Below are 72,089 nucleotides of genomic sequence, written 5' to 3' on the forward strand. Positions count from 1 at the left end.
GCTGTGCTTAGTCGCTCAGTCATGTCCAACTCTTTGCGACCCCATGGACTGTAGCCCACCAAGCTCCTCTGTCCATAGGATTCTCCAGGCACGAATACTGGAGTGGGTTGCCATGCCCTCCTCCAGGGGAACTTCCTGACCCAGGGATCGAACCCAGGTCTCCTGCATTGCAGGTGGATTCTTTACTGACTGAGCCTCCAGGGAAGCCCTTCCACTGGCACTGCCTAAATGACCAATGGCCTCCCCAGCCCAAATGTGCACAGGACATCACTGTTTGGAACTATGAAGAGGGGCTGAGCCACGTTTGTCAAACGGGAAGACAGGGGCTGACTTACCTATTCCCTATTACCCACTAGACATCTTTCCTATGAACTAATTTTGAGTGCTGGTGGCTGAAGAACTTAACCAGATGCTTTATACTGATGTTGACATGGGAGCCAGTTGGGGTTGAATGGCCACAGTAGGTTCAGCTGCCATCTTTTCACACTCGCCCACAAACCATCTCTTTATGCTCCTGCCAGAGAGAGGCCATGGGGTGGGCATGAATCATGGGACTTGAGCTAATGTAGTATTTTTGCATTATTATCAGATACCAGAGAAGCATAACAGGACCGAGGTGATGCTGGATGGGCAAGTCTCTTAAGGTGATGTCCTCCAGACAACATTATAAGGTATTAAATACTTTGTGTGAAAGTGAGGATTTAAGACACACGGGGAAGGAGGTCACAATGTCCATAACTAGCTCCCCACTGAGCAGGGGCACAGTTCTCAGCCTATACCTGCTCCCCCAGGGGCTACTTTCCCTTAGGGTCTGAGTGCAAAGCTCTTACTCTTTATTTTCTTCCTCCTTTCAATCCCATCATTCTTAACACCATATCAAACTCCAAGGAATCTGATTTTTGAATCACAACTCAAAAACCTCTTGTTTGAAGGATAATTCCAATTTATTAACAAACCAGAATAAACAGCACAAAATGACTGTGAAAGACCAAGAAAGACAGACAGGGGTTCGTTCAGCCCAACTCTCCTGTGCATGCTGGGATAAACCTTCCCTGTGCCTCTTTGATGTGCCCCTTAGATGGGGAAGGCCCGTCCTGCAGGAGCAGGGTGAGCACAGTTCTTCTCTGCTTCTGCCTCGTGGGTGGGAAATTCTCTCTCTCCTCCCCCACCCCCCCAGAAAGTTCCCCTCTGCAGGACCATAAACCTGCAAATCTAAGACTTGAAAAACATTTTTCCACTTTGCTGCTATACTTTTTCACACCTTTGGATTCATTTTTATAAATGAAATTGTGTATTTGAAACAGCACATCTTGACACAGATTGCAAACCCAGCCCATTAGAAACTATTGTTCTTTTCTCCACTGCCTGATAGTCTAGATCCAGGTTGATCCCCACAACATGCCAAAGAGAAACTAGTAAGACCTCATATTAGAGTTATTAAAAGCATGAACATAGTTTCACTTGATCCTCACAGCAACCCCGGGAGGTATGCAGGTAGGCACAATGGTTCCAGGATCCAGAGAACAAAGTCATAACTGATGGATTTGGGAACCAAATCTATGTACTCTGACCCCTGGTCCAGGGCTCCTTCCACTCCACAAGGTGAACTGGGCCCAACCTGGTGAGCAGGGCAGCTTTTCTGCTCAGGAGAGATAACATGTCCTTTGGGCTTGCAAACAAAGGAGATTTTAAGTACATACCTCAGCAGATAGCTCAGAGGATAAACACACCTGAGCTCAATCTAGCATCAACATCAGAGGGATGAACAAAACAGACATAGACATCTTTGACAAGGGTTTTTTCTTGTTTCCTGATTCTCATGTGGAACACGGTGGGTGCTGTAACATGAATGCAGAGAAGTCCAGGAGGAGGGAAGGCATTCAAAGGACTTTTTCATCTATCAGTTTGTTGATTCCCTCACAGATCTTCTTGAGGTTGGGCCTACAGTCTCCATCAAGGCTATAAAGGGTGGAGAGGAACTCCACATCGGCAAAGTGGTTGAAGACATGATTGATGCGCCCGTGGGTCCTGGGTGTCAGGTGTCGCTGCACCAGTTCATGCACCAGGTCCTTGCACTCGTGTAGGAGCTTGGAGAGCACGTTCCGATCGAAGGTGTACTCCACCTCATAGAAGCTGACGATGGTCATGGCGGTCTGGTTCAGCTTCTTCCTAAACTTCTCCACTATAATAACTTCCTCTGGGCTGAACTGGTTGTTCCGGTAGAGGATCCCGATTTTGATTGCCACCTTGATTAAGTCTTTCATGATCTTGTGGGCTTCCTTCTTGTTATGTATATGCTCTTTGGTGACTTTGTAGAGCTCATCAAAGATCTCGCTGCTGGTATCATCAATCAGCATGTTGGCCACAGTTTTGCTGGCTATTTTGCTCAGAATCTTCTTCTGGGCTTGAAGGGCAAGGTTCTTTGAACTAAAAACATCAGGACCTATGGTAAGAAAAGAAATAAAAGTTATATAAATAGGAGAACCTTTGATTAGGTTTCTACAAGTGAAATATACTAACTTGAACTTACGTTCTGAGGGCAAAAATTCATGCCTTCATAACCCATGACTATTTTATGAAACCCCACCCTAGCCTGGTTACTCCACTGTCCTTGCCACATGATATGCCTGTTTACCTTCTTGAACCTTTTAAATTGTCCTTTTTCCTTTCTGGACATGGTCTTCGCGTGTCCAGGCCAGATCTCATCCTTTTGACCTACTTCATGCAGAAAGCCTCCTTGAATCTATTTGCTCATGGAGAACTCTCTACAATAATTATTGTAATGGAAACCATTCAGTTTTGCAAATTTACAGGAGGAAATTACTGCTTAATGATAAGAATGTAGCACCAGTGCCAACCCCATTCCTAGGACAGACCTGGGTGGTTAATCATGGGAGTGTTTTTTGACTTAGTCTTAGAATCCATATTCATTGAGTCTAAGATGTATTTTTTTCACATTTGATATCTTGGAAATAGTGATCTGTCTTATAGTCACTGTTGCCAGATGGTAGTTATGCTGTGGTTGCATTACCTGTGTGTGCATCAATTTACACAATAGGAGACAGAGATTTGAAATAAAAGTCATGAGTACTCTTGAAAGAAATGTTGCCTCACCAATGCTCTTGATGACAAAGAACTACACTGTGTGGGAAACACAGACATCAATGCTCCGAGCAAAGATGCTTCAGCCAAGTAGTACCCTGAATGTGAGGAAACGTAGAAAAACCAAACCCAGTTTATTTCCCATACTTTCCACTCTATGAATGAATGAGAACAATATATGTGAAAGGAAATAACACTATGTATAAGTAAGTCTAAAAAGAATCTTCTAATAAATTGGACACAAAACTCTAAGCAGTAAGAAAGCAATAATTTGTAATTTAATTGGAAACATTTTCTTCTTTCTTAAAAGCATATAAAATGGCCTCTTATAATTGATGGGTTCTTAGATTGGATGGAATACTCCATGAAGTTACCAGTTAGCTGAAACTGGTATATGAAATGAAACCCACTGGCCATCTTCATTCAACAGTATGTATGTGTATCAGTCTTATCTTCCCAAGGAGAGTCAAGTTGCCTGAGGACAGAGACAGCATCTCCCACAGCGCCTAGCTCAGTTCTGGGCACAGGGAGGGAATGGCATTTGTTAAGTTAACTGCTAGAGAAGTTCTGCAGAATAAATTTCCCTTTGAGAACTGAGGGCCCTCAAGGATCCCAAGAGTTCTTTTCCAGCACTCTGTGGCTACATGGAAGTGACAGGCAGCATGGACAGACAGATGGCCACACACACCAGCTTTTGCAGTCCTCTCTGGCCCCTCCCCATCTCAATCCCACCCCCTCTGCTGACCCTGGATTCATCCCCCCAATGGAATGCCATTAATCCCTGGGTGCATAAGTCTCATAAACATGGACTCAGTAAATACCTCAAACACAATTCAGACACAGGCCCCAGCTCTTCCTCCACCTGTATGCCCCCTCATGGATTGGCTCCTTCCCTCCCAGCTCAGCCCTGGGTTTTCCCAGGACAGCTACTCCTGCTCACGGACCTCTTCCAGCTGTCAGCCCCAGGGGCATGGCCTGGAGTGGGGTCACTAAAGTGGGATCAGTAGAACTAAAGAAGCAGGCATCATGGTCTCCCATGGCCCCAGGAGGCTCTCCTGAATGTCTGAAAACATAGATTCTTCAAGTAACTTTAGAGCAAGTGAACTTGACACAGCCAGGATTTTCCCTTCAGCCTCAGTGTGAAGGGAAGAAACATCAATTTTTGACTTTTCCTTACTGTGAGAGTAATGCCCTTCCAGAGCTGGAGACAAATAATATTCCTGCCCAGTCCGATCATCTACCATGGTCATCAGACCTTTGTGTAGATAACCTTTGTTCCCAAAACATCACATTCCTCCTCCTCATACAAATATTTACCAGCATTAAGGATATTTAAAAGATTATGCTGCATGCTTTTAAGTCAATTCCACAGGAGAAACTTAAAGACTTTTAAGCTTTGGCTCTGTCACCAAAATAAGTGTATGCCTCCTTAGGTGGTTATTCTGTTGGGAAACAATGGAATCCAGATGGATCTGTTCTGGAATATCAAAAAGTGAGTCATTTCTTTGTAGACACAGTTCCCCCAAATTGAGAAGATATTTGAAGAAGCACTCTAGAAATGCAGCACAGAAGCAACTGACCAACTAACTATATGTCTGCTGGAATACAAGCTCTATGGGAGCAGGGTTTTGTGTCTAAGCCCCACTGGACTCAGTGGGCCCACTGGACCCAGGTGGCCCTTGGCAGCTATTGTTGAATGAGGGAACACTGGCTCTGAGCCAGGCACTTCATGGCTTTATCCCCGAGAGCTGCGGGAAGCTGATGTTTTTACCAAGGCTTTCTTGCTAGCCAGATTCCAAACCCTGTTTTTTTACCACTAGCGTTCCTAATAGTTTTTCCCAGAGCAAGGGTCATCACACCTTTTGCTCTTATATCCCCATAAGAATTTTGAAAAGCGAGTACCTCCTTGCATATTTTTTAACTTGATAGCAAGTATTTTTGACCTTATGGTTAAACAGTTATAATTTCAAAATCGATTACATGTCTAGATATTTTAAATATTGATACTTTAAAATCAATGTGTTATGCTTTTAAAAGTATCCAGTGTACACAACACATACCACACACCACAGTGATATAACATCCATTATTTTCCATTTGAAAATGATAGGAGCAAACTCTCCCTTAAAAATGAGAGCTGCTACATTGTTCTTTTTTCTACTTAAAATTGTATGACATCTAGAGAACTTTAACTTAATATCTGTTTTTATGCTTGAAAATGTTTTATTCAATCAAGCCATGGTAATTCTCTATAACCAAAGGATACATAAAAACTGAAATTTAAATTAAAAGATAATTCTAGTGATCAAAATCTCCAATCCTTAAAAAAATTCCTTAAGAAATTATCATTCTAATTATTTTGGGTAGAAGTATTAAACTGTTATAAATATTAAACATAAAAAGTAGTTTTATTGGACATGTACCTCCAAGTGAAATTAGTAGGGGCAAGTCATCACTTTGTTTGACCAGGTTTTGCACCTGAGTGAAATGTATTGATATTTGTTCCAATAAGATTCTTTATGGGTGGGAACTCCATGACTGAACCAGTGGAAAGAAAGAACGTTCACTGTGCTTTGACCTCAGACTGTTGTTCTGATAGTTGAATTTAGAAGAGTATTGAAGTGAGAAAGAGGAGTTGGACTTAGATATCAATTCCCTCAAAACTCTTCTCATCTGCTCATCGCATGGAAAGTTTCTGGACTCTGCATGGTGCACACACCAATTTGAATCCTGCTCTTTTGTAAGAGCAGTGTTGTTCTATGAGATGTTAACTGCTGTTCTTTTCAGAGGAATAAAGAGTTTCTTTTTTTTTTTTTAAGGTTTTACTCCTTAATTATAAAATATTGGTTAAGTTTCCTGTGTTGTACAATATATCCTTGTAGCTTATTTTATACATAATAGTCTATACCTGTTAATCCCCCACCCCTATTTTGTCCCTCCTCCTTCCCTCTCCCGAGGAAGCAGGTTACTATGGTAACCGATTGTTCTCTGTATCTGGGAGTCTGCTTCTTTTTTGTTATATTCACTAGTTTGTTGTATTTTTTAGATTCCATGTATAATGGGTATCATACAGTATTTGTCTTTCTCTGACTTATTTTACTTAGAATAATACTTCCTGAATAAAGAATTTCTTGATCAAAAAGGTTTGGAAAACACTAGGTTAAGCAATATTAAACAGATTTCTTTCCTATGAGACTTTAAAAATATTTAATACATTAAGGTGTTTTATCAGCTGTCAGAGAGGGGTGGGTATAATTGGTAGAATAGTAACCCCCCAAAGTGTCCGCATCCTAGTCTTGGAATCTGTGCATGTACTACCTTACCTGGTAAAATAGACTTCATAGATATGACTAAGTTAAGAATTTGGAGATGGAGAAATGACCTTGGATTAGCCAGTAAGCCTGATGCAATTACAAGACTCTATAAATGAAAGCGGGAGAGAGTCAGAAAAAAGACTTGATGATGGGCGCAGAGGATCAAAGGGATGTAAAGTCTGACTTCAAAGATGGGAGAGAGAACTGCCTCAGTCAAGGAACACAGGCAGCCTCTAGAAGTTGAAATGGGCAAGGGAACAGATTACCCCCTAGAGAAAAAATGAAGCCCTGCTGACACATTGGTTTTCAGATCTGTAAAACTCATTCAGGATGTCTGATCTCCAAAGCTGTGTGACGATAAATTTATATAATCTTAAATCACTGAGTTTGTGGTAATTTGTTATAGCAGCTGTAGGAAACTAATTCAGGTAAGAAGAGTGTGGAAATGTTCTTATTGTTTAGTCACTAAGTTCTATCATTCTTTTGACCCCATGGACTCATTAGGCTCCTCTGTCCATTGGACTTTCCAGGCAAGAATACTGGAGTGGGTTGCCATTTCCTTCTCTAGGTCATCTTCCCAACCCAGTGATTGAACCCATGTCTCCTGCTTGGCAGGTGGATTCTTTATCACTTTAGCCACTAAGGAAGCCCAGAGTGTGGTAAAGCATTTCCCAGTTTTATCTAGTTACCAAACTCTGTTTTTTGAGTACAGTGACCAACTGCCCTGAGTTGCCAGGACTGAGGGGTTTCCTGTATGGTGGACTTTTGGTGCTAAAATTTGAAAAGTCCAGGCAAATTGGGACAAGTTGGTTACCCTCTTCCTAAGCCACTAATGATACATAGATCATTGACCTAAAAAAATGAAGAACAATGTTGAAGTTGCTATCATCTCAGCAGGGTAAGATGCTTACTCTTGTTACCACACATACCACACTTCTCTACTTGCTTTTTAATTCTAGAGTCAACCTTAACCTTTTTTGGTCTCTTTTGGGTCAAGGTTTCTTTTGTCCCTTGGTTTCTCTGCAATTACTGAGCATTTACTCTTTGTTCAACTCTGTAGAAGTGCCGTGGGGGATGTCCTCCCCTCTTTCCCCAATATTTAATTGGGTCCAACTCTGAATATGGTCCTGCAGGGAGGCAAGGTAGAGACAAATGAAACAAAATACTTTAACACGTGAAACAGCCCAAATTGGCATGAGTGAGAACAGCTGGTGGAAGCTCTGGGCTCTGAAGGTGGACTTGAATGTGAATAGGTGGGGATGGCTACAATATCAGGAGGTGGTTTCTAAAGTCACTGAAGCAGGCCAGCAATTTCCCCCAAATCACAAAGGCCTTGGGTGGTTTCCCACATATGTTCTCAGCCGTTTCTCTTGTAAAAGAACGTGTTATTTACCTACAGAGGGACTTGTGGTACAAGCTTCTATGCTGAGCCCTCAGGAGGTTCACAGGTATTGAATCTCTGAAGCCTAACAATCAAGAGGTTAGAGCAGAGGGATTACGGATCATTGAATAATAAGAGAAGCTTTAAGAAAAAACCAGCAACCAAGCAGATTCCCACACCCCACTCCAAACTGTCAGTAGTAAAATCTTTAGAAGGAGGGCCAGCAATCACAAGCTCCCTAACATTTAGCATGATTCGACCTACTGAAGGTAGGACCCACCAATCACGGCATGCCCCAACATGTATCTTACAGAACACTGGTCCTGTCAGAAGTTGAGGGGAGAAGGTTCTGTGGTCAGCTAAATGAGTTTGTAGATGACTATATATTGTGGCTGGCTTTTGATGTTGTGCCACCCCAGACAGCTTATTAAAGGCTCTGAAAAGTCCTATAGTAAAGATACCTCTGTAGTTTGATTATTTGATGAAATAGCATCAAGACACCAATCTGGTCAACTCTATCAACTCCCAGGAGGAGGGCTGGAGAGCCAATACTCTTTCCAACAGGCACATGATTCAAGGGAGAGTGTGTGCACCAAGGGAGGGCTCGGGGGTCGGGGGCAGACTTTTTTTTTCCGATTTATTTTTAATTGGAGGATAATTGCTTTGGGACAGACTTTTTGCCTGTGGAAATCCTGGATTTGTTTCCTTCCATCCATCCTTCTCTCTCCGTCTTTTGCAGAGGGACCATGTTGGCGACTCACCAGGGAGAAGCATTGCAGACTGAGAGGAAGAGTGTGAACTCTGGAAGCCAAGGTCAGGAGTGCCCTGGGAATACCTGGGAAAACAGGTCAAACTAGTGTGCATGTGTTTGTTTGGGGGAAACACCAAGAAGATCTAGGCTATGTCATGGCAAAAATTATTCTCTTTTTCCTGCATACAAGCCTTATAAAGGCTCTTTTAGCCAGTGATAATTCTCTTAATCACGTTTAAACAACAGTACCCATTCCCCAGCCATGAAAAGTAATGGATTGTTCACAGTACCTGAAAATCTCTGAGAATGGAAATAGAAAGGTGATTATGCAGCTTCTGTGACTAGCACAAGGAGATGAGGCTGATAAAGCTGCAAAGTCCATCCTTGTAGAAAAAACAGGAGCTTCCTTAAACCAAGATTGATAAAGGAGCTCAAATAAAAAGATTATGAAGTCAGTGCTCTGAGAATAAGCACCCTTGGAATATTACAAGGAAAGGAGAAATACCAGAACTCTGTTGGGAGAATGGCGTGGCAATGGGAGTGAACTAGTTTGAAGAGAGAATGCAAAAGGTAATTTGAGTGGACCCTTTACTGCATGGAAAAGTGTTGGGGCCAGTCTGAGCTGATGCTTCTATAAATGATGTTTAGCTGTAGCACAAGTGATGTTTCCACATTTCTAGAAACACTAAGCTCTCCTGGATGGTGAAATGCCAAGCTGGTGGTGATAAACAGTAGGAAGGGTAAGTGGGCAGAAAAGAGGCAGATGAGCTTCAGCATGGTAAGAGCAAGGTGATACATTCTGGGAAAAATAAATGATGGTTATGAAAGATGACAGGCTCTCAGCTGTCAGCTACAGCCCAGAGAAGAGCTCTTGAGCATCAACCCAGGATGTGCTGTGGCAGAGAGGGGCTGGGGGACAGACTCGGCTCTTTTCTTCTTACTCTCAGGACTTGGTAACTTCTCTACTTCTGATTAAAGAGTGTGTGTAAAACATGTATGGCTGTATGGTTAGCTGTGTCAAAATTATAAAATAATCTGTAATACCCAGCGCTCACACGATCTCACTTCACTTCCGTAAATAGCTTAGGAAAATGGCAAGGAAGACAGTAGGCTAAAAATTGTTAAGTAGAAGTTAGGGGTACCATGAGAAAAACAATCTGTGGTGCTTAATAAGCACCATCTGTCAAAGTAGGAGGCCCAGAGTCCAAGGAAGGGGGGAGGGGAGTCCCCAGGGCATGAGGAGGGGGTAAGGCCTGGGCAGAGGGTGATTTGTGGTTGTCCAGGTTTCTGGCGCTCAGTCACTTACACTTCATTGGGTTTTTGTTTTGTTTTGTTTGCTTTATTTGAGTGTAGTTGATTTATAATGTTGTTAGTTTCAGGTGTACAGCAAAGTGAATCAGTTATCCACATACATATGGCCAATCTTTTTTTAGATTCTTTTCTCATATAGGTCATTACAGAGTACTGAGTAGAATTCCTTGTGCTTTACAGTAGGTCCTTATTAGTTATCTATTTTATATATAATAGTGTGTATATGTCAATCCCCATCTCCCAGTTTAGCTGTTGGAAATATGAGCAAGTCTCCTCGAGACGGAGCAGCCCCACAAACTGCTCTGAATGTGACCTTTCACGATGAGCACCCATCTTCTGCTCACCCGCACAGGCACCCAGAAAAGTTGATTACACTAGTCATGTTCTCCTGCCTTGAGGACAGAGCCCCTGGGCTCACCTCTGCGTGCATGCATGCTCAGTAGCTCAGTCATGTCCAACTCTTTGCTACCCCATGGACTATGGCCCACCAGGCACCTCTGTCCATGGGATTTTCCAGGCAAGAATACGGAACAGGTTGCCATTTCCCCCTCCAGGGGATCTTCCTGACCCAGGGATCAAACCCGCATCTCCTGCATCTCCTTTACTGGCAGGCAGATTCTTTACCACTTGAGCCACCTGGGAGGCCCATGAGAAGACCCAAGGTCTCCAAATTTCCACCACCTGCAGTAAGAAGCAAGCAGCTTGTGGGTCCCATGGGTGGGTCACCATGGCTTGGAAGGGCAGCAGCCTCCACCAGGCACCATGAAGGGGTGTGAAAAATGAGAACATTAGAATTTTATTTCTGTTTCCTTGTTTTCTAATGAGATAGATTAAGCCTTACTAATATTTAACATTCAGGCTGACCCTGGGACCCACAGGTGTGTGGCAGTCTAAGAAAAGAGGAGAAGATCCCCCTAATCCCCAGGGGGTGGGGAAGTATTTAGTGTGTATCTCTCATTTCTTTGTTCCATTTCAGCAGTTTTGGCTTACTTTGGCATATGTTTATGTGTGTTTGGTTAAATAGACTTACTGCTTATATTATTTAGTTCTGACTAAACTAACCATTCAGAGAAGGCAATGACACCCCACTCCAGTACTCTTGCCTGGAAAATTCCATGGACGGAGGAGCCTGGTAGGCTGCAGTCCATGAGGTCGCTAAGAGTCGGACACGACTGAGCGACTTCACTTTCACTTTTCACTTTCATGCATTGGAGAAGGAAATGGCAACCCACTCCAGTGTTCTTGCCTGGAGAATCCCAGGGACGGGGGAGCCTGGTGGGCTTTCGTCTATGGGGTCGCACAGAGTCGGACACGACTGAAGTGAATTAGCAGAAGCAGCAGCAAGCTAACCATTATGAAATGGACCAATGATTTCAAAAGATTCTTGCAAGAAACAAAACTGAGGCCTGAAGACAATACACCAGTCATACCATCACAAGTGAGTAGCAACAACATGACAGAGCTGATGATCATCTTCCTCATCACAAGAGGTTTTCCGCAGCCAAATTATAAGGTAAAAGTAATGAGCAAATCAGATCAGACAAGAAATGAGTTATAAAAATTTCAACAATTCTAGTAAGAGTATTTGAAGTATGGATTTCATATACTTGTACTTGCCTCAAGATATCCCCCAAGGCAGTAGGAAGCCATGGCAATTTGCAAGACACTGAGTGCTGAGTGCTAAGTCGCTTCAGTTGTGTCCGACTCTGTGCAACCTTATGGACTGTAGCCCGCCAGGCTCCTCTGTCCATGGGGATTCTCCAGGCAAGAATACTGGAGTGGGTTGCCATGTCCTCCTCCAGGGGATCTTCCCGACCCAGAGATCAAACCTGCGTCTCTTACATCTCCTCTCCTACCTTTTATCAGGCAGGTTCTTTACCACCAGCGCCACCTGGGAAGCCCAGCAAGACAGACACATTGTGATTTTGATCTTAGCTTGTACTGTGGGTGAGGGTAAGAGGCAATAAAGAACAGCCTGGGTGACTTTGGGGGAGATGGATGAGTCAGGGGTGAGGCTGAGTGCTTCTTCTAGCTTGGGAGACGTGGGGTGGGGGACATTAAGGCACCACCAACTCAAACAGGCATCTGGGAGAGCGTGTGTGGGGAGGAAGACGTCAGGCCTGAGCATGCTGAGTTCTAGGGGTTCCGGGGGGTACCTGGGAGGAGATGGTCACACGAGCCTGTACAGTCGACATCTCCAGCTTGACATGTTCTACCCTGAGCTTCCCATTTCTCCATTCAGACCCAGTCCCCATCCATCAAGCAGCTGACAGTGAAAAGACCTAGCTTCTTTAAATAATTAGCCAATTAAAGATCCTGGGGGATAAATAGGTTCTTCCTTTAAAATGCAAATTCCTCGTTAAAATGTAGTCTCTATTCAGTGCTTACTGGGGATCACATCAGAGCCGCATTGTAGCCCTCCTAGGGCTTCTCTCCTATTTCATGGTCCACCTCCCCACCAAGAAAACGGATTATTTTAAAATGAGGGTAGGAAGTGACAGGTAGGTTTGGGTACAAAGGATTGAGGTGGAGGGTGGAAGGAGGAAGGATTGATTTGTCAGAGACAACCAAATGCAGAGGAGAGGGTGTCACAATAGCCCGTCTTAACCCACACAGAGTCTCTGCCTCTAGCTTGGGCTTGAAAGAAAGTGAAGTGTTATTTGCTCAATCGTGTCACACTCTTTGAGACCTCATGGACTGTAGCCTGCCAGGCTTCTCTGTCCATAGAATTCTCCAGGCAGGAATACTGGTTTGGGTAGCCATTCCCCTCTCTAGGGGATCTTCCCAACCCAGGGATCAAACCTGGGTCTCCTGCATTACAGGCAAATTCTTTAACATCTGAGCCACCAGGGAAGGGATGCCCTTAAAATCTTGCCCTTGGCTAAGGCCTGGGAACAGCCACAGACTTTCGCTTTGCCCTGGGTGGCTGCTCAGTCCTAGAGATTCATTCATCTAGCAATCAGGAATGAGGATTTGAGTGTTTTGGGGGAACCAGACATGATGAAATTTCCTAGCTATATTGGATGTTTTAGGGTGCTGAGAAAGAATATATGAGAGCAATGGTAAACAAAAGAAGGTGGCTTCATGGGAAAGCAGATTCAGACTGTTGCAATACCTTACACTGAATAAGTACACTTAAAAGGCAGCATTTAATGACCTTCAAGATGAAGACTTTTTCATTTACAAAAAAAGAAAAAAAATCCCTGGGCCTTGAAATAACGTCATTTCAGGTGAAAAAATCTGGCAGGGTCAGCTGTAAGCTCTTCCAGCTCATTATCTCACTTTCTTAGACGCCCCCGATCCACCCACCCATCAGCACTGAGGAATTAGCAACTCAATTAATAATCATGTCAGAGATAATGTTAACTACAAGCAGAGACTATGTACCCCAGGTAGGATATACTATGTATTTGATCCTCACAAAAGGGCTGCAAAAGGAAGACTGTGAGTCCTATTTTATAGATGAGGAAACTGAGGAAGAGCAGATGTAGGTAATTCATTTAAAACTATGAGACTAGTATGTAAGACAGCTGAAGTTGAGTCAAATCAACTCTAGACAAAGCCTGCAATCTTTGCCTCCCTGCATCTGCTTTTAGAAAATTGTCCCTGGTTCCCTAATGACTGTGATTTCTCACTTATTTGAGAAATTAAATAGGTCTCAATTAAAATCATCATCTAGCACTGAGATTTACATTTCATCATTTTTTAAAAATATTATCCAAAAAAAGCCAGTCTTATGATGTGACAGAACAATACTACCTAGTCATCAAAACTTGAAGGTAGATGTAGCTTTCATTTTGAGAGGGCATTCTATATATTTGAACAGAGTTGCATACTGGCTTTGTTTTTCATATTGATTTTATATCTAGCTCTGAAAAGTGAATGAGTGACAATTTTACTTAACAGAACTAACTGAAGCAGATACTTGTGAAGTCACTGGGGTGGGGGGTGTGTGTGTGTGTGGTGAATCATCTCCAACTCAACAGGTTAATTTTGGAGATCTGAGATATTTTTGTCTCACTGCAGTAGAAGAGCAACCATCACTAAAAACAACACCTATGATATATGATTTCTTTAAGCAAAGCTTATTCACCCCTCCCCCAATCTCTCTGGCATCTAACAAATAACTGGTGTGTTTCCCTGAACAGCAGGTCATACTCAGGCATAATAAAATAATAAAAATAGAGTCTATGTATGTAGTGCATTATGCACAGTAACTCATCGTATCCTTGCAACAATTTAACACGCAGGCACTGATCACCACCATCATCATCATTTTACATACAAGGAAACCACTGCAAAATGAGGATCAGTAGCTATTTAAATGTACCATTTAGGAAGTGGCAGAGTTGGATTCGGGCTGCCTTAGAGTCTTGTGCTTCAACCTGCCACACTAACCTGCCACTCATGAGGTGATAAACACCAATTAAAGACTTTTTTGAATTACTGCTCACTTTAACATGGAGATTGAGCTGGTTTTCTCCTCAGAAGAATTAATTTTTTAATGGAGCATTTCATGGAGCATTTCAAATATATAGACAAAACGGAAGATAATATAACAAACTCTACTTGTATGGTCACCACACAGATGGAACAAATCTTAATATTTTGCCCTCAAAGACATAGGGAGATGAAGCCCTCTTTGTTTTCAACTTTGTTTCCCTTCTCTCTCCTCAGATCTAACTGCAGTGTCAGAAGTCCATGTGTCTTTTTCTCATCCATGTTTTTATGTTTACCTCATGAGTATGCACACATCAGCATTATACTATTCAGTGTTTTTAAACTTCAGACGAAGGTATAACATTACACAGATCCTTCTGCATTTCTTCATTCAACCTCATTCTTGCACGATTGATCTAATTAGTCATTTCATTGCTTACACGAATATATTCTATATCCATGTTTCATGTTGATGGGCATTTACATTATTTCCACTTTCTGTAAGAAGGTAAGTCGCATCTCCTTGTGCACACACACAATAGCCTCCTGGGTTCTAAACCTAGGCCAGCTCTTCCAGATCCTCCACCATAGCTGCCAATTGCTTCCAGCAAGATTGCACTAATTTTCACTCCCAGCCGCAGTGTATGAATTTCCTGTGGATCCACTTCCTCATCAACACTTCAGATAATCCACATTTAAAATTTTTGCCAATTTGTTAAGAACAAAATGGTATCTCATTTTAATATGCATTTCCCTGATTGTCACTGAGAGTCAATATATTTTGTGTATATTGGGTATTTAGGTCTTTCTCATCTGTGAATTGCTTATTCATATAGTCATTTCCCGCTTCCCCGGTGGCTCAGCTGGTAAAGTATCTGCCTGTGGTAGACCTGGGTTTGATCCCTGGCTTGGGAAGATCCCTGAAGAAGGGAATGGCTACCCACTGCAGTATTCTGGCCTGGAGAATTCCATACACTATACAGTCCACGGGGTTGCAAAGAGTCAGACACGACTGAGCAACTTTCACTTTCTTTTCATGGTCATTTCCCACCCAATTGGATTGTGTGTCTTTTTCCTGTTAATTTGTAGGAGTTTTTATGTATTATGGATTCTAAATCTCTGCTGATCACATTACTTGTGAAAATCTCCTCCCAGTCTGTAGCATTACCCTTTAATTTTGTTTATGGTGTCTTTAGTTCAGTTCAGTTCAGTTCAGTCACTCAGTCATGTCCGACTCTTTGCGACCCCATGAATCGCAGCATGCCAGGCCTCCCTGTCCATCACCAACTCCCAGAGTTCATTCAAACTCATGTCCATCGAGTCGGTGATGCCATACAGCCATCTCATCCTCTGTCGTCCCCTTCTCCTCCTGCCCCCAATCCCTCCCAGCATCAGGGTCTTTTCCAATGAGTCAACTCTTCGCATGAGGTGGCCAAAGTATTGGAGTTTCAGCTTTAGCATCAATCCTTCCAATGAACACCCAGGACTGATCTCCTTTAGGACAGCTATATAGAAATTCAAGCTTTTATTATAGTTAAATTTATCAGTCTTTCCCTTTATGGTTAGTGGTTTTTGTGAAAGTGAAGTGAAAGTGTTAGTAGCTCAGTCATCTCCAACTCTTTGTGACCCCATGGACTGTAGCCCATCAGGCTCCTCTGTCCATGGAATTCTCTAGACAAGAATACTGGAGTGGGTTGCCATTCCCTTCTCTAGGGGATCTTCCCGACCGAGGGATAGAACCTAAGTCTCCTGCATTGCAGGCAGATTCTTTACCGTCTGAGCCACCAGAGAAGTGGTTTTTATTTTGTGTTAAAAAAAAATTCTTTCCTGCCATGAGGCAATAAGTGAGTCTCATATATTTCCCAAAAGTTTTAAGGTTTTGTTTTTCACATTAAGGTCTTTAATCCATTTGGAATTTTATTTGTGGGTGCTGTAGAAGATATATTTTTCTCCTCATAATTTATTCAATTTATTGAATAGCTCATCTGCCTGATACTGATCTTCCAGGCCACCTTTTTCTTATCAAGTTCCATATTGCAGAGGTCTGAGAGTTCTACTCTCTTCTATTGATCATTTTGTCTATTTCAACACCAATACCACACTGTCTTAATTACTGTTATTCATAGTAAGTCTTGATTGGCCATAGGGAAGTTCCCCCCATTTTATTTTTCTTAAAAATTGTTTTGATTATTCTTGCCTTTATGCTTCCAAATGAATTTTAGTGTCATTTGACCAAATGAACACCTTGTATTCATCTGAGGTAAACTGATATGTTTATGATAGTAAGCTTCCCATTCATTAGCATGATATATCTCTCCATTTAATCAGAGTATCTTCTCTGTCTTTTAGTAAGGTCTTGCACCCATAAAGCTCTTGCATATCTTTCATTAGGTTTACTTCTAGGTACCATATAGTTCGGAGAAGGCAATGGCAAGCCACTCCAGTACTCTTGCCTAGAAAATCCCATGGATGGAGGAGCCTGGTAGGCTGCAGTCTGTGGGATCGCTAAGGGTCGGACACAACTGAGCGACTTCACTTTCACTTTTCACTTTCACACATTGGAGAAGGAAATGGCAACCCACTCCAGTGTTCTTGCCTGGAGAATCCCAGGGACGGGGGAGCCTGGTGGGCTTCCATCTAAGGGGTCACACAGAGTCGGACACGACTGAAGTGACTCAGCAGCAGCAGCAGCAACCATATAGTTTTGGTTGCTACTCTAAGTGTAATTTTTTTCTGCTATATTTTCTAAATGGTTATTGATAATGCATGAGAGGGAACCCAACTGATTCCTGTATTGTTGCTGTTGTTCAGTCGCTAAGTCGTGTCCCACTCTTTGTGACCTCCATGAACTGCAGCACGTCAGGCTCCTCTGTCCTTCACTATCTCTTGGAGTTGGCTCAAATTCATGTCCGTTGATCCTTGTATATTTGTCTCTAATTGAAAAACTTTGTTGAGTTCTGAGTCCTAATATATTTTATGTAGCACTGCTTGTATTTTTTAATGTGGATAGCTACATTGCCTGCACAGAATGATTGTTTTCGTCTACCTCCTATTTCATTTTCTTGCCTTATTGCCTTAGTAGGAAACTGTAGTACAATACTGAATAGTAAGGGTGGTATTTGGCATCCCTGTCTCATTTCTGACTTTAACAGGGTTGCTTCTAATATTTCCCACCACATATACTGTCTGCTGTAGATTTTTGATGGATACTGCTTATGAAGTTAAGGAACCTTCTCTTCCTAGTTTGCTAAGGCTTTGTTTAAGGTAAAAATATATATCTAATTTTATCCAACACTTTCTTTGTACCTACTGAGATGATCATATGGCTTGTCTCTCTTAATATGTGAATTTAACCAATTATTAACAGACTTTTTAATTTAAATCACCACTGCATTCCTAGGATAAGCTGCTTTACTTGGTCATGTATTTAATATACTGTAGAAATCTATTAGTAAATATCACAGTCAGCATTTTACAATTATGCTCAAAGGTGAGACTGGTCTATAACCTTCTTCTATTATAGTCCTTGTCTTATTTTGATGTCAGAGTAAACTAGCCTCATAAAATGGATGGGGTTGGTTTCTCTTTTTCTGTTTTCTGAGACTGTACATGTCAGCCAAGGGTTAGTAACCCTTTTGAAGGGTTAGTAAAATGTGTCCATAAAAGCCACTTGTGACTTCTGAAAGTAGGGATGAATGAAGAATCAATTTCTTTAATGTTTTCTGGTGTAGAAGAGCAATAATTCCCTAAAACAGCACATTCTTATAATTTTTTAATTTAACAACTACTTTAAGCTCTTGAGAGCTTAAAATCTAAAGTCTTAATCCAAGATCTTTAGAGTTTTATTACTTTCCCTAGAGCATCCACAAAGTAGGTAGTCGTTCTGAATGGTAGATCACTCTCAGGATTAGAGAGACAAACACCACCCACTGGCATAATTTTTAATACTGTTCTCCTTGTTTTGTTTTAAGAGGGGAGACTGAGGAGCTGTTTCTCAAAATATTTTCTTTCTTTAATAAGTTTATTATAAAAATTGCTGGGAGCCAGCACGCGAGATCCCACCCATGACAAGGTCATGAGGAGAAGACCTGACAAGCAAGGCAGATCAGGACTTCAGGGATTTCAAAAAGCTGCCCCGGCACTCACCTTAAAGATGATATCTGTCTTTCTGATGCATATCTTTCTGACTGCTCCTTAATTTCTGTGACACAGGCAGAAGGCCTTCCCCGATCTCTTTCCAAATAGAATCAACTTGTTTATGCCCTTGGCACTAATGCACATGACTGCTCACAACACCTTAATCATAAATAGCATAAAGAACCTGATCACACAAAAAGCCCTAATAGGCACAGAGCCCTTCAGGGGGTGAAGAAGCCCTATTAGAAAATATAAAAAATATTATTCTAGAAGTTGTTACTGAATCAACATTTGCTAGCTGTGTTTTTGCTCTTGATGTAGAAATTATTTTTAATATAGTTAGAATTTAGAAAAATAAGAGTTTAGCCCTAGTGTAGAAACAATAAGATAATGGTTAATATTAACCAGAAGTGCTAGACAGAGACTGTCTCACTGGAGCCGCAGAGTTTGTGTGTAGTGACTAGAAAGAACTGACCATTGTGTTAAATTTCTACTATGCTGCAACTTTACCTTATGAGACTGCAACTTTTCTGTTTTCTGTTTAGCTCAAGGCAAGTGGAAAAATAAGAATAGCTTACAAAAAACAGCTTTGCATTCACCTAGCTTGTAAGAAAAGGTCATAAGATGTTAATAGGCCCCAAGGCCAGAAGATAATGTATTAATATCTACCATAGAAAAGACTCATAAACAGAGAAGTATGCAGAAAACATTCCGGTTTTGTAAAGGGCAAACTGACGTAATGTTGAGCTGACTTTGTTCACTCCCCTTTAGAATTGTACTAGTTTAGGGTATATAAACACTGATGTAAAAAAATAAGATAGTCTTGATTCTGCACTCAATCAAGACTCGACTCGCTTTCTTTTCCTCGCTTTCTTCTCTTCGCCGATGCCGCTCATCCTGAGGGTACCCCTGGATTCTGCCGAGGCCGGACCCCAGTAAAAAATGATACATGATCACTGAGAACCATCGGAAAAGGCAGATAAGCTAAAGGAAGAAAGTAAGCACCCCATGATCCCATCGTGCATAATGGTTAGCGTGTATATATATCCTTCAAAACACTCTCCAGCCATATGCACTTTCATATTCACAAACATGGGAACAATGAACACTATTTTCTAATCTGCATTTTCACTCAACATTCTGAGGATATCTTTCTCTGTCAATAAATAGATTATTATATTTTTTGATGATATAATTTCCCCCTGCTCTGATTTTCCCATTTCCTCTCCCAATTCTCTCTTGATAGACTTTAATTTGTTCACAGTTTTTGCTACAAAGGGCCTGGAGACAGTAACAAATAACCCAGCTCTAGGGAGCACAAAGAGGGGAAGGGTGTCCAAAGGTGTCTCTTGGCAAATGGCAGTATTCCCTCCTAATGCTCCTTCCTGAGCCAGGATATGGCAGGTGACAACCAGAGGTAGCCCCACAAGCAGACTCCTTGGCTCCACTTACCCCCATTCCAGCCCTCCCACTGGAGGCCTGCTTGTCCGTGTCAGTCAGCAGTCATACTGAAGTCAGAAGCCACAGGGTGGCTTCACTAGGATGGCTGTGCCCTAACCCAGCTGGCTGAAGAAAGCTAGGTAGATGAGAGCCAAATAGCACCAGCAACACAGCTGGCTCTCCATGAGGGTGGAGCCCTGGGCCCCACATGCCCACAGGTGAATCCAATGGACCCCTGTCTGGGGGGAAGGGGCAGAGCCACAGCTTGTCTGTTCCAGCTGAAGGCCTCCTCCCACCCAGGGATGGTGGCCCTCACACCTGAGTCCAGCCCACCTACAGTCCTTTCCCTGTGCTGCTGTGCTGTGACTGGCGCAGGGCGCTAACAGGACTGATGCTCAGGAGGGTGTGAACCTCACACCTAGGGCAGTGTCCATCAAGCAGAAGTAGTCCAATAAATGTTATGTGAAAGTCTGGATGAATGATTTAACCTGTTCTTTTCTCACACTTGGAGGCCTAGATTCTATCTGTTCAAGATACATTCTGGAATAAGGTATGTATTCACAAAGTGCAGACTGAATTGATCTCACTAAAAAAAAAATGTACTGAATTCAGCTGAGGGACTGAGTTCCATCCCTTGCCTGTCACACAGAGCTGTCTGCTTGGCCCAGTCAGGCTCTGTCTGTGCCCTACAAGCAGCAGCAGCACCTGGGGGCCAAGATGTGTCACCCCATCATATCCTCAGCGCTCAATTCCAGCAGGAACCCTCTCTCCATGGCAGCAGCATCCACACCTCCTGCCACCCCTGAACCTCCCCCCATTCACGGCCCTTCACACTCACAGGCTATTTTAACTCAGGAGCTGTTGGGGATCAGAATAGCACAGGCCATGTCTGTCTCTCCAGGTGATCTCTTTCTCTGTTGGCAGCTCCCAAACTGTTCACCAAGGCAGGCGTTCAAACACTCGGGCTCAGGCCACCAGACTGCTAACAAGGATGCCAGTAGGATGCCACATTCAGAGCCATGGGAGGATGCCAACTTGGTAATATGTGAAATTAGTAAACAGACCGATGCAATAAAAACGTCAGTCTTTGGAATTCTCCAATTTTTGGATAGCTATAAAGCCTAAAAAGATTTTTTTTTTAAAGCAGGCAATAAAATGAAACAAACTCTTATCTATATTGGAAAAATAAACAAAATATGGGCTGAGACAGTGGGTATTTAAGCCCAAAGCTCTGATGCTCTTGGAAGGTGCTATAATGAGATTAATACAGTAATATGTTAACCCTCAGTTTAAAAAAGATGAACAATTTGCTGTACTTGGGAGGTTGAAACACACGAGGGTGAAGAAACAGAAGGTACTCCTGGATGGGAGATGATTTGGCAGCCAGTGTTATGCCTTGCTTAATGTTCTACTTAATTTTTTTTTTTTTTTAGTGAAATTAGAATTTTGTACAATGACGTTTTTGGATTTCAGTCAATATGAACAGGAAAGGGGTATATGTAATATGACTTATAGTACCCCCTAACAGTATTCTAGATTAATTGTTTTTTTTAATAATAACCTCATGAGAATCAGAAACTGAGTTTTTAAGTCCATTAAAAAACCCCACTGGGCATTCTTGAGATAGAGCTCCTGCTGGTGGGAGAGACTCTCAGCTTTCCTTCTTTCACACTTGTTTCCCTCCAGCCTCCAAGCTCTCTCTCAGCTCTGCACTACCAGTGGTTTCCACAGTGGAATGCCTCCTGCTTTTCTGTCCTTCTGAAAACTTGGGGCATGGACCTTGGAGCCTCCAGCTTTCCTTTCCTGTGGCTTTCCTCCAAAATTACACCTTCCCTCTTCCCCCCTCCCTCCTCCAGGCCCAGGGCCCTTGACTTCTCTGTCAGACATCAGCCTGTGCTTGCCACAGAGCGGCGGTCAGCAGGCTCTCCCCCAGGCTTCTCCTGGTGCTGACCTCAGCGCCCACAGACCAAGCCTCAGACAGCCAGCGCCGGTGGGCTGCCCTGTGCTACGCAGCTGCACACGGGAGCTGTGTCCCACACGCCAGGCCCCGTTCCTCTCACCAGGCCCACAGCCCTGTCATCCCACCTCTCTGCCCCCAAGAGAGATTGGCTCATCTTTTCTGTGGTTTCCCCCATGGCTCAGTGCATCTTCTCCCCAGATCCAAGCATCCCTTGCTGTCCTCCTTCCCTTCTCCTCTGAGCCCTCCTTCTCTCCAGAACAAACTCAGTTCTTGGGGCCTGTTCAGGGACCTTCCTTTTGGCGTCACGTGTTCATTCACTGCAGGTTCCAGGAGAGGGGGACTGGGACTGCTGTGTCCGCCATGGTGTCCCTGGCACATAGAAGGAGCTCGGTGATAGATTTAAGCCTCAAACCCCAACACTGACTGGTCAGCACAGGAAGTGATGTCATGGGGAAGAGGGTGAGTCCGGGGCCCCAGGAAGAGGCCTGAGGAGGGTCAGCTGGGAGAGGACAGAGGAGCTGCGGTCCTGTCCTACCCTGGCTTTCACCCCAGACTCAATGGCATCAGCTCTCATGAGGTCACCTTCTAGTTATCCTGGGGAGTGACTGGATATGGGAGGACATTTTGTTGTCATAGCATGGGAGTCGGGGGTTCTATGGGGCATCAGTGGATGCGGCCAGATATGTTACCTCTGCTATAATTTCTGGGACAGGGAATGCCTGTGGCACCCTGCGACACACACTCAGGCCTTGGCTCATCTGACCTCCAGCAGCCCGCGATGCTCCTTCGGTCTCTGCTTTCTGGATTCCCCTTTCTTGGTTCTTCACAGCCTCTTCCAGGGCTCCTCTATCCTCTGCCCAGGCCTGACGCCTAAGTGTTCTCTGTTTGCTCAGGACCCTTTTCTCTCTTGCCACACACTCTCCCAGAATGTGAGATGTCACCCCGTGCTCTTCCTGATACGCCTCCCAGCCCAGGTGTCTCTGCTGAGGCCCAGCCCCACATGTTATACTGTTTGCCAGCCCTCACCACCTAGATTCCCAGGCCTCATGCTCAGAGCTTCCCTCAGCCCCTTTCTCCCACCCCTCTGCAGCCTCCTCCTTGTATTATATGTGGCTTTGCTGCCTGCCCAGTGTCTGGACAAGAACGTGGGGGCCACCCTTGCCTTCTTTCTCTCTCTCATCTCGCACATCTAAGAGGGCATTAGACTGTCAATTCAACCTCCTCCACATCTTCAAATGTATCTGCCTTTCTCTGTCTCACTGACACCACCTTAGTACCAACCCTCATCATTTCTCACCCAAATGATTGTCTGTCTCCTCACTCATCTCTCTGCCCCAGCTTCCTTTCTGTTTTCCACACCGAGAGTGTGGCTTGAGAATTGGCTTTCATGATGCTCCTCCACCAGGGAGAACATCAATTGACTGACTGACTTCCCATGGCCTTGAAGACAGAGGCCAGACTCTTGAGCATGGGATGCTGGTTGCTGAGCTCACCTCTCCAGCTTCATCCTCCACAGACTCTGAGCTTCTGATTCCAGGCAATGCACAGGTGTCACCTGTCCTGCTCCATCATGTCTGGGTCCCCTCTGCACCTTTATATATTGTGTTCCCCTGTGCTTGAACTTTGGCTCTGCCCTCACCGCCAATTCGTATTCAATAACCTCCAGGGGTCCCTGAAGGACTTCTAACGTCTCAGCAACTTTTCTCTGCAACTACTTTTCCCTCTGTTATATTCTTATCACCATGGAGAGCACTCATCCATTGGTTGAATGAATGACTTTATATCTCACCAGTCTGAGAACAACTTGAGGGCAGGAATCATCATTAATTTAACACTGCAACTTTAGCCAGGGATTGAAACATAGAGACTGTTGCATGAATGAATGGCTAACAGTCTTGACATTTTATTGAAATCCACTCATACTCACGTCAGGAACAATAATGATAACTGGAGCTGGTGGGGTCTCAGGACACTGATGCCTGCTTCCTCCACACAGGGGCCTGAGGTTGCAACACTGCTCCTTTCCCACCTGGGCATAGTCACTCTGAGCTGACCAGTTACTTTTCTTTTTAATTTTATTTCTAAAAATCTTTTTTCAAAGTAATACAGGTACATTATTAAAAAAGTTAAATCCTTCTATAAGGCTCACAATGCTGTAGACTCTGGCCCACTTCTGATGCTGGTTTTTGGAGGCAAAACACTTTATAACTGTTGCAACTAATAATTACTAATTATTAGTAATTACTAATAATTATGTTTAACTTCCTTTCACAGAGGTGAGAATTTAGCTGTCTTTTCCATTCATTTCTCCTTCCACCTTCCAATTTGGTTCTATTTCAATATTTGTTTAAATCAAACTTAAGTGATTACATTGCTGTGATAGAGATACCATTCATAGCTGAGTCATGTATGTTCTGTCACTTCCATGACAGCATTTCCTTTCTTATTCATCTTGTTTTCCCAGGAGTTAAACACTGCCTTGTATTTCTTTTGGTTAGTTTTCTATCTCAGTTCAGTTCAGTCGCTCAGTCGTGTCCGACTCTTTGCGACCCCATGAATCACAGCACGCCAGGCCTCCCTGTCCATCACCAACTCCCGGAGTTCACTCAAACCCACCTCCATCGAGTCGGTGATGCCATCCAGCCAACTCATTCTCTGTCGTCCCCTTCTCCTCCTGCCCCCAATCCCTCCCAGCATCAGAGTCTTTTCCAGTGAGTCAACTCTTCGCATGAGGTGGCCTACCAGGCAGTAATTCATTCTACTGGGCAGTAATTCACTCTTAAAGTTCTAAGCAGAATATAAAGTGTTTCACAACAGGTTCAAAGAAATCAACTAATCTTTCTTGCAGACTCCTCTCGGAGCGCTGTGTGCCCTGGCTCAAATCTGGGTGCAGAGGTCTCTTATCCGGCTCCAGGCTCTCAGCTCAATTCTTCCTTCATTCTTCATTTCTTCTTTCCTGTATCCATCTCCTGTTTCTTGGTTCTCACAGCTTTCTCCTTCTTAACTTGCTCCCCATTTCACTGTAACACTTTGTCGGGTATATGCATCAGCAAACTACCTTAAAGGGCCAGAGAATTAAGGGCCAAAAGTACAAAAAAGTACCTATAAAACCATTTACAATATAACCATTAAAGTAAAAATGCTTCTAGCTTGTGGGACACACGGAAACAGGTGACAGGCTCGGCTTGACCTGGGGATGTCAGTTGGCTGACTCCTAGTCTAGCAGCTCCCTAAGGAAGGGAGCACAGGGAGGTAATTTTTTTGAGATCTACTTTATCATGCAATGATTTAGAATACCTCACACACTTGACTGATAGTCTGACTGCATTCAGAACTCTCTATCACCAATCATTTGCTTTGAGAATTCAAAGATACTGCAACACTGTTGTTTAGTCCTCAGTTATATGGAAAACTAGTGCCTTGTTTTTTGTCTTTAATTTTTATTGCAGTATAGTAGCTTTACAATGTTGTGTTAGTTTCTACTGCACAGCAAAATGAACTAGTCAAAAGTATACATGTACCTTGTCCCTTTTGGACTTCTTTCCCACTCAGGTCACCACAGTGCATTAAATAAAGTTCCCTGTGCTATACAGAATTTTCTCATTAGTTACATATTTTACCATAGTATCAGTAGTGTATATGTATTGTTAAGAGCCTGGTTTTTCTCTCTGGAAGCTTTTAATATCTTTGCTTCACGCAAGTCTCCAGTCACAGCCATTTATCTTGGTGTTTCCACTGCCATAGTCCCTCTAGCTTGTGGGATGAGTGGGAGGATCAATGCAGAGGAAATGGGAGGAACACCTAGGTGGGAGGGGCTGCAGGGAAGCAAAGCACTAAGGATGAAGCAGAGATCTGGGGCCAGGGAAACAGGCTGGAAGGGAGGTTAGAAGGACTTGCTCCTGGGGTGGAGGTAAAAGGTCACAAGGCCCCAGTTGGAAGCCAGTTTTTGTCAAAGTTCTGGGCTCTTTAATATTAAAGGGGGCTACTCTCCAGGTGGGGAGGCTCAAGAAGGCTGGGGCAGCCATGTCTGGCTGCTGCAAGCCAAATGGCTCTCAGGAGGTATCACCGCCAGAATGGCTATCATCAAAAAATCCACAAACAATAAATGCTGGAAAGGGTATATAGAGAAGGGAACCCTCCTACACTGTTGGTGGGAACGTAAATTGGTATAGCCACTATGGAGAATAGTATGAAGGATTCTTAAAAAACTAAAAATAGAGCTACCATATGACCCTGCAATCCTTTTCTGGCAGGGTGAAAAATGCTTAGTTACTATATGTTTTTATATCTGAGAATGAGTAAAATAATCATCAGTATCAATATAAGTTCAGTTCAGTCGTTCAATTGTGTCCAAGTCTTTGTGACCTTATAAAATAATCATATTTTATAATATAAATCAAGAAAGTAATGATAGACAAAATCCTAGCTGATGGGGAGTATCAGTCACTAAGGGTAAATGGGGCTAATTTAAAACTAGGTTTAAAACTCTAATTATGTGAGTTTAAAGGGTAAACACCTTTGTTTCCTATAAGTTTCCTGACTGGGTTATCCCTGTTTGATGGACTAGAGTAAAATAAGGTGGAGATAGGGAGGCAGCAAATAATACTGGGGCCATGATATCTCTTATTTTCAGCTTCAAGATACACACAAAATCCAATACAAGAATCTTCTTTTTCTTTTGTTAAAGTATAGTTAATTTACAGTGTTATGTTAGTATCAAGTGTTCAGCAAAGTGATTCAGTTATATATATTCTTTTTCAGATTCTTTTCCATTATGGGTTATTCAGTTCAGTTCAGTCGCTTAGTCGTGTCCGACTCTCTGCGACCCCATGAATCACAGCACGCCAGGCCTCCCTGTCCATCACCAACTCCCGGAGTTCACTCAAACTCATGTCCATAGAGTCGGTGATGCCATCCAGCCATCTCATTCTCTGCCGTCCCTGTCTCCTCCTACCCCAATCCCTCCTAGCATCAGCCTCTTTTCCAGGGAGTCAACTCGTCGCATGAGGTGGCCAAAGTATTGGAGTTTCAGCTTTAGCATCAGTCCTTCCAATGAACATCCAGGATTGATCTCTTTTAGAATGGACTGGTTGGATTTCCTTGCAGTCCAAGGGACTCTCAAGAGTCTTCTCTAGCACCACAGTTCAAAAGCATCAATTCTTCGGCGATCAGCTTTCTTCACAGTCCAACTCTCACAGCCATACATGACCACTGGAAAAACCATAGCCTTGATTAGACAGACCTTGGTTGGCAAAGTAATGTCTCTGCTTTTTAATATGCTACCTAGGCTGGTCATAACTTTCCTTCCAAGGAGCAAGCGTCTTTTAATTTCATGGCTGCAATCAGCATCCGAAGTGATTTTGGAGCCCAGAAAAATAAAGTCTGACACTGTTTCCACTGTTTCCCCATCTATTTCCCATGAAGTGATGGGACCAGATGCCATGATCTTTGTTTTCTGAATGTTGAGCTTCAAGCCAACCTTTTCACTCTCCTCTTTCACTTTCATCAAAAGGCCTTTGAGTTCCTCTTCACTTTCTGCCATAAGGGTGGTGTCATCTGCATATCTGAGGTTATTGATATAGGTTATTACAAGACCTCAATAATTTCTAATTCCTTCAGAAATAGATACATATAATACTTAATATCATATTAACTTTTCAATGGGCTTCCCAGGTGGCTCAGTGGTAAAGAATCTGCCTGCCAATGCAGGAGATGTGGGTTTCAATCCCTGGGTTGGGAAGATCCCCGAGAGAAGGGAATGAAAACCCATCCTAGTATTTTTGCCTGGGAAATCCCGTGGACAGAGGAGCCTGGTGGGCTGAAGTCCATGGGGCCACAAAGAGTTGGACATGACAGAGTGACTAAACAACAACAACATTTCAATAATGAACTTTTTTGAAAAGACAGATCAAACTTGGGGGTGGAAGACCAATACCTCCTAAAAGCTAATAATCCTGTTAAAACGGAATTTTAAATGCCTCTTCTTTTTTTTTTCAAACTGTAAAAGTAATAAAGACAAAATCAATGTGAGGATGATCAAGTGGAAACTGAAAGTCACTCATGTTTGGGATGGGGGTCAGAAGGGAGCAGGGTCAGGGATAGAGGATGTACACACTGCTGGTCAGCAAGCAACAGCAAGGCCACAGTCTAGAGCCAAAATGGCTGAGTCAGCAAGCTTACCCAGCAGGTCCATTTGGCTTGCAAGGTTCTGCTGCCCTTGGCCTCAAATCTATAAGCTCATTAACCATCCTGACTATTCATACTTCCTATACCTGGCATGGGGGCTCAGGTCAGGTGGGCTCACAAGGGAGGGTGTGATAAGGTGGAGGTGCAGAGCTGAAGCCAGGGCAGTGGGTAAGTAGGAAGGGGTATGAGAAGAGAAGTCCAGAATTGCCCCCACCAGTGAGCCAGCAGAAGCCCATGAAAAGAACCCATGGAGGCCTGGTCTAATGGGGAAGAGGGTCATGGGGAACAGAGGGAAGACTGAGTGTCAAGGAAGAAAATAGAGGGACCAGGGACAAACCTGCAAGAAAGTCAGAAGGATGAGCAGTGGACAAGTCCACTGGATCTCATTTGGAGTGGTTTTTAAAATAAAAATCTGCTGCAAGTTATACATTCTCACTGAGTACGGAAGGAAAGCAAAAAAGGTGGAAATTAAAACTGCCTACAAACTCATCATACAGTGGTTAATTCTGTTCCAGGATTAAAAAAAAAAGTTCATGAATGTGAATGGAGGGAGAGTTTCTTCCCCTTCTCTCGATAAAAAAAGGGGTATGCGATCTATGAAACGAAAACAGACTCACAGACCTAGAGAACAGACCTGTGGCTGGGAAGGAGCAGAGGGGAGAGGGATGGATTGGGATTTTGAGATTAGCAGATGCAAATCATTATATACAGGATGGATGGACAACAAGGTCCTACTCTATAGCACAGGGAACTATATTCAATATCCTGTGATAAACTATAATGAAAAGTGAAGTGAAGTTGCTCAGTCGTGTCCAACTCTGTAACCCCATGGACTGTAGCCTACCAAGTTCCTCCGTCCATGGGATTCTCTATGCAAGAATACTGGAGTGGGTTGCCATTTCCTTCTCCAGGGGATCTTCCTGACCCAGGGATTGAACCCAGGTCTCCCGCATTGTAGGCAGATGCTTTACCGTCTGAGCCACCAGGGAAGTCCAAACTATAATGAAAAAGGATGAAAAATAATATGTATAACCAAGTCATTTTGCTGCACAGCAGAAATTAAACATAACGTGGTAAATCAACTATATTTCAATACAAATTTTTAAAAAGGGATGTATTGATATATAGGTATAGGTGTATGGGTGTACATGTATAAATAAATATATATGTGTACATGTATGTATATAGCAAAATTGCGATCATAGATTATCAAGCTTTCTTCATATATTATAATACAAACATCTATATTTTTTCCAAATTAATTTTTCTCAACAGCTGAGTAATATTCCATAGTGTAGAAATGTCATTATGTATTTAATCATTCAGTAATTATTTGATTGAATATTTACCTACATGCTTGGGTTGAATGGGGCTTCCCAGGTGACTCAATAGTAGAGAATCTGCCTGCAATGCAGGAAAGGCAGGAGACTCCAGTTCAATTCCTGGATCGGGAAGATCCCCTGGAGGAGGAAATGGCAACCCACTCCAGTATTCTTGCCTGGAAATTCCATGTATAGAGGAGCCTGGTGGGCTACAGTCCATAGCGTTGCAAAGAGTTGGATATGACTGAGCAACTGAGCACACATGAAAACCTTATAACTACCCCAGGGATGTGAAGAAACAGATTCTGAAATGTTTCTAGGCAGTGCTTCAGGGTCATATGTGGGGTGTGAACATATACCATTTTGACCCCAAAGTCTGGGCTTATATATTTTTAGGTTGAACATTTAGATTTGTTTCTGCCCCTCCCATTTTTTTTGGAGGGAGATGTAGCTTTAAATAGTGGAAATCTACCACTTACTTTGTGATTTTGGGTAAATAATCTCTGTATGTGTTTCTTTATCTATAAACTGGGAGTAATGCCTGCTTTCTCCATGTCCTGGTTTTGCTATGAGATCACGTGTATAGGAGATTTCACTCTTCTTATGACTTCACAATTTAATTTTGAATGAATTGGTGGCTGGTGAGCCCACCAGAAGAGCTGAGAGAAAGGTAAACAGTGATGGAAAGGTAAACAGTCCAGGTGTAGCTGTGCTGAGTTGGGGTGTCTCCTGGACAGTAAGGAGATGAAGCCCAAATGACTTTGAAGGGCAGGATTCTTGCTCTGGAGAGGGGACCAGGTTAGATCACAGCTTTGGGAACCTTTGGCTTCATGCTGGAAAAATGGGTGGGCTTTTCCAAATGAAAAAGGGCTTCCCTGGTGGCATAGAGGGTAAAGTGTCCACCTGCAATGTGGGAGACATGTGTTCAATCCCTGAGTTGGGAAGATCCTCTGGAGAAGGAAATGGCAACCCACTCCAGTACTCTTGCCTGGAAAATCCCATGAACAGAGGAGCCTGGGAGGCTGCAGTCTATGGGGTCACAAAGAGTCGGACACGACTGAGCGACTTCACTTTTTCACTTTCCAAAAGAAAAGTGGGCAGGCTTTTCCAAATGAAAGTGTATTGTTAGAAAAGAACAAGGCCAACAGCAAAGCCTTAGGAGTCACAGGTAGAAAAAAGGTATTAATGAGGGATGGCAAAAGGGGAAATTGAGGATGGATACAGGGAAAAGGAAGTGGAAATCAAACTGCCGACATTGACTGGATCATAGAGAAAGCAAGGGAATTTCAGAAAAATATCTACCTCTGTTTCATTGAACTACGCTAAAGCCTTTGACTGTGTGGATCATAACAAACTGTGGAAAGTTCTTAAAGAGATAGGAATACCAGACTATCTTACCTGTCTCCTGAGGAATCTGTATGCAGGTCAAGAAGCAACAGTTAGAATCCTGCATGAAACAACTGACTGGTTCAAGATCAAGAAAGAAGTAGGACAGGGCTGTCTGCTGTCACCCTGTTTGTTTAACCTATACGCTGAGCCATCATGAGAAATGCCACGTTGGATGAGTTACAAGCTGGAATCAAGACAGGTGGGAGAAACATCAACAACCTCAGATATGCAGATGATGCCAGTGTAATAGCAGAAAGCAAAGAGGAACTAAGAGCCTCTTGATGAGGGTGAAGAAGGAGAGTGAAAGAGCCGGCTTAAAACTAAACATTAAAAGATAAGATCATGGCATCCAGCCCCATTTCCTCTTCTTGGGCTCTAAAATCACTGTGGATGGTGACTGGACACATGAAATCAGAAGATGATTGCTTCTTGGCAGGAAAGCTATGACAAACCTAGACAGTGTGTTGAAAAGCAAGGTCCGTATACTAAAGGCTGTGGTCTTCTCAGTGGTCATATACGGTTGTGAGAACTGGGCCGTAAAGAAGGCAGAATGCCAAAGAATTGATGCCTTGGAACTGTGGTACTGGAGAAGACTCCTGAAAGTCTCTTGGACAGCAAGGAGACCAAACCAGTCAATCTTAAGGGAAATCAACCCTGAATACTCATTGGAAGGACTGATGCTGAAGCTCCAGTATTTCGGTCATCTGATGTGAACACTGGACTCATTGCAAAAGTTTCTGATGCTGGGAAAGATTGAGGGTAGAAGGAGAAGAGGGCATCAGAGGATGAGATGGCTGGATGGCATCACCGATGCAATGGACATGAACTTGGGCAAACTTCAGGAGATGGTGAGGCTCAGGGAGGCCTGGCATGCTGCAGTCCATGGGGTCTCAAACAATTGGACACGACTGGGCAACTGAACAACAGCAGCAACAGGAAAAATCAGGATTACATATGATCAGAGAAACCAAAATAAAAAAAAGTCAAGAAAATTCACATTTAGTTCCCATCATGTACTGCTCTGGGCTCGCTAAAAGGTGACTGTATTAACTTAGCTCTGCCTGCTTTGTTTGACTGAGATTGAATCGATGAATTAAATCTTAAGGGTGAGAGAGAGGCTAACACAGGTGAACAAATTTCCCTCCTTCCTTATGAAGTAAAAAATCAATCTAAATAAAGAGTAAAAGCATATTTGGAGAATTTAGAAACCAATAAATCTATTCCCGAAGGTGGAAGTTATTAAACTCAAAGTAAATTAACCTTTGCAATTGTCGCCATGCATCTATAAAACCTACCAAATTCCTCTTGGGTATTAAAATAAAATGTAAAAATATTCTAAGGGCTCCATGTAGGGCTCTCCTGACTGGTGAAGTACGCTCAGTGCATGGGAAGGGCCTGGTGTGGGCCGGTGGTGTCTGACTTCTGGGCAACTGTGCTGGGAGGGAGAAAGCTCAGGAGAGGAAAAGGGGGGGGTGATGGCAAGAACACAGTGGAAGGTGTCAAAAGGAAACATGGAAGTGGTCCTTTTGATATCCCAACACCCAGAATAACTCTGATCCCTTTTTAAAATTACATATGTTTTGGGGGAACAATAGAGCCAGAGTATCTAGCTTCCAGCTCTGGTGCTGATGCTGTCTGGCAGTGTAGCCAATGTTCTTACTAAACATTTCAGAAGCGGGACTCTTGTTCTCTTACAAAACTTCCTTCCTCCCTAAATAAAGGTCTCTTGTAGTTTTCAGGATGGCTTTTGGACTACACTCTTTTGGAAAAGCCCATCTATTCTTGGGACTCAATCTAATTTTCTTCTTTGTACTGTTTTTGCATATTCTATCATGAGCTTGCATTCCTTTGGTTGGAAAATAATGTTACTGAAAAGCAATAAGTAAGAAAGGCAAATCCAAGTTGTTCAGCTCAGTATCTCATCATGGTGCTATAGTCTCAACTTCGAGTTTTCTCTTGCCCTTGTGTCCACTGGTCACCATGTCCTGGTGATTCTGTATCTAGAATGATTCTAAATAATGGAGTGGAAAAAATGCCTAAGCACACTCTGATAGAGGGATCATTTGTTTGGCACCTCTATTGACGCTGCTTTTCAACCCTCTCTCCTCTCCGTCTCCTCCACCACCACGTTGCCAGGACCCTAGACAAATACATGGCTGCAGGGTCCTTCCAGGACCTTCTCTCCCTGACAGATGCTTTGTGTTGCTCTCCTCTTCTTCCCTCCTAAACCAACCCTTACTAGCTCCTTTTTGGAACGCATGACAGCCCCTCCTTGCCCATGTATTATTGGGCCACTGCAGGAAATGTCTGCAGCTTAAAACAGCGCCTTCTGGAGGTACCTGAAGAAGGAACCTTATAGTCCAAGGGCCCTGTGGGAACTGGTGGCAGGTGTAAAGGAGCCTGGTGGCATCTACTGATCTAACAACAGAGTTTACCTGGTAAACAGCACCGTGTTTGGAGTTTAGACTGGCTTCATATCCACTAAGAAACTGAACATCCCTGAGCAAGTTACTTAACCTCTCTGTGCCTCAGTTTCCTGGCCTATACAATGGGGCTGTTTATAGTACCTAACCTATAAGGCCTGTGTAAGTCTTAAATACCATATAAATAGTTAACCTGGTCTCAAATACATTGTATGTGCTTAAATAATATAAAATTAAGTACAGATTCAATACATCACTATTATTTTACATTCAGTACCAGCCCTCTGGGACTGGACTCTGGCTGGCAAAGACCATTTCTCATCTTGTTTGGTATATGCCACAACTTCTTAAACCTACTTTCTCTACCTTGTGACCTGGACCTCAGTCTTCTCTCCCTGACTTTCTTAATGTCATTGCAAGCAAACCAAGGAACCAGACTCAGGTGTGGTAGGGAAGAGCTGCTGCAGAGACCTGCCAGGCTGACAGCCCTCTTCACTTCCCTCCCATATTATCCCCTGAAAATCTGGTTATATCTTCCTAGCATAACCCTCAGGCCCCAATTTAGGAATGTGGGATGTGTGTGCTCACCAGAACAACCCTTTACAGAATTTCCTCCCGCACATGAAACTGGATGCCTCTACCGTAAAAACATCAACTGCAAGTTTCCATAAAGCTGTGTAGCACCAAAATGCTTCCTTTCCAGGCTAGAAAAGTTTCTCAGAAAGTATATTTTACTTTCAAGAAGACAATCTAGAAACTAGTGGCTGCTCCTGTGGTTTTTCAGCTGTTTAAACCAGTATTTGGACACCACCAAAGTGTCTCTCTTTTTTTTTCCTGGATAACTGAAATACATAATACTGGTTTCTATTAGGGTGTGTCTTGCACTTTCTTTGCGGCCAAGCCTTCCATTTTTATAGTCTGCACACTAGATTTTCCATGAACAAGCTCAATTTTATTCCCAGGCAATGATGTTTAGGAAATCCAATATGAACATGAAGACTGTTCTAAGGCAGCTTCAGAATTTGTGCTATGCAGTTGCCCAAAAAGAGCACTTCTGATGTATAAAAATATGTTTTGGGGGCATGTCGTAATATATGTTGGGGAAAAGGGTTCTCACTACTCTGTTTTATTAGATTGGGCTATCTCAGAGAACTTATCTGCTAAATTCTTTTTCTCAAGCCTTTATTTCTATACTTGTACAGAGTACAGCCCAAACACCCACCTACACAGGCATTTTACAGTAAGAGTTGGAAGCCAAATGACTGAAAAACAAAACAAAATTATGTATATAGTGTCTTTACAGAGATTTACATGTGAATTCAGATGGGAGCCAATGGTAACTCTGGAGGAAAATGAACCAATTAAAGAAAAGTGCTAATGGAAAGTGTAACTATAATTTAGTTTTGCTGACAAATAAAAAAGCAGGTGCCATATTTTTAGAGAAAAATAACGTAGAAAATAGCTTTATATTTACATACACATACACAGTCTCTCTCCATCTCCAGAAATATACACGTTGGTGACAACCACCACAACACCCAATTTTACATTCTGAATACGTCCACCCTCTCTTCCTTTTAGCCCTCTGAAGGGGTCCCACTGGGCTACGCCAGGCTCCTCACAGACTCCTGTCTGTCCCACCTTCTCTGTGTCCCTTGGCTCATTCTTCTCCCCATTGAAATCCCTCACTCCTTCAAGGCTGTTCTCAAGGCCCGTCTCCTCCATGAAGGCTTCCCACTAGAACCCCAAACCATTATGCCCCATGCTCCAAATCGGACACTATTTTAAAAATGTATTTCAATTAATTTATTTGGCTGCACTGGGTCTTAGTTGCTGCATGTGGGGTCTAGTTCCCCAACCAGGGATTGAATCTGGGCCTCCTGCATTGGGAGTGCAGAGTCTTAGCTACTGGACTACCAGGGAAGTCCCTGAATCCTCCACTATTTATTGCTGATGCTGTCAATTTTACAGATTCATTTTGGGTAGGCATTTTCTCTCCCTATGGCTGCAAGCCTCTTGAGGGCAGGGCCTCATCTAATTCCATTTCTTTTTTAAAAAAGAAAAAAAATAACAAGTTTTATTTAATTTTTGGACACACCCTACAACACGTGGGATGGATCTTAGTTCCCCTACCAGGGATCCAACCCACACTTCCTCCACTGGAAAGTGGAGTTTTAACCACTGGACCACCAGGGAGGTCCCTAATACCATTTCTGTCTGCTACCATAGTACCCCCCACATACTGAACACAAAACAGATGATGAACCAATATCTATTGGGTTGTATGGGTTGAACAGCTGGGTGCAGATCTGTGAGATCTAGAATGGCTAATTTCATCTGGCTATCTAAATTGCTCTAATGAGGTCCAGATAATATTCATAGCTGCCCATAGGCAGGGCTGCCACCCCTCATGAAACATTCCTGGAGAACTATGGAGGCCATGCATGGTAGATGCCATGGTGTACGTCCCAGGTCCCTCTTCAGGAATGAAAGGCCAAGCACTCCACAAGCTGCTAGAAGTGCTACCTGCAGACAGCTTTCAGTTGAAGGGGACAGCTTTGTCCAAGACGCAGGGATGGCCTGCATCTAATGACTGATCATTATGTCAGGGGATATAAAAGCCTAATCCCTCACCTCAACTCAGTTCTGTAGGGCTTTCCACCTTCAACTTGTTGTTGGGCCTGCTCTGCAGCTCAGCTTCTCCCTCTGCCCAGCCTGGCATCCCTCCCATCTGTTTATCTTCCCCAGGTATTGATCCCAAGACCCTCTCCCAATAACACACTGCATGGTAACCTCCATCTCAGAGTCTGCTTCCTGGAGAACCAACTTATAACAGCATTTGTAGATCCATCCATCTATCCAAGCAGCCAGCCAGCCAGGCAGTAACCTACCACTGTGTTTAGGGCACACAGGTGGTGTTGGTGAGAGGTGATACAGAGGAAAAAGGCCCAGTCTTTACCCTAAGGGAGCTAAGACCAATACCAGAGATGAGACATGTACAGGAATAACTATAAAACACACAATGGAAAGTGGCTGGTGTCAAGAGAAAACATATAAACAGAGATGTGGCCAGGATATAACCTCAGGGCAATGGTATGAGAGTCTTCCTGTACTGGCTTAAGCTGTGGCCATCAGTACCTATGTCCTATCTGCCCATCTGATCCAAAGCCCTGCTAGAGACAGAATGGACTGTGTCTTTATATCTTTTTTCATGCCCCCATACTTTCCAACACAGAGTCCCAGATAGTGCAAGTGATCTTAAAACACTGAAGCAAAGCACTGAAGGAAAGCGCTGGCAGTCCTACTTTATAGGACAGGTTTTTGGCTGTCCATCTGGCCTTTTAGTGTAGAGCTCTCAGGAGGTTCCTCAAATTTCTCATTCATTTATAATGTCCACAAAACCTTGGAAACATGAAAGCACGAGACAGGGTCCTGATCCTCAAAGCAGCCCACTGTGTGGTTGGGGCTGAAGCCCCTGAAAATGTCCAAAATAAGAATGAGACCTGGGACTATGACTAATAGCCAAGTCGTTCATCATCCCCAGGTGGTGTTCTTGCCCATGGTTGTTTGGTTGTTCAGTCCATCAACTGTTAATCTGTCAGGCGACAAAGGTTACTGAATAGCCTCCACAAATAAACCTACAAAAAGAATCAACAAACTCCAGAACCTCATGATCCTCCAAAACCAACGTCCCAGCATAATTTACTATGGGTCGGGGGAGGTGCCTTTGAGCAAAACTTTGTTGTTATTCACTCGCTAAGTCATTTCCGACTCTTTGTGACCCCCTGGACTGCAGCATGCCAGGCTTTCCTGTCCTCCAGCATCTCCTGGAGCTTGCTCAAATTCATGTGCATTGAGTCGATGATGCCATCCAGCCATCTCGTCCTCTGTCATCCCCTTCTCCTCCTGCCTTCAATCTTTCCCATCATCAGGGTCTTTTCCTCACTATTAAGTATATGATGGAAAGAAAGGAAGCACCCGTGGGGCGGGGAAGTCTGTCTCCTGCATTTCCCTGCCTCAGCCCAACTCAAAACACCAGTCCCTTTCCACTGTCCCTCTCCTTTTACTGCTTTTGTACAATCTGTCACCAACTTCTGTTGTTTGTTTCTCTGAAATGGCATTTGCATCCTTCCTCTTCTGCCTTGCTTAGGGATACCATTCCTTCTGACTGTGTGGTCACACCCTGGTAGCCGAGGCTCCAAGCCTAGGCCATCCCCCACTTCATGTCTGTCAGATGTGGCTTCAGAAAACGCAGCTCTCAGTCAGAGACATCTCTGCTCTACTATCAGCTCAACTGGGGCTCCTTAAGCACTGCCAGGACCAAGTTATTAAGACCCCCTCTAGTAAGTGGCTCTCCCTACACTCATCTAACTTTATTTCCCAGTACACCTTAGTATCCCAGAGGAGGGCATGGCAACCCACTCCAGTAATGTGTGACTGAAGAATCCCACAGATGAGGAGCCTGGCAGGCTGCAGTCCATGGGGTCACAAAGAGTCGGGCATGACTGAAGCGACTTTTAGCACACACACATGCACACCTTAGTATAGGCCCTCCACTCCAATCGCTTCCCTGTTTATCTGTGCCTTTGCTCAATGGTGTCTGACTTATGGAACACCTTATCTCCTCTTGGCTAACTACTGAATCCTACCCACTCCTTTGCCATGCTGTTTACCTGGAGCAGGCTTAGGACCTAGGGATTGGGAAAGACAGGGAGGGCAAAGTCAGGAGCCTGCTGTTTTCCCACTTCTTTTATTATCTTGAGGTTTCCTTATCACATCCCAACTCCATTGCATAGAAATGCTTTTCTGTGGCACCTACCCAGCCACAGGGATGCTCCATCAGTGTGACTGCTTGGCACTAGCTCTGGGTAGAAGGAGCTTGTCTATTTCAGCTGGGGTAGATGATCTCAGTTTTACAAGTCAGAAAGGAAAAAAGCTGACACTGCTAATGTTTACTTGCTTGCTGCTTCTTAGGAAAGACTCTGAATCAGTGCTGAGTTAATATACCAAGCTCTAAGATTTCTGAGAGATGGATGGTGGGTTTGTCAAAGGAGAGACTGCCAAGTTGGGTCTCTGGAAAGAATCCAGTGTTCCATAAACGCTGTCTCTTTCCTAATCATAGAGAGAACCATAAAACTACAGAGAAGCAAAGGAGAGCTGCAGGCAGCAGAATGACATAGAAGCACCATCCTGTGCTTCTTGAAAAACAGAAAATACAGATTAGGACAAATCTTGTCCACACTCCCCACTTGACCTTCCTATGCTGGGACTGCTCCATGAGACAGCAGTATGGCAGATACTGCTGAGATCTTTGGAAAAGGCTCTTGAAAGGGGTACAGTAAAGACATTTCCTCACTCTGCCAGTTTTTGACCAGGAAGGTTATGAGATGGGCAAAAATGAAGAGCAGAATAGTGACTATCTCCCCTGTCTCCTGTTATCTTGAAGAGGAAAGGTGAACCAGGGTGTGTGGGGATTAACCACTCTTCTATCGGAAGTGGCATAAAAACGGCTAACCTCCAGGTTAGAAGGTAGACTGTATAAGGTGTTCTCTACTTTGTTCAACTTTCTCTAGAGCTAGAAGAGACGAATGGTGAAAGCAGTAATTTTGAAGGTCCCCGTCTTTATGCCTTGAACTAGAAGATGAGGATGAGAAGAGGTAACTTAAAAATAACCACTCCCAAACAAACACATCTTTTGCACACACACACATACACGAGACAGAGTGAAAAGGAGAAAATTCAAAACAAATCTTCTCAGGCAATTACATTAATATAATAATAATGACAGTAATATTAATTGTTTTATACATGTTGTAAATGTTTTATACATGTTTTATAAATGTTATAAAATGTTATCCCCATTTTACAGATGGGGAAGGTAACTTGCCCATCAGGTGGTGCTAGTGGTAAGGAACCCGCATGCCAATGCAGGAGATGTAAGAGATGCTGGTTAGATCTCTGGGTTGGGAAGAACCCCTGGAGAAGGGAATGGCAACCCACACCAGTATTCTTGCCTGGAGAATCCCATAGACAGAAGAGCCTGGTGGGATATGGTCCATGGGGTCGCAAAGAGTCGGACACAACTGAAGCAACTTAGAACACACGGGGGTAGAGATTGAGACCCAGGTCTTTCTGGTTCCAGAGTCCAGGCTCAGGACTTTAATAAGGTCCATCTTACAGCAGGGCTTTTCTACAAGTTCGTGAAGGAGAGGGCCTTGAGGAGGAAGCAGCCCTCATCGCAGCTCCCTGTGAGGTGGGTACACACAAATACACGCATTAATACTCCAAGACGCCCCACTTCCTCTGCTGTCCTCAGTTACAAACCCACTCAGCTTGCACAAATACAGGTCCACAGATGGATGTCATGTTACTTACAGGGACAATGATCACCCCTATGGATAATTTAACCTGTATCTGAAGCTGCAACAGGAGTTTCTTTTTGATAGGATGTAGCCACAGCTAGATGATGGATTAGCACTTAGTTTTGAAGGTGTGTCACGAAGACTTTAAGATTGAAAGTAGTGAGTGAGACTGAATGCCATTTAGCAGAATGACTTGTGACGTTCAAATAAAGGCTCAACTTGTGAGATTCAAGCACACAGAGGAAGAAGAAGTGACTGTAGAAAACAGTAAGGCACAAACAAATGGTGACAGCTCATAGAACTGGCTGCCCTGTTCTTCACCGGATCCATCCAGCCTCAGTAGTCACGGCTCAGCTGCTGTTAGCCGTGTAGAGGTCTTCCACACAAACAGACATGAACCCCCAGGGATATTCCTTGCTGAGCAGGCTGCAGGGAGAAGCAACCAGACCCTTCAGAACTCTTTTCCTCACCTGTCATCCAAGTACCAACTCTTCTGAGCGTCTCCTGCCACCCCACCCTCTTCTCCCCTCCTCCTTCTCAAAGCCTCCTATCCTCCTCCCCTTCTCCATCAACTGACATAAAAGATCTGAGGGTGGGGAGAGCATGTTAGTTCCTGAGATTTTGAGAGAGTAAAGTTTCAGTGTCAATGTATCCACCTCCCCTCCTCCTTCTGAACTCTAGAGATATACTTAGATACACACAAAACACCCACTGGAACTTTTAAATGATGGGAAGAGATCCACAAGCCACCTGTGAAACAAAAGCTTGGTGCTTCATAGTCATGGGAACAGACAGGTTGGAGAAGAGCTCATGTTTATTAATTAGGTCCACACATACCTACACAAAGCAGGTGGCCCTTGCACAGAGACAGGAGTCCTCACACACAGGCATCTTGAGGATGCCACCTTGCTTCTCCGCCATCCTCCTCTCTTCCCACCCAGCTGGAGGTATTTACCACAGCTGCCCTGTGAGGTGCAACAGAAAGGCAGTCACTCCGCCCTTGGCTACGCCCTGGCTATGATTTATGGGTAAGCCACCTAACCCAGTTCTGGAATATGGAGATAATAACCACCAGGCTAGGTGCTGTGAGGATGAAGGAGAATAATACATGCGGGGCCTTTGGGCGCTGACCTGCCTGCTTCCTGAGCCTGCCTTTCCTACACGCACGCCTGGGCTGATGGTGCCTCCTGACACTTGGTCCCCACCCTGGGGACCCTGGTCTGACACTGGGAAGAGTGGGGACTAGTCTGGGACCTCTGATCTGTACCCGAGGACGCCAGCTCTCAGGTCTGCTGGCCAGGGAGAGCCTGCAGGGCGGCGTGGTGCGCGGGGAGCCACGGGTACGTGCGAGTACCATAGGTCTTCTGCCCCTGGACCCGTGGGCGGCGGGCGGAGCGGGCCAGTGGAGGTGGGCAGAGCCCAGCGGTAAGTCGACTCAAGGCTGTGGGTGGCTTCCTCCTGTTGCTCAGTATCAGGGAGAGGCGGGGGAGGACATTCATTTTTTTTTTCCTAAGTAAGCATCCACCCATCGTTTCGATTAACTATCGATTGTGAAAAGCTGGCGGCGTCCCTTAAAGGCGAAGCTCGGCCCCCGCGCGCTACCGTGTCTGTCTCCCTGGACCCTTCGTGGGGGACCTCCTCCGCGTGTGCAGGGAAGCGATGGGCCAACGCTTCTGCACCGGCTTGTCTAGCAACCTCGGGAACCGCAATCACGAGCTGTGGTTTGAGTCCTGCCTGGCCACCCGCTGGGGCATTTTCTTCCCCGAGTGTCCTGTCACGCCCTCGGAGCCGGTCATCTGTTCCGCTGCGTCTCTGGAGCCCGGGGTTCGAGGACCCGGCCGGCTCTTGAAAAGTTATTTCAAAAAGCAGATGTGCTGCAACCCTCACTGCAGCAAACTACCAAGACACGGATTTCCCGAACCTTGTCACCCACCCACCCCCGGCCCAATACCTCCCCACCCCCTGCCCCGGCCCGACGACCCGAGCCCTGCAGCGCGGAGAGCCGCCCTCAAACGCACCTACTCTCCCTCCAGCGCCCAAATGCAATGGGGAGAAAACCCCAAAGCAAAGTCAGAGCGCAGAGCCGTCCCAGTCCCGGCCTGGAAAGGATCGGACTGTTGGGGATCGGCCTCCCGCCCGGCAGCTCCGAGAAATACTCGCGATTTCCCGCCCGGGCCTGCCCTCCTCGGTGCCCCAGTCTTCCCGGCGGGGCTGCCCCGACCCCTTGTACCTGCGGCCGTCCCGGGCTCGCCCTCGCTCTGCTCGCCGGAATCTGAATCCATGCCGCCGGCTGGCGACCACAGCCGCCCGCCCGTCCCCGGGGCGTCCGGGGCCGGCGTCCGGACTCGGGCAGCCGCGTCGCACTCCGGCCGGGCGATGCGCGGCGGCCGCGGCAGGGGGCGGCTCGGAGGAGGCCAGCGCGGCCCGCTCTCCGCTCCCCGCGCCCGCCGGCCGGTGCCCGTGCGCGAGGCGAGCGCGGGGCGGAGGGTGGGGCGCGCCGGGAGAGCCGGAGGAGGGCGGGGAGGCGCGAGCTGGGAGGAGCGGGAGCGTCCGGCGCCCCGCGGGCTCCAGACGCGGGCTAAATACCCGGGGGAGGCGCCGCTCCTCCACCCGCGCCCCGCGTCGGGCACCCGCAGCCCTGGACTTGCGGAGCCCGGCCAGGTCGTGCGAGTTGGCGAGGCCGAGCCCCTTCCCGTGGGGGTGGCCAAGTTTGGAGAATTCTTAGATGAAAAAGCGCCTCTACCCAAGTTGGAAAAGGAGAGGTTCCGAGTGGGAATGCTGGCGCTGCCCGGGTTCGAGTCTGACTTCACAGTTCGGAGATCTTTGGCGAGTGACTTAACTTCTCTGTGCCTATTTCCTCACTTGGAAAATGGGGAAAATGAGAGTTCCCTTTTGTCCCGAATGGTGTGAGGGGAGTATGTAAATCATGCGTGTGAGGGGCCAAGAGCAGGGCTTGGCACCTAGCGAGGAAGTAAACAGCGTGCGGCAGGTAGAGCTAACGCTGGTGGCTCTTCTCCTGGCGCGGTGCGGGCGGTCATGGTCTGGAGCCCTAGCTGCCCTCTAAGGCAGGACTACCCCTCCTGCTGGCCAAGGAGCCAAGCCACTTCCAGGCACAGACTCGGGCAAGAATGGATTTAAAAACCTTTAACACAGAGTGCTAAACTTCCTCAGTACTCTCCTCCTTCCACTTTCTAAAAGGAAAAAAAGAGAGAGAAGCAGTTGTATACTGTTTAGGAATTAAGAGACTAAACTGGGGGGGAAACGTCCGGAGCACTAAGGCCTGAGGGGATCCTTTGTTGTTAATTCCTGATTATCCACGCAGTCTTATTTTCTTCTTGAATTGTCAGCTCCAACACTTACATAACCTTAAGCTGGCTTCTCTACATGTAAAGTGTGGGCAGAGGACAGGGTCACACTTTATTGACCTGAGCAAAATGAAATTGGAAAGAGAAAAGTCCGCCCCAAACAGCCATTTATTGTTTCCTCTGTGCACTCGTTTTCATCTCTACAACAACCCAGTGATGAATTTGAAAAGAAAATATTTTGTTTTGGAGGTCAAAAATGGTTGAAAGTTGGCAGTTTCGAAGAATTTAACTTAAACTGTTATCTCCATTTTGAGATGTGAAAACAGCCTCTGAGCCTTTGGTCTCAGGCTCAGTATGTGGGTGAGTTGGGCCTTGAAATCTGATCTGATGTCTGGACTTTCTACTGACCACTAAGGTAGTGTCACAAGTGAGTTTGGCCTCTTCACTGCCTGGAGTCTGCCTCTTTTGGAGGAGGTCTGGACTTTTCAGAGTGCAAACACAGTTCTCCTTTGGGTTCTCAGAAAACGTTTTCTGGATGTCTAAACTCATGGTCAGCTAGTAAGAGCTGGATGGATTTCATTGGAAGGGTCTAAAGAACCCTCACTAGACATAAGATCTTGGGCAAATGACTTAACCTCCCTTAGTTTTCTCAGGTGATGGCATCTCCTTCATAGGGTGGCTGTAAGGAAGTGATTGAAATCATGAGTGTGGAAGCTAGTTAGTACCCAATGCCTGGCACACAGTTCATGTTTGATAAATGGAAAGAACATTCTTAGATTTAATGGATCCCATTTAGAAAAACAAAATGTTTTAAAATCACAATTTTAAGTGAAAAGAAAAAAAGTCACAGCAACAGTTGGATAAAAGTTGACACTCAAAAAACAAATAGCTGGGTCATTTAAAAAGTTTGACATAGTGGCTTTGTAGTCCTAAGGAAAAACAAGGATGATAGCATCAGAGAACAGAGCATATTGGATTGAAAAGTCATCCAGCTTCCTCTAAGGGCCATGCCTAAATTCAGCAACAGGAAATATGAAACTTTCTCTGCCCCCCAGACCTACTTTTCTGGCACTTGGTGGAAGCTTTTTTTATTTTTCTATTTTGTTTGTTTTAATGGACAGGTGATCTGGGTTGAAGACAGAAATATCACTGAGACATCTACATATCTTAGCGCAAACAAGGAAACTCATTATTGGAACTTGATCAACAGTAAACAAAGTACTGGGAGTGCAATTAACAACAGCGATATGTCTGTCAGTCATCAGCTCTTTACTGAGTACATAGTACATTTTAGACCAGAGATAAGATTCTGAGGGCAGAGGGTATGTGTGTGTGTGTACTCAGTCATGTCTGACTCTTTGCAACTCCGGGGAGAGACAGGGCTGGTCAGAGTGCTCCTCAGAAGTCTATGAGGTGAGTTGTCAATAAGCAACACCAACTCGGGTGGCCGTCCCTGTATTTAATCATAGTGTATGTCTGCAAAAGGAGGCAGATGTAGAATCAAAAAGTGAATGTGGAATTAAACAATGGAGAAGAGAGATCCAAACCAAATAAGATCTCCATTCCAATTTCCTGTGATATCCAATCTGTTGTCATGGGATAGCAAGACAAAGGGAAATGACTGCTGGCACGCATGTGGGTTTAATGAGGAACATTAGTGGAACATACCTTATCTGTCCTCACAGTGTGGAAAAGTCTGTATAAGAGAAGGAAGTCCTTAAAATAGTATCGCCTGATCATCATCTCGACAAAAAAGGGGAAATCTGAGGTGGTCAATCTCAGATTTACAAACCAATCCTAGTATGTTTCTTTAAAAGAAAGAAAAAGAACGCTCTTAGAAAAGGGGAAAGGACTTCCGTGGTTCCTCTGTATATTTTTAGAAGAATGGCATCACTTTGCAGACTTGAATCTAGACTTATAAACCACTTTCCTCAGTGTTTCCACTACATCTTTTCAGCTTGGCTACTCTTCAGACACAAACATTTCTAATTCATATTGGTCATTTCTTAGCTTCAGCTAATGAAATTGGTGGCTTTTTAAGGAACTTTGTCTGGTGGGAAAAGCATATTTATTTGTAAGGCGACAAGAAACAGATAATAAAATAGATCCATTTCTTCTAACACGATAATACTCCTTTAATCTAAGCCAGTGCTATGACTCATCTGCCTGTCTCCTCTTGTGGGATGGAAAGGGAGCCGTCTGCAACCTTCGGCAGGCAGCCGGGAGGAGAGAGGGAGGGAGGTTCCTCTCCCAAGCTAGGGCTGCTGTTCTGCTTCAAAAATTCAGAGTTCTGGAACTGCCATTTCTTTGGGCTGAAGTGGCCCTTGGTACTTTGGAACCAGATCTCGCCTGGGACAGCTTCATTTTTAATAACTCGTCTCGAGGTGGTTGCTGGCACCAAGGAAGCTTCTGCCCAGAGCCAAGGTGACCTCCGTGGGGCTCTTGGCAAGCTGGACCAGTGGGGTTTGAGCTTGCTTCCTATCCATCTGGCAGAACAAGATGCTGGAAGACAGCCTTGAAAGAGGGGGATTTTCCTATTTTTTTTCCTGGCTAGCAAAATAATTTTTATTGTTACCCATCCCACCTTGCCTTATTTCAAAAGCAATGCACATCACTGTAGAAAAAAATGGGAAAAACTTACAAGCAAAAGAAGATTTTAAAATCCATTCATAATTCCACCAGTGGCAGTAACTATTAGCATATCTCTTGAAAAATTTCCTTCTTTGTGCGTATAGCAGTCTGCTTTTGTAACTTGCTTTTTCCTTTTAACAGTGGTGAACATCACTCCATCTACTGTCTGACAACATGATTTTTAAAAGCTGCACAATATTCTATTATATGGGTGTACCATAGGTATTTAAACATCCTCTATTGTTGGGCATAGGGGTTGTTTTCAATTTTCTGCTAAAATAGCATCAGTGAATATCTTCATGTCCACATCTTTGCACATGTCTTTAATCAGTGTCTGTCAACCTTCAGCAGCCTCCATTGTTCTTGGGAGGAAAAAATAAGACAGAAAATTATAGCTAACAAAATAATAGCTGTATCTATCCTGAAACATTAAGGTTATCAAGAATTTTAATGAGCACAATCCCTCTTGGCAGAGGATGGGTTAGTTGAGTTCATTCTTGAATTTATCAAGCATTGATTGAGCTCAGAGGGCATTTTTATGGCTTGAGGCGAGGAATAGAAAACATCCTTCTGCATTTTTTTGTGGGCACTGTGTCCTCTGCAAAGGCCCATCCACGTCCAGACACCTGTGGGGAGGCAGGGGTGGAAGAGGCTGGTCATTTGGGCATCAGGCTGTTCTCCCAGGCTTTTAGTTCTGCCCTCATGAGCTGCCTACAAGCTTCCTGAGCAGCAAATGCAATGATAGTGACTCCAAAGCACAGATTCAGAGGGAGAGGGAAGTTGAAAAAGAGGAAAGAGAAAGAGGATAAAGAGGAAAACTCCATGGCCCCAATCTTTGTTGTGTTTTGGCTCAGCTTCCTATGGGGCTGCTTGTAAGCCTTTTAAACAGAAGGACCAGGATCATAGGTTTCGCCCCGCTGGGAGTCCCCCTGATTACATATGGTATCTTGGGCCCCCTGTGGCATTCCGTCTGGGGGCTGCAGGATATGAGGGTGCTATATTGGAGCTGTTCTTGTAACCATCCGCAAGGCTTGTATATGGGCACCCTAAATGATGGATTTTGCTGTGCTGTATGTCTTCCCATCTTCCTGGATCCTTTCTGGTGTGGAAAGGGTCAGTTTATTCCTACTGGGGAGAAGGGAGAAGGTCTTTTATTCAACACCCATGAAACTCAAGCAGCAACCAGAATCCCTCCAGTTTAGGAAGATAAGAGAGTAGCCAAAGGCTGTATAGGGGCAATATTGCCCCAGCTTTCTAAAGTAAGAAAGGAGTAGATTTCAGGAATCACAGATCCATAACAGGCCTTTTTGGCCACTCTTTAGAAAAAGTCTGAAACAAGTAGGTTTATATATGTTTAAAGAAGAAAGTGATGATCACCAGCAGCCAACTTGGGTTCATTATGATGTCCCATTAAGATGACCATGTTAACTTTCTTGAAACAGTATCATTAGGTGAATCAAGATAATTTTATTGAACTTTAAGGCAGCAAGTATTAGTTAAGCACTCTGCTTGAAGTGAAGAGAGGTGACTGCCATGGATATTATACGTCGTGATATAAGTAAAGAATCTGATGAAGTCTTGCATAATTCCTTTGCTGTTAGGTGGATCTAGAACTGGTTTAGCAGCACTACCCAGTGAGGCTTGATTCACAGTTCTGAGTTAACTTGAAGGGAGATCTCCGGTGGAGTGACACGGAGCTGTGTCCTTTGGTCTACGCTATTCTTTTTCTTCCTCCTCCTCCTCTTCTTTTTAAACCAGCATTTTGGAGGATGAATTTGGTTGTGCTTATCAAATGTGTGGTTACCCTGCTAAGCCAGGTCAGGAAAGACTTGAAATCACATAGGAAAAAAAGTACATGAATCTTGATAGTCCATAGACTCCATGTGAGTCAGCAGTGGGATGATTGCTGCATTGCTCCAAGAAGGGCGGGATTAGTCCTCTGTTTCTGAGCTGGTGTTAGGGTCACTAGGGTTCTTGTGAACATCTGGTACCACATCCCAGGGAGCTCCCAGAAGGAGGGATACCAGAACAGTGAAGGAGATTTGGGAAATATTCTGTATAAGGAAGTTTGAATGTCAGGCTTGGGGAAGAAAGAAAACAAGACATGACAGGATGGATGTCTTCAGACGTGTGAAGACCTCGACTCTAGGCTGAGAGAGAGCTAGAGATCAGTGTTATAAGTTATACACTGATCTATAACACTATGGATCGGTGTTATAAGAAAGTAGAATTTGTGTTTAGGGCCATTCCTGGCCTGCTTGTCCTCAGAGCCATCCTTGCACTTTCTCTGCTCTGTATGGAGGAAGGGCTGACCATTGCGGGCTGCATTTGCCATCCTGTGATGGGAGCTAGTTGCTAGCTGGATCTAGCAATGGCAGAAGACTACAGGACAGGGCAAGAAAGAGCTGGGATATTCTCTCCAGCCCTCCATCCGTCAGTCCTGTGACTGTTGCTGTATCTCTTCTGTGGCTCCAGCTCCCACTAAAGAACCCAGTGTAGTTCCAGCTTCCATCAGGTGACCATGGCCTCTGGGTTCCAGTAATAGCACATCCTCTCTTTTTTCCCTCCAGCCCAGGATGGCAGTGGCTTCCTGCTGTTGCTAATATCTAGGCTTCCTTGGGGTTCCCCAGGTGGTGCTAGTGGTAAAGAATCCACCTGCCAAGCAGGAGACACAAGAGATGCGGGTTTAATCCCTGGGTGGTGAAGATCCCCTGGAATAGGAAATGGCAACCTGCTCTTTCCGGGACAATCTTATGGACAACAGAGCCTGATGGGCTACAGTCTATGGGGTCACAAAGAGTCGGACATGACTGAGCACAAACACTGCAGGTTGCTGTACTGCCCTCTGGCTTCTCAGCTCTTCCATCCCCCTGTAACTAGTCCCCTGCATTATTCTTTTAAAAATTATATATTTTCAGAGTTGGGATTAGAACTCAAGACTCCTGACCTGAGATCAGCACTCTTTTCATTTCATGTTGGCTACGAGTTGACTCACTGGAAAAGAGTCTGATGCTGGGAAGGATTAGGGGTGGGAGGAGACGGGGACGACAGAGAATGAGATGGCTGGATGGCATCACCGACTCGATGGACATGAGTTTGAGTGAACTCTGGGAGCTGGTGATGGACAGGGAGGCCTGGCGTGCTGTGATTCATGTGGTCGCAAAGAGTTGGACACAACTGAGCGACTGAAATGAACTGAACTGAACTGAACTGGCTCTCTCCTCCTGTATAGATTTTTATTAACCATCCACCCATGGTTTCTATTAGTCACTCTTTTGATCTATGGGAGGGAAAACTGAGCTTCCTAAATCCTTTTTTTAAAAAAATTCTCTTGTGATTATGTGACAACGTAGTTCAATAACACTTACTCGCTAATTATTTTACAGAACAAATACTGCTCGCCAAGTGTTGAGTGGAACCTTTTTTTCCTCCCCTTCAAAGCATTTTGTACTTAGAAAAGCTAAATACACGTTTCAATCTGGAAGATTCCATTTATATAAGTCTCTGATTTCATAATGTCTATGTTGAATTGAGGGCTGTAGAAAAGGAAAGGAATGCTCAAGGCCACTTAGTCTAACCCCATCACTTTAGATGTAAAGAAACAGGTTCAGAAAGATGGAGTGGCTTTTCTAACTTTAGGGGCAGAGTGGGGCAAGAACCCAGGTCTCAGGTCTGAGTTCAAGATACTTTCACCGTCATGCTCGTTTATGGGCTGTTTATTGTCATTCACTGCATCCAGTTTTCAATCTGCTTCTCCCTTCAGTTCCCAAATCTCTTCCCAGTGCTGTCTTTCCTTTCTTTGGAACTCCTGCTTACTAGGGTTTCAGTAGCCCATCTCCACTTGGAATGCAATTACCAAAGTAGGAGTAGACTAAGCCCTTTTTAAAGTTTCTTTATCTCATCAACAACTTCCTTCAGCTCCTTCCCCTTCCCTTCTTTCTCCTCCACTCCCCTTCTTTCCTGGATTCTCAGATTTTCCATTCTTCTCTCCTCCCTAGACAACATTTTTCCTTCCCACCAAGTCTTCTCTTGGCATGGCCCTTTAATTTTTCTCTCCCTTTTGTGTTCAGTCATCCCAGTTGAAGCCATCAACACTTCTAAGAGAGGAATCTTTCAAGCCCTGGATCTGATTCCTGATTGCCATAAACCTTTGATCATTTTCTGAGGAAAGCCATAAATTAATGTCATTCTTTGGCAGGCCCTCTGGGCCTGTCCAGATCACTTCCCTGGCCTCTCAGTTATGGATGTGATCATCTTAACACCTCAAACACTATAGCATAGATGGGAAATCCTCCCCTAGCCAAGAATGTAATATTTATTCTAGGTCAAACTGTTAACATGTATCATCCCATGGGAATTTCCATTGTTTCAACTTTCTCTTTTGGCTGTCAGTATCAATCTTAGCTGTTTTTTAGATCTTTCCAAATTTATGTTATCTGGACGGTCATGAGTGATCAGATTTACTGAAGCTCTTTCAGGATAACATCATTACAATATAATATTTGAGTCACTGTGACCCTGTTCAAATGAACTAGTCCTACGCCCAAACAGACACGTTGACAACATATTTCCAGTTGGCTTAATTATATTCTTCTATCCTTCCAAATTTTGTGTTACTTTCTTCCAATGTGGATGTTTTCAAGTCACATACTTGTCAAGAATCCAGGAACTCACTTTACCCTTCACATTCCTAAAATTCATACTTTAATTTCTCTTGATGAAGTTGACAAGTCCAAGGATCAAGTATTGGATTTCTGTCCCAGGAAACAAGCGTAGGGACCACCTTCCTTGGTCTCCTTCCTTGGTCCAGGTGATACTGCTATAAGAGTTAGCAGGAACAGGAAGTGGTCCAGAGGAAAGAGGCAGCCTTGGACACCAGAATCCTAACCCCATCGTGCTCTCCTCTCCTAGAGAGGATTGGATGGTGCGTCAGAGCAACACTAACTCTCAGTTCCAGAAATCACATCTTTCCAAAATCTCCACGGTTACCTAAGGTGCCAACAGCCTCCCAGTTCCCCACATTTGTCTTCAAATTAGTTCTGTGATTTTTTTTTTTTGTCTTCTAATTTGGTGTTCACAGTTCTATCAATTCTAATGCTATTTCTTCCACAGATCTCTTGATTTTATTCTTTCATTTCCAAATCCACAGTCTCCTTCCTCCCAGCTCTTTACCTGTGTCTTGAATGCCGCAACAACACACTTCCTCCAGCCTTGCCCAAATAAATCCCCCCCGTACCCAAGCCAGAGCTCAGGCTCCCTCAACCATCCCTCTTTTTCATCTGAGAGCTTGTGTCTTCACCATCCTGCTCTACTCCCTAAGCCCAGTAGAGCCTTGAAAATGTGTCAAAACAAAGAACTTGCCAGAGTATCAGCAATGATGGTTTGTCCCAGAGCACCCTGTTTCAGTAGCTCTCTGCTTCCTGCCTTAATTTCTCTGACTCTCTACTTGCTGATGTCTTGGCCCCTTTTCCTTCCTCCCCTAGCATAAGTCCTGCCTCCTTCCAGCCAGCCGGGATGCTTTGCTCTGACAGCTAGAGGTTTTGACTCTTTTGCTTGGCCTTAGGCCTTTGTCCCCAGAATTACCCTCATGGGAACTTTGGGCCATCAATCCCTGGTGTTCCTGGAACCCACATCTTCTTGGCTTTGCTTCTGGACCACTCAGTGTTGGGTAATTTCTGGCATGTCAGAGTGAAGACACCTGGATTTTTGTCATGAACTTGATGTGTGAGTTTAAATAAGTCAGGGCTGCCTGCCTCAGTCCTCTTCAGATGCCAGTTCCGAGGACCTTCAGCTTGCCATCTTGCATGCCTTGAACATATCCACCACTTCCCTGCTAATGCCCGAACCTGTCCTGACCAAGCCCCTTTCTCTGGCCACAAGACGAGGAGGGGGATGAGTCTTGTCTGTAACCCGGCACTCAGCATACCCTGGGTCCCTGCATATTCAGTGACCACAGTTTCTCCTTTGGCTCTGTCTGTCCCCCAGACTGGATAAACAGTGTGCTTGGGTCTTACCTCAGTGTAAGAGGTAAAAGGTAAATGGTTTGATATTAAAACTCCAACTAAAAATCTTATTTTATCTACTCAAAAAAATCATTGTAATATATAGTGGAACTATATGCAACCTTGTTCTGTATTTTCCGAGTCTCCTGTAAATGTGTTATCATAGTTTCATAATATTAAAAAGTCTAAATTAAAATGAAAAAATAAAGTATGCCTTCCCACAGAAGCCCCTCCCCACCACCTGGTCATTCTAATCGCCCTTCTTGTGCACCATTATCTCATTCTTGGGGTATGGGAATACTGTGTTCAGTATTCCAAGAGCTAGTGCACTGAGATTTGTCCTTCTGTTTTGTTTCCAATCCAAATTGATTATTTTTTTCAGTTTTCATCCAGATGTTTGATATCATGTAAACACAGCTTGAAAGTGTTCCTGAACTGCTTACAGATGTACACCAGTGAAATCCTTTCCAAATTATATGTAATGATGCTCTATTTATATCTGTGCCATAGTCTCTGGCTTGAGTTTTAACTATAAGACTAAACTGGGAAAAAAGTGAAAAATTCACATATGTGGATGATTTGTCTACTTGATTAAAGACTCCAGATATTTGGACATATTCAGGAATTGACATCGTTTCCCACTGAATGCAGGCATATCTGTAGCCCATGGTATTCTGAACTGAATGTTTGTGCCCCCATTCATATGCTGAAGTCCGAAATCCTAGTGTGAAGGTATTTGGAGATGAGTTCTTTGGGAGGTGATTAGGGTTAGATGAGATTATGAAGGTGGGGTCCTTATAATGGGATTAGTGTCATTATAGGAAGAGATAGAAGTGAATCTCTCTCCATGAGCTCACACAAAGAAAGGGTCATGTGAACACACAGTGAGAAAGTACTGTGCTGTGCTGTGCTTAGTCGCTCGGTCATGTCCGACTCTTTGCAATCCCATGGACTGTCACCTGATTGGCTCCTCTGTCCATGGGGATTCTCCAGGCAAGAATACTGGAGTGGGTTGCCATGCCCTCCTCCAGGGGATCTTCCCAACCCAAGGATCAAATCCAGGTCTCCCACATTGCAGGTGGATTTTTTACTGCTCTGTGGAGATACTGTTGGGATCAAGGTCACTTAGAGCTTAGTGCAGGAAAAGTTGTGTTTCTTGGGAGAAGTTGTTATCTTACAAACACTGTGAATCTTATTTTTGCTCAGCTTTTCTTCTTTGCTTTGGGTTCTAGGAAGCTCAGGACTAATTCTGTGACCAACATGTAACAATTAATCTTATTTCTTTATATCCTTCTGTATCTATTTTTGTAAGCCCTTTAAAAATACTTTTGGAACAAGTGTTTTGATGCAGTTGGGCTATAAATGAATTAATGCAGGAATGAATGTCCCTCAAATCACCTTAGAATTTGAGAATGTTATTAGATTGAGCTAGTTCCAACATAAAGCTTTATTATAACTTTATTAAAAACCAAACATATCTTGTGTGCATGCATGCTAAGTCACTTCAGTTGTGTCCGACTCTGTCATCCCATGAGTAGGTTCCTCTGACCATGGGATTCTCCAGGCATGAGTTCCCATGCCCTCTTCCAGGGGATCTTCCTGGCCCAGGGACTGAACCTGTAGCTCTTATGTCTCTTGCGTTGGCTGGCAGGTTCTTTACCACTAGCACCACCTGGGAAGCCCACAAAATTGTAAGCAAAATAAAACGGTAAGATAAAACATATCTTACATTATCTAAAAAAAAACTACAAGAAGCTAAAAGGGACCATCTTGACTGGAAGTTAAAAGAAATAATAATCCACTGCAAAGTAATATAACATCATTTAGTAAGTTAAACAATGAGACGTTTCAACAGGAAAAGTGTGTTTATTGAGCCCCCATTAGCTCGTGGGCATTTTCTAGATCCTTTATGTATTACATTGCATTTCAGTTCAGTTCAGTTCAATCACTCAGTTGTGTCTGACTCTTTGCGACCCCATGGACTGCAGCACACCAGGTTTCCCTGTCCATCACCAACTCCCAGAGCCTGCTCAAACTCACGTCCATTGAGTCAGTGATGCCATCCAACCATCTCATCCTCTGTTGTCCGCTTCTCCTGCCTTCAATCTTTCTCAGCATCATGGCCTTTTTCAATAAGTCAGTTCTTTGCATCAGGTGACCAAAGTATTGGGCCAAAGTAATGGATTAAATTGCATTTAATCATGTTTCATCCAGATGGCCCTATGGTCATAAAGTTATCTTAAGTTTAAATGAAAAAACTGATTAGAGAGGTTGAAAAGCTTGTCCTGGTCACACAGCTAAATGGGAGAACTAAGCTTCAGACTCCATGCCCTTTCCAGTTACGGTGGGAATTGATAACCACTCTGAGGTACACATAGGTTAGAGTACTTCTCCAGGCGTAGGTCAAATCCTCTTCAAGTGCAGATGCATCTCTTTCATGGAATGGGGTTTTGATGCAACTAGTCCTGCTGGAGGAAGGAACCAGTGGCCTGGGGTGCAGCAGGTGGGGATGGATAGGAAGCAAAGACATGCCCCCAGAGGACAGCCTCTTATACAATCCTCACTTTCTGAGATGTTTTCTTTTCCCCCTTCCATATTATCACCACCACACCTCACCCTCCTCAGAAGAATATCATTGCTTCTTCAAAAAGACTCCTGAAAAACTCAGATGCTGGCCACCACTGTGGGTGAGGTTTCTGCTTGTTTCTGGGCACGGCACATAGAGAGGCATTTGCCTTTTCTCTTCACATCCAGATGGAAGGGGCTTCCCTGGTGGTTCAGAAGATAAAGAATCTGCCTGCAGTGCAGGAGACCCGAGTTTGATCCCTGGGTCAGGAAGATCCTCTGGAGAAGGAAATAGCAACCTAGGCAATGGCAACCCACTCCAGTACTCTTGCCTGGAAAATCCCATGGACGGAGGAGCCTGGAGGGCTGCAGTCCATGGGGTCGCTAAGAGTTGGACACGACTGAGCGACTTCACTTTCACTTTTCACTTTCATGCATTGGAAAAGGAAATGGCAACCCACTCCAGTGTTCTTGCCTGGAAAATCCGAGGGACGGGGGAGCCTGTTGGGCTAACGTCTATGGGGTCGCACAGAGTCGGACACGACTGAAGCGACTTAGCAGCAGCAGCAGCCACTATTCTTTGGAGAAGGGAATGGCAATCCGTTCCAGTATTCTTGCCTGGAGAATTCCATGGACAGAGAAGGCTGGCAGGCTATAGTTCATGGGATCGCAAAGAGTCAGACATGACTGAGCAACTAATACACACCAGTATTCTTGCCTGAGGAATTCCATGGACAGACAAGCTTGGTGGGCTACAGTCCGTGGGGTCACAAAGAGTTGGACATGACTGAGTGACTAACACTTTCAATTTCATGGACAGAAACTGGAAAAAGGTGTTCTTGGTACTGAAATAATTCCTTTCAATGGATTCATCGAGGAGATCAGGCAAGCATCATGACCATGGCTTCTAGGCAGTGCCTGGACATTCTTGCATTTCATGTCAAGAAGAGTTCGGTAATGATCCCCTGCTGGCTGCGTCCTCTGCCAGGCAGTGATTTTAAGCGCCAGAGAGAAGAAACCCAGACCTGTGGGCAAGAACTCCATCCAAGCACTGACTGCATGCTGTCATTTATCTGGATGATGCCCCTGGAACTATGACCTAAATTCTCAAATCTCTCTAATGGCTTGCCTGCATAAATGGACTTTAAGCTGCTATTAGAGTTAACCTTCTAAGTAGGCATGAGGTAATTTAAGGGGTGTGGTTTGGGTAAGCCAAACAGCTCCACACCTTCTCTCCTGCTGGGTATGTGCCTAAAGTCCCACCATCAGGGATTCAGATCACAGAACCAAGAGGAAGCTTTTAGTGTACAAGAGCCTCTTAATAAAAACATCCCTAGATGGATACTTGGAGCAGATCCAGGGGAGTCCCAGGCTGAACTGCTGCCTTCTCTACACTCAGCCCCTTTCCCTGTTCCAGCAGCTAGTACCTTCATTAGGTCATATGTTCTCAGTCCTGGTTGGTTCTGGAGCCAATTCAGACTGTTAGTTAGTGTCTTTCACCTACCAGCAGACGGGGTTTGGCAGTTGACTCACTCACTCACTCACGAACTCACACAGTTTTGTTGAGCAGCTCCATGCTCAGGTGCTAGACATTTGGCTGGAGTCTGAGGATACTGGCAGGAGCATAGTCCTGGCCATCACGGGGTGTACATTATGCCGGAGGAGGCAGACAAGTTCACTAATAAATGTGCCATGGGTCAGATGGTGATGAGCACTGTGAAGAAAATAAGGGGCTGGATGTGCGATATTTCACATGGGCAGACAGCAGAGTTCTTTTGGATGAAGTGACAGTGGGGCAGAAGCTGTGTGCAGTGAGCCAACAAGTGAGCCAGCGACATGGGGAAGGGTGTCCCAGGCAGAGGGGCACAGGGTGTGCTGGAGGACCCTCAAGGGGCCTGGGGGAGCTGGGAGAGGCATGGGGAGGGAGTCAATGGGGAGGACAGAGTGGGAGGCAGGCAGGAGTGGTCATTCCATATTTCCAGTCCGAGTGCCTGGAAGGCTTGAAGTAAACCCTGGTAGACAGCACCGGCCAACCCACGTCTCTCCCAGAGAGCCAGGGACCTGCGTCCCAAGCCCCAGCTTATCTGGACGACACCCTGGAAACTGCCTGCCGATTCCCCTGCAGCTGTAACCTTGCCCCTCCCTCTGCATCAGCAAGGACCATCCCTCTGCTGGCTCCTGTAGCCTCCTCCCTGCCCCCACTGTGGCCCCTATAATCTTCCCTTGGTCATCCCCATCCCCTACGCCTGACATTAGGGTGGGAGCAGGCACCTTGCAGGTTGGTTCTCCTTAGCTCTAGCTCAGCCACCTATTGGCTTCTGTGCTACCGACTGTGTGCCTGGCCAGTCCTCCCACCGCTTTCCTGGGGCTGGCTTGTTTGCACAGAATCACTGCTCAGAGCTATAAGATGCTTTGTGGACAAACACCTTCCACCTTGTGATTGTGTCCAGGGCTCACCCTGTGTAAGCCTTTTCCTGCCCTTGGGAAATCCATTGAGTACTTGGTGTGTGCTAGGCACCGTGCTTTACATGTGTCAAGATTTTCAAGATTTTCCAGTAAGATGGATGTTACTAAATTTTATCCCCATTTTATAGGTGAGAAAATGGAGACTCAGAAAGGGTAAAGCGTTTGCTAAAGATCATACACAGCTGGTGAGTGGTGAAATTTCAGTTGAAACCAAATCTGTCTTGTCCCAGAGTTGGATGTATTCAGAAAGAGGTTTTGAACTGAGAATTTTAACAGGGACAGCCCTGCGGCTCCAGCATGGAGGAGCTGATCTGTGCATCTTGTCTGCATTGTTCACCCAGCAGGAATGAAGATCCTGAAAACTGTCCTGCCATTCCTCACCAGTGATGTCTCTGCTACGCCAGCATCCCAAACCATGCTTCTCCTCCGGCCCAGAGCTCTGTGCTTGCAAGTGAAAAATGCCTGTATTTATAGTACTTCTCCTGATGCATAAATATTCTTTTTTCTGGCCTGCATGCCTGGCCTCTTACATCAAATGTTCGTCCTCTGGGTACCGTGGATTGGGAACACAAAGCTAATTATGGCTCATTCTCTGCTGTCATGGGCACCCCAAAGAGATATCCTTTTGAGATGGCTGATTCCTGCCCCTGTTTTTCTGAGGAGAAGCCCACGCTGCTGCCTTTCCCCACAATTCCCCTCAGGTCTTCAAGTTCTTAGTGAGTACCTATTACCTGTGAGATTTGGTCTTGGGCCTGCTTAGTGAGAAATGAGACCTTTTTAGTCTTAAGGAATCAATTAGCAAGATTAGGGGGTGGGGGAAGAAACAGGGTACATGGACGACAATAACCCATAAAACCCTATTAGCAGGCAGAACAGAGCCTTTCTCTTGCTTAACTACGTGCCTAAAAACAAAACAAAACTGAAAGACAATGTTATTTCAACAAGATGAGTCTGAAATGAAAATGGACATGATATAAAATTTTTTTCATAGAACATTCAAACTGAAAATTATGTTTTAGTAAACTTTTCTTTTTGAAAACTTCCACATTTATCTCAATTTTTGGAGGACTTTTCAGGAGATTATGAAGCTTCCATACAATTGTGTAAATCTGTTTTTGTTCAGTCTCCAGATGTAAACCTCGTTGGGAAAGTCGACCCCCATTTTTAGAAATAATGGCAAAAGCATAGAATTGTCTGCAATTTCCCTTGGTTCGTTTGGAGACATCTCAGTATAATTCATTTTCTATTGCTGTTTCATTGGTGGTCTCCCCGCTTCCTCGGGGATTGCCGATGAGGCTCCTGACAGGCTCTCCCCAGGGGTACTTCGGGGAGATGATTTCTTCAGGTGGCACCTTGGGGTGCAGGAAGGTACTAAAATCCTCCTGCCACAGCACCCCAGATTTAACCAGCAAGGCTTTATTCCCTTTGGTGATGTGTGTGAACTTGTTTTGAGGGATGATGGTAATGCACCGGAGCTCTTTCTCCAAATGAACTCTTGTACCAGAGGCCTAGATACACAGAAGTCTGATGTGAATTAGGGAGCTCCCTCTTCTTGCATTCTAGACACCCCTGCGCAGCCCCTCCCACCAACCACCATCCTCTCCACAGCCTGATGAAGCCTTGGGATGTAACAGCCTTGAAGTTCCCTCAGTAAACTGTTTTCTGGCTTCTGCGTCCTGTTTTCTCTCACATCTACCCTGATGTGGAGCTCAGCCACACTAGTTTCCACGGGGCAGCCATCATGGCAAGCATTTTGTGAGGTTTGCCGACACCCCTGAAGATTTTGAGACCATCAAAAGAGAGTTCAGTCTTCTGTCAGGCTCAGCTCTTCGTCATTCGTCTTCTCTCACACCCTGATTCTCCTGGGGCTCCGGGAGGGTATCAGCCTAGGGGTTTTTGGCTGCAGATAATATAGTCACCTAGATTGAGGGCTTCCTTTGCTGACAGAATGTGGCAGTTCCACTGTCCTGAAAGGTCAACCTATCCAAGGTTTGGACCCTAAATATCTGGTACAAGTTTGCCACATAGCAAGTGTCCAGTAAATATGTGCTGAGTGAATGAGTGAACAGAATGCCGAAGGGATGTTTCCATATGAAAACAGAACTCGCAAGGTTTCTTCTGAAATGGAGACAACGGGCAGGGGTGGGAGGCTGTGCCTGGTGGTTTACCTGAGGTTGCTGTGAGACATTGTTGAAGGATTAGAAATAATGTGTGTAAACCACAGGGCACAGCACTGGGACTCAAGCTTTCACTGAAGAACACTTTCCATCCCCTCTAGTCCCCTTGTATTCATTCCCACAAACTGCAACCTTCGGCAATGGAATAAATTAGAGGCAACAAGCAGAGTTTGGAGAAACAGGTTTCTGCACCTAGGAAGAAAAACTTTCTAACAGAATATTCTGGAAATGGAATTGGATCCTGGTGACATCCCCTTTCTACAATTATATGATGTTGAAACAGAGGGACCATACACCAAAGATGTGGGTAGAGGGGGTGGGCCAGATGTCTTTTAGGTTTCTCTCCCTCCCCAAGAAGCTCTGATTCTATTATGGCATTAAAAAAATTCTTTTGTTGCTTTGACTTAAAATAGGTGTGGGGATGCTGCAAATTCAAATATAAGAGAAATCTCAGGAAAATTACGTTACTAGGAAACCAAAAGGGTTTGGCATTCTTTCAAGAGAATTTCTGTTCTGCCACCATATATTGTTTCTGAGGTCTTGCCAAGCCAAATTCTTTCTCTGTGGCTAGTCTTCCTTGGGCTGGATTCTCTCGCACAATGAGCCTTGGCCACTGAGCACCAAAAGCTACTTGTTGGCTACTGCCTTTCATGCTTTTCGGTATTAAGGCAGAAAGCAAAGTTTGCAAACATACTTCTTGTGCCAAGCATGAATGTGGATTTACTCTGGACATTTTGGGCTCTCTCAGTGAAAGTATAAGATGTCTGGACCAGGGTTTCCCAACCTTGGCACTATGACATTTTAGGCCAGGGAGTTCTTTGTTGTGGGGGCTTCCCTGTGCATTATATGATGTTTTAGCAGCATTCTTGTCCTCTACCAACTAGATTCCAGTAGCATCTCCCTAGCTGTGACAGTCTCAAATTTCCCCAGATATTTTCAAATGTCCCCTGTTCAGAATTTCTCCAGATATTGTCTTTTGTCCCCTGTCAAAATCACCTGTGGTTGAGAACCACTGGTCTAGGTAAAGACTGGAAAGAAGTCAGTCATCATATTCTATTGGGCTAGGTAACTAATACATTGAACCTGAAATCCAGTTTTTCTGACCTCATAACCTGGGCTTAGGAGGCAAGACCTCAGTGTGATTAAGATCCAGAAACTGAAAGAACTGGATTCAAATCCTGACCCTCTTACTTCCAAGTTATTAATCTCTGTCAGCTTTAGTTTCTTCATCTGTGAAAAAGGGCAATAATAGTATTTACCTTACTCTGTGGGCAAGAGGATTAAATGAGATAATGTTTACAAAATACTTATCATCACCTTCAGTTCAGTTCAGTTCAGTTGCTCAGTCGTGTCTGACTCTTTGCGACCCCATGAATCACAGCACGCCAGGCCTCCCTGTCCATCACCAACTCCCAGAGTTCACTCAAACTCATGTCCATCGAAACGGTGATGCCATCCAGCCATCTCATTCTCTGTCGTCCCCTTCTCCTCCCGCCCCCAATCCCTCCCAGCATCAGACTCTTTTCCAGTGAGTCAACTCGTCGCAAGAGGTGACCAAAGTATTGGAGTTTTAGCTTTAGCATCAGTCCTTCCAATGAACACCCAGGACTGATCTCCTTTATAATGGACTGGTTGGATCTCCTTGCAGTCCAAGGGACTCTCAAGAGTCTTCTCCAGCACCACAGTTCTAAAGTATCATTCTTTGGCGATCAGCTTTCTTCACAGTCCAACTCTCACATCCATACATGACCACTGGAAAAACCATAGCCTTGACTAGACGGACCTTGGTTGGCAAAGTAATGTCTCTGCTTTTTAATATATACTATCAAGGTTGGTCATAACTTTCCTTCCAAGGAGTAAGCGTCTTTTAATTTCATGGCTGCAATCAGCATCTGCAGTGATTTTGGAGCCCAAAAAAATAAAGTCTGACACTGCTTCCACTGTTTCCCCATCTATTTCCCATGAAGTGATGGGACCAGATGCCATGATCTTTGTTTTCTGAATGTTGAGCTTCAAGCCAAACTTTTCACTCTCCTCTTTCACTTTCATCAAGAGGCTTTTGAGTTCCTCTTCACTTTCTGCCATAAGGGTGGTATCATCTACATATCTGAGGTTATTGATATTTCTCCCAGCAATCTTGATTCCAGCTTGTGCTTCTTCCAGCCCAGCGTTCCTCATGATGTACTCTGCATATAAGTTAAATAAGCAGGGTGACAATATACAGCCTTGATGTACTACTTTTCCTATTTGGAACCAGTCTGTTGTTCTATGTCCAGTTCTAACTGTTGCTTCCTGACCTGCATACAGGTTTCTCAAGAGGCAGGTCAGGTGGTCTGGTATTCCCATCTCTTTCAGAATTTTCCACAGTTTATTGTGATCCACACAGTCAAAGGCTTTGGCATAGTCAGTACTTAATAAAGCTGCAATCCATGTGGGCTATTATTATGACAAAACTTCCCAGGCTCTAAAAGATCATCTCTTTTCTTTTGCAAGTATCTTAAAAGTCTGCATGCATTCTGCATTAGACAGCAAAGGCTAAGTGCTGTAACGAACAACCCTAAAGTTTAAGTGGCTAAACACAATAAAAATGCACCCAATAGTCCATCACTGGTGTTTCTGTTAGGGTTGCCCCATTCCGGACAGGTCTAAGCAGTGACACATGGATACATGTTCCTTCTGTCTTATGGCCTCTTTACCAGAATCCTTCTTGAGCATGAATGTTCTGTGGGAAAAAAACAACAAAAAAACGAAAACTCACAAGACTTCTGGGATCAAATATATTTGAGAAACAACACACTTAGAACTTCTTTCTTGGAGATTCAAAGTTTTTGTTAGTGTATGAAGGACTGTGATGAATTCTACAGTGAAGAAACCCATTGAACTTTGTTTAACCCAATGTTTCTCAATAAGTCCCACTTATTTGAGACCTGGACTCCCCCTTGTTTATTTTGCTGTATCGGCTATTAACAACACATGGAACAAACGTTCATGGAATGACCTGTGGAAAATCTGAATTTTGGTTTTGAGCAGAAAAATGACATCATCAGGCTCGTATTTCAGAAAGGAAATTCCAGTCTCAGCTGGAAGCTTAGTTTGTAAAGGTGAGTGACTCAGGAAAGAGGGTTTTGACACAATCCAGGCAATGACAAGGACCTGAACTAGGGCAGTGGCAGAGGGGTGGGACTAGAGATTTAACATGTGTCTTAATCTGATGGAGCTGCCATAACAAAATACCACAGGCTGGATAGCGTAAACAACAGACATTGATTTCTCACAGTTCTGGAGGCTGGGAAGTCCAAGATCAAGATTCCGGCAGGTTTAGTTCTGGGGGCCTTTCTTTCTGGCTTGCAGATGGCTACCTTCTGGTTGTGTCCTCACATGGTGGAGAGAGAGAGCTCTGGAGTCCCTTCTTCTTCTTCTGAGGGCACTAATCCCATTATGGGGGCTCCACCTTCATGACCTCATCTAATTCTAATCTCTTTCTGAAGGTCCACGTTCTAACACCACCGCTGTCATCACTGTGGAGGTTAGGGCTTCAGTGCATAAATTTTGGGGGGAACAAACTTTCACGTTATAACGAGACATTTCAGCAGTAGAATCACTTGGCCTTAGCAGGTAAGTGAATGTGGAAATGAAAATATCATCATTATCTATCCCATGTGACAGGACGCCAAGAGCTGAAACAGAGAACTGAGAGGCTTGGAGGGAAGATGATGTGTCTCTGATGTAGGTAAGGTCATCCACAGGAAAGGTGTCAGAAAGCAGAGCAGAAGGCTCAGGGCAGAGTCTTAAAGAACACCAATCAGGGAAGGTTTGGAAATGAGCAGTCTGAGAGGAGAGAGAAGGGTTGGGTCTGCAGTCTGTCACAGAAACCATGGAAAAGGTTGTTACAAGGCCAGTGCACTATCATTTGAAAAATGGATAACTAGTGGGAAGCTACTGTATGACCCAGGGAGCCCAGACTGGTGCTCTGTGATGACCTAGAGGGGTGGGGGGGAGGGGGGTTCAGGAGGGAGGATATGTATATAATTGTATATATAATTATGCCTGATTTGTATTGTTGTACAGCAGAAACCAGCACACCATTGTAAAGCAGTTACCCTCCAATAAAAAAAAAAAAGGCCAGTGCAGATATTAAATGCTGCAGAGGAGTTTTCTGGAAATGAGGTGAAAAGCTACCTTCGAATTTCATCTGCATTAAAAAGCACAGTGTCACAGGATGGGAAAATAGAAACTGACCTCAAGGTTTAAAGAGGCAATACAGCTAGCAAGGGTGGACACTTCTCTGGGGTGTTTGGCTGAACAGAAGGGAGTGGGGGAAGGGTTTTAGGGGAGAGAATTCTGTTGGGAAGGAAGCCAAGAGTAAGAGGGAGACAGAAGACTCCAGAGAAAAGGGGCCTGGGAGAGGGGAAAGAAAGTCCCTTCCTCTGAATGGAGGGCAGCAGGCAATATGGAGAGTAAAGTAGAGAAACTGCGAGGTTAAGGCAGGAAAACGGCGAGTGTTTCCGTTCTTTTTAGAGATTGGAAAGGAAGAGTGTCTGTTAGGAGACAGAAGAGGAAGAGGGGTGTTTCTGAGGAGATGCCACCAAGCTCCCAAGACTTGTTATATAAGCAGATTTTTTTTTTTCCAAAATGGAAGCATCTTCATTGCTTGTGTTGATCATGACTAGTAATATTAATAGAAATTCTCATTATCCACAAATATAGACAGAGGACAGTGAAAAGTGAAATTCACCTATGATCTCACATCCCAGAAATAACCTCTGTTAGGTATGCCTCTTTCCAGATTCCTCTCCCATGCCTCTGTCTCTCTTTCTCTCCATCTCCATTTCTCTCTCTTGCAAAAATGGGATCCTGCCTACTGCTTTGCACCCTGCTTTAATAAACCAATTCTAGGCATCTTTTCATGTCTGTTCATATGATTTCTACCTTTTCATCATTTTAATGGCTGCATAGCATTCCATTTTATATCATAAAGATTTCTGTTCCTTAAATTACACGATTTAAAAAGTTTTAGAGGCCACATGGGGTTACACAGACTCAGAACTAGAAACACATAAAAAGTTCTGTCTTCAGTGTCATCTTAGAAAATAATTCTGTTGTCTATAATTGTTCGTACTATGATTCCTTTAGGAGATGTTTGTTCTCATTTTTATAGTTAAACATAGTTTATGTATCATGATTCTCAGAACAATCACGCCTTATAATATGTTATATTTGATTTTAGAATGAAAACATGCTATCTCCTTATATAAGACATCAGTCTTATGCAGCGTTCCTACCAAAAGGGCATAATCTGAATCTAATAATGATGAAATGTCAGACAAACCCAACTGAGAGCATTCTATAAAATAACTAGCTACTCTTGAAACTTTTCTGTTAATCTGAAATGATGTCTAAAAAATAAATTTGAATGAAAATGCAAGTGTAACTCTTTCATTTTTATTATTGCTAAAAGACCTAGATAGGCAGTTTGAAATGTTTACTTGGAGATGGTTGACTCATGACTCAGTAACCTTCAGAAAAATCACAAAAATTTAGCTTTTTTTTTTTTTTTCAGTGTTGCTGAGCACTCACTATCTTTTGTCCTCAATTCTGGTGACACACAGTTGATCAGTTTACCACTCTCCCACACTTACTCTCCTCTTATTGAATATGTCTACCCATCCACTGACGTCCCAAACATCAAAAAACTGTATGTATCTGACCTACCTGAGCATGGTGTGTATCTGTAGCATTTCAATGTCAGATTAATAATTGTAGACATTTCCCTAAAACTCCACATTTCATCATCATCCCATGCTACTGTGATGGTATAAAATATGTGTAGACTTGAATATTTCCTTCTTTCCTCTTGATTTGAAGAAGGCTGTCTTTTGCCTCGACTTTTGCTCCATGTGTTACACCCTAACTCTTTCTCTCTCTGCTTCCAAGTTTGGAAGAGTTTCCATTTGTCAAAAGTGTTCCAAGACTTTTCCGATATAGAAAGATTGGAGCAGAGAGGTTGGAGGGAAAAGGGAAGCACTTAGCCAGCAAACTGAACTCGAGTAGTGTGTTTGGAGGAAGAAAGGGAACAAAAAGATATTCAAGAAATGTTACTGGGAGTTATGAATGGGAGAGACAGAAGTAAAAGACTGGAATTCTTTCTGTTGTTAACTTTTTTTATTGTAACTCCATCTAGAGACTGGACATATAGATCTGAAGTTTATAAGGGTTTTGCTATTCCTAACCTTTCAGTAGCTCCCTGTTGCCTGTAAGATGACTTTTAAACTTTTTTATCTTGTCATTCGAGCCCCCTAGTCTGTCCCTGATCTGGCCGTTTGCCCTTTTACATTCCTTTTGGGACATTCCTCTCCAACTTAATTGTCTGCCTCAATGTCCCCCAACTATGCTGTGTGGCATGCACACTCTGCCTTTTCTCCTCTTTCTCCCATTTGGAATCTGGCTTACCAGTCTCCCTGTTTGCAAACTGGCTCCACTGGAAGCCCTTGGCTGAGAGAGTATCTCACTTCCCTGTATCCCTGTGGCACTCCTTGGCTCATCTTGCTCTTTAGTTTTCATTCTACCATCTCTTCTTGTCAGTTACCGTTTCCTGTGTGCGATGGCCTCCTATGGCACATACAGACCCCTCCCCCCGGCCTCCGTCTCTACCTTAGTGACTGATACTATAGGATGTAAACTATAGGCTATGACACTGAGGGCTTCATAGGTGGTGCTAGTGGTAAAGAACCCGCCTGCCAAAGCAGAAGACATAAAAGATGTGGGCTTGATCCCTGGGTCAGGAAAATCCCCTGGAGGAGGGCATGGCAACCCACTCCAGTATTCTTGCCTGGAGATCCCATGGACAGAGGAACCTGGTGGGCTACAGGACATGGGGTTGCAAAGAGTCAAGCACGACTGAGCAACTAACACTTTCACTTTTCACCTCCCACAGCCTGACTTTGGCAGCCAGAGGCTCTCTGAACTCTAGCTCTCCCTGTCCAGAGAGCTGGATGCTATTATACTTACACTGCAGCCCCTTCCATCCTTTGATTTACTTAAAAGATATTTAACAGATACTGAAAAGCACTTTCCACTCCCCTCCATTGCCTAGGACTTTGATGATTTTGTATTTGCAGATTTCACCTTTAAGATTGTTATCATCTTCTCTCCCCCAGTACTGGGTGTGCTAACCCCAGACAATGGGGATGCAAACACATGATCTGTCTTGTAAGGCAAAGTCTCCTTGAGATCTGCTCTAGTCATAGCATCTTCAGTCCTTTTTCATAACAATTTTTCTTTATTAAGATATTCCAGATATACTAAATAATTCCTATACTTAAAGGTCATATTTTATAGAAACTTTTAAATAAATCAATGTGCCAGAAAATTGTTTTATTATGAATTCTTCCTTTACATGCAGGCGTCAAAAGCTATTCCTGGCTGTTTTATTCTCTAGGCCAGTTTAAGGTCTTTGTGGCTACTCATTTTTCTGCATCAGAAAACTCCAAGTGTTTGAGTATCTTCTGCTACCTTCCACTTTAGTCAAAGGAGAGACCTTACTCCGCCCTCCTACATCATTCTTCACGTTACTGCCCACTCATCTCCTCTTTACAATATTAAGCAAAAGATACTTTCGTAAGGTATGTGCCTGTGTTGAAAGTATTACCCCTTCAAATCAGTTCCCAGCAAGGGTCCTCCTAACCCCAGGTGTCACTCATGCCAATAGAATGAGATGGAGTTAGACTCAGAAGCATAGGAAAGCTTTATTCTTCAAACAATAAGGGCGTGAACTCTTGCTCTAGAGCACTGCTGCTGCTGCTGCTGCTAAGTCGCTTCAGTCGTGTCCGACTCTGTGCGACCACATAGACGGCAGCCCACCAGGCTGCCCCATCCCTGGGGCACTAGCTCTCCTGAAAAATCGTCGGCAACGGGCCAAAAGCAGGGCAATTTTATAGAGTTCTTGTCAGGGGGGCGGGGGCAGAGTTCTTCCTGGTTGGGTGTAGCTGTGCTGTTCACAGGTGCTCCAGCTTGAAGTGGCAGGGCCAGCATCTCTGTACACAGCCCTCCGCGGCCATCTTCCGCGCACGGCCCACCAAGCTGAGGTGCCAGGTGCAGCATCTCTGCACATGGCACACCACTGCTGCCATCTTGAATTGCAGAGTTGTCCGCAGTGTCCCTGCACAGGCTGCAAAGCTGAGGTGTCGGCATAGCCGTGCCGCGCTAGGAACTCTTGTTTGAAGTTCCCGGGGCTGTACCTCCATACTCGGTACCCTAGGAGCAAGAGAAACCAGACTAAACACAAAGGACCAAGAAAGGTTAGACTTTATCTTTTCCAGATGTTATTTCCTGGGAATTGTTAATGGGCTTTGCTGGTAACAAATACATAACATGATCACTCAACTAGGATCTTTCCAATCCTGAGACACTTTCTCAGTTTGAATTTAGTTTGCTCCCTCCCTTTCTAATTTTTTGCGAAGCCCTCTAGTTCCAACAGAGCGTACTAGCTCTGTGACTAGATCACTAACTAGCTCTGTGACTGAGTCTCAGCCTCCTTTTCCTGATCTGTAGGATGGGAAATACTACCTTGTTTTATACAAAGAATCAAAATGCCCTAGCATTTTGGCATATAGGAGGAGTTTAAGAGATGTGAAGTCCTTTCCACCCTCTTTCTGCCTAAATGCTATCTTAGACCAGTGAGCCTCAAACTTGCATGTATAAGAAACACCTGGGGTATTTGGAAAAAAAAAAATTCCAATGTCCCGTCCCCAGAGTCTGACTAATTAGATCTAGATGGGGCCTTTTAAATTAGATCTAGATGTGTGATTCTAACACAGGTGGTTGACGGACCACCCTCTGAGAGATCTTACATTAGAATCAGGATTGTATGAAGGTAGAGCTGGAAGAGCCTCTAGATTACCTCATTCAACACTCACTCTCCATTTGGCTGACAGAGAAACGGAGTTTAGGTGACTCACCCAAGGTCTCGTAGGGAGGCAATGACTGAGCTAAAGTGGGAGCTCATGTTCCCTGACTCACAGGGTGAGTGTCTATGCCAGGCGGCCACCTCCTCTTTATTAGGAAACAGAGCTTTTCCTGGCTCCAGTTGAGGTTTCCCTGAGCAACTCCTTGGCAATGAATTAAGGGCTCAGACTTCTTAGTCAAAAGGTCTTCTAGAAACTGTTTTCTATAAGGAATACTCTTGTATAGCAGCATATACAACCTTTCCATCACCTTGTTGAGAGCATCTGCAGATTAGGACAAATTTATTCAGTTATTTCTTTGATTATAGTGGGTATCTTGCTGCCCTGTTAAATTTTCTTCTGGCATTCTTCTTAATTGAAGGCTGTAATGCTTTTGAATGAAAAACATTCCTTTTGCTCATTTTAACTCTTTCATTGTAAAGTAAAACACAAATAGAAAAAAAAAATACACAAAAAAAGCAGTAGGTTAGTGGATTGTTATAAGGTTCACATCTTTTAAACCACCACTCAGGTGAAAGCACAGAATTTTGCCATCTACCCCAGAAGTCCTTCCATGTACTCTGTCTCAATGACAAACTCCACCATCCCTCCCTAAGTAATTACAGTCATGACTTTTATGGTAATCATTTCCTTGCAAAGCTTCACAGTTTGGTTACCTGCTTTGCGCATTGCTGGACAGCAAAGTTTGACTTTGTTCTTTAGAAAACACTGACCTGTCTCTGAGATCTCCTAAACTTCTCATTCCTCTCTATTCCTTTCTCCTTCTTACAGTTTATCTTTTGAAAAACCTTATCTATCTGACCTATAGAGTTTCTTACAGGTTTGGTTTTGCTAATTACCAGAGGTTTGATCAAACTCGTAACATTGTTTTAACTGGATTGTTAGTGTTAAGTGTTCTTTCATCAGGAGGCATGTAATGTCTGCTTTTCACTCTTTTTCTGTTATATTAGCAATTATTGATGCTCAGTGCTTTGATCCATTAATTCATTGGAGGTTGCAAGATAGTAATATTCTATTATTTTGTTTTCATTTATTTATTGGAATAATTTTATAAGAAGAGGCCACTCCTCATCTACTGTTCTTCTGTTGGCCACATTTTCATCTGGGGGAAAGGTACACTTCCTTGTGACTACAGCTTCCCTTGTAGCTCAGTTGGTAAAGAATCTGCCTGCAATGCAGGAGACCTGGGTTCAATCCCTGGGTTGGGAAGATCCCCTGGAGAAGGAAATGGCAACCCATTCCAGTATTCTTGCCTGGAAAATCCCATGGACAGAGAAACCTGGCAGGCTACAGTCCATGGGGTCACATGAGTCGGACATGACTTAGCAACTAAAACACACACACACACATATGACTACATTCTGGCCAATGAGCTATAAATGGAAGAATCCTGTGCAACTTCTAGAAAGTATCTCTCTCCTCTTTTTAAAATTTTTGTTGGAGTTTAGTTGATTTACAATGTTGTGTTTTGGGTGGACAGCAAAGTGATACAGTTATACATATAAATATATTCATTCTTTTTCAGATTCTTTTCCCAGATAGGTTGTTGCAAAAAATTGAGTAGTTCCCTGTGCTATACAGTAGTCCTTCTCTGTTATCTATTTTATATATAGCAGTGTATATATATTAATCCCAGGCTCCTAATTTACCTCTCCCCCAAACATTTCCTCTTTGGTAACCATAAGTTTGTTTTTGAAATCTGTGCATCTATTTCTATTTTGTGTGAGTTCATTTATATAATTTTAAACAATTAGATTCCACATATGAGTGATAACATATTTATCTTTGTCTTACTTCATTCAGTATGATAATCTCTAGGTCCATCCATGTTGCTACAGATGGCCCTATTTTGTTCTTTTTTATGACTGAGTAATAGTCTATGTATATATGTACCATATCTTCTTTATCCATTCCTCTGTTGATGGACATTTAGGTTGCCTCTGTCTTTGGCATTGTGAATAGTGCTGCAGTGAACATTGGGGTGCATGTATCTTTTCAAAATACTTTTTTTTTCCTCAGATATATGCCCAGGAGTGAGATAGCTGGGTCATATGGTAGCTCTATTTTAAGCATTTTAAGAAACCTCCATACTGTTTTCCCTAGTGGCCGTACCAATGTACATTTCCATCAGCAGTGTAAAAGGATTCCCTTTCTCCACATCTGCAGAATTACTGTTTGTAGGCTTTCTGATGATGGCCATTCTGAGTGGTGTGAGCTGCTAATGATACTCACTGTACTTTTGATTTGCATTTCTGTGATAATTAGTGATGTTGAGCCCCTTTTCATGTGCTTTTTGGCCATCTGTGTCAAGACACTTCAGTATTCTTGCCTTGAGAACCCCATGAACAGTATGAAAAGGCAAAAAGATAGGACACTGAAAGATGAACTCCCCAGGTCAGTAGGTGCCTAATATGCTACTGGAGATCAGTGGAGAAATAACTCCAGAAAGAATGAAGAGACGGAGCCAAAGCAAAAGTAGCGCCGAGTTGTGGATGTGACTGGTGATAGAAGCAAGGTCTGATGCTGTGAAGAGCAATATTGCATAGGAACCTGGAATGTTAGGTCCATGAATCAAGGCAAATTAGAAGTGGTCAAATAGGAGATGGCAAGAGTGAACATTGACATTTTAGGAATCAGCGAACTAAAATGGACTGGAATGGGTGAATTTAACTCAGATGGCCATTGTGCCTCCTACTGTGGGCAAGAATCCCTTAGAAGAAATGGAGTAGCCATCATAGTCAACAAAAGAGTCCAAAATGCAGTACTTGGATGCAATCTCAAAAACGACAGAATTATCTCTGATCGTTTCCAAGGCAAACCATTCAATACCACTGTAATCCAAGTCTATGCCCTGACCAGTAATGCTGAATAAGCTGAAGTTGAACGGTTCTATGAAGATCTATAAGACCTTCTAGAACTAACACCTAAAAAAGATGTCCCTTTCATTATAGGGGACTGGAATGCAAAACTAGGAAATCAAGAAACACCTGGAGTAACAGGCAAATTTGGCCTTGGAGTACAGAATGAAGCAGGGCAAAGGCTAATAGAGTTTTGCCAAGAGAACGCACTGGTCATAGCAAACACCCTCTTCCAACAACACAAAAAAGACTCTACACATGGACATCACCAGATGGTCGACATCAAAATCAGATTGATTATATTCTTTGCAGCCAAAATGGAGAAGCTCTATACAGTTAGCAAAAACAAGACCAGGAGCTGACTGTGGCTCAGATCATGAACTCCTTATTGCGAAATTCAGACTTAAATTGAAGAAAATAGGGAAAACCACTAGACCATTCAGGTATGACCTAAATCACATCCGTTACAATTATACAATGGAAGTGACAAATATATTCAAGGGATTAGATCTGATAGACAGAATGCCTGATGAACTATGGTCAGAGGTTCGTGACATTGTACAGGAAACAGGGAGTAAGACCATCCCCAAGAAAAAGAAATGCAAAAAAGCAAAATGGCTGTCTGAGGAGGCCTTACAAATAGCTGTGAAAAGAAGAGAAACTAAAAGCAAAGGAGAAAAGGAAAGATATACCCATTGGAATGCAGAGTTCCAAAGACAAGCAAGGAGAGATAAGAAAGCCTTCCTCAGCGATCAGTGAAAAGAAATAGAGGAAAACAATAGAATGGGAAGGACTAGAGATCTCTTCAAGAAAATTAGAGGTACCAAGGGAATATTTCATGCAAAGATGGGCTCGATAAAGGACAGACATGGTATGGACCTAACCGAAGCAGAAGATATTAAGAAGAGGTGGCAAGAATACACAGAAGAACTATACAAAAAAGATCTTCATGGCCCAGATAATCACAATGGTATGATCACTCACCTAGAGCCGGACATCCTGGAATGCAAAGTCAAGTGGGTCTTAGGAAGCATCATTACGAACAAAGCTAGTGGAGGTGATGGAATTCCAGTTGAGCTATTTCAAATCTTGAAAGATGATGCTGTGAAAGTATTACATTCAATATACCAGCAAATTTGGAAAACTCAGCAGTGGCCACAGGACTGTTAAAGGTCAGTTTTCATTCCAATCCCAAAGAAAGGCAATGTCAAAGAGTGCTCAAACAACTGCACAATTGTACTCATCTCACACACAAGTAAAGTAATGCTCAAAATTGTCAAAGCCAGGTTTCAACAGTATGTGAACCGTGAACTTCCAGGTGTTCAAGCTGGTTTTAGAAAAAGCAGAAGAACCAGAGATCAAATTGCCAACATCTGCTGGATCATCAAAAAAGCATGAGAGTTCCAGAACAACATCTATTTCTGCTTTATTGACTATGCCAAATCCTTTAATTGTGTGGATTACAACAAATTGTGGAAAATTCTGAAAGAGATGGAATACCAGACCACCTGACTTGCCTCTTGAGAAACCTGTATGCAGGTCAGGAAGCAACAGTTAGAACTGGACATAGAACAACAGACTGGTTCCAAATCAGGAAAGGAGTA

General features: G+C 44.0%; 1 protein-coding gene across 1 annotated transcript; it reads right to left on the reverse strand.

Moving 5' to 3' along the window:
- Positions 1–928: 928 nt before the first annotated feature.
- Positions 929–41,969, reverse strand: TIPE3 (TNF alpha induced protein 8 like 3). Its single transcript, XM_055436887.2, has 2 exons — positions 41,749–41,969; positions 929–2,443 (listed from the first exon to the last, which is right to left on the reverse strand). The coding sequence occupies exons 1-2, from the start codon at positions 41,798–41,800 to the stop codon at positions 1,881–1,883; spliced, it is 615 nt and encodes a 204-aa protein (XP_055292862.1). The 5' UTR covers positions 41,801–41,969; the 3' UTR covers positions 929–1,880.
- Between the last annotated feature and the right edge of the window lie 30,120 nt (positions 41,970–72,089).

Source organism: Moschus berezovskii, chromosome 9, assembly GCF_049115385.1.
Source record: "Moschus berezovskii isolate FMDL1 chromosome 9, NW_MosBer_1.0, whole genome shotgun sequence".
NCBI classification, from domain to species: Eukaryota; Metazoa; Chordata; class Mammalia; order Artiodactyla; family Moschidae; genus Moschus; species Moschus berezovskii.

What these genes read in the sequence shown, in the direction of transcription:
- TIPE3 (XM_055436887.2), bottom strand. Translation starts at nt 41,800, where the DNA reads ATGGATTCAGATTCCGGCGAGCAGAGCGAGGGCGAGCCCGGGACGGCC. An exon ending in CGAGCCCGGGACGGCCGCAG is followed by an intron (nt 2,444 to 41,748) that starts GTACAAGGGGTC and finishes TTCTTACCATAG; the next exon opens with GTCCTGATGTTTTTAGTTCA.